Source organism: Pygocentrus nattereri, chromosome 5, assembly GCF_015220715.1.
Source record: "Pygocentrus nattereri isolate fPygNat1 chromosome 5, fPygNat1.pri, whole genome shotgun sequence".
Taxonomy (NCBI): Eukaryota; Metazoa; Chordata; class Actinopteri; order Characiformes; family Serrasalmidae; genus Pygocentrus; species Pygocentrus nattereri.
The window spans coordinates 27,731,969-27,804,057 of NC_051215.1; the positions used below are offsets into that span (position 1 = coordinate 27,731,969).

Sequence of the window (72,089 nt, forward strand, 5' to 3'; positions counted from 1 at the left end):
TCATTTCTTGGCACAACTGAAGCTAGTTCAACATGCTGCTGTAGGGTTGGTTACTCTGCTGTGTGAAAGGCAGAGATGATATCACCTCTTTTTTTTTAGCTTCACTTCGTTTTAAAAGCTCTTAATAGTGAGGTGTCGTTTTGCAATGTCAACCTGCGTGATCCATTAATGACCTCTAGGGCTTCTTTGACTTTTATTAATGTCTTTTGGCTGTTCCTCAGTATCAGTTAAAATAAAAAGATGAGTAAGCTTTTGTGATTGCTGCCTCAAGACTCTGGCTCCCTATCAACACAAAGGTCTTCTCCTTTTTATGTCAAAACTGAAAATTTGTATTCATTAGCATATATTAGCACACCTGCCATGTGGATGGCTGCTGATAAAATAACATTTGCTTTAATTGTGATCAGTGTTTTTTTTATCAATGCTGGATAACACTGCTCATCTGTTAAAGGGACTGTCAACTTATTTCCTCAATCTGTTCATCTTTAATCTGTTGGTTTCAGCTTAAATGTACTATTATTCGTCAGATAAAGAACAATGTTGGTCAGTTCGATTGAGAGGTTCCAGCACTTTTGTGTTTCCTTGGTTGGATTTGAGCTGAATGGGACTATGTTGGAAGAAGCTGATTTCAGGTTTTTCTTTGTGAATTAGGTAGGAAACACTGATCATCCATTTTTATGATGATACTGATTTCACCCACTTCTTACACCCAATTTGGATGCTAACTGAATTCTTTTGCTTGATTTTTATTAGTCTTTATTAAATTGGAAGCCTACGCTGTGTAGGCTAAATGGACACATAAAACTAGATTATCCTTTAAATTTTATTAGAAATTTATAATGAATGGACCAGCAGAAATGGACCAAAAGTACTTGGAAAAAAAACTTTCTTCAAAGTTAAAAGTTTTTCTCCTCTAAAATGACCAACCTGGAGGTGCAAGATTTTGTTTTTCTGACAGCAATGATTTGCTCTTTAATGGTGTTTTTTATTTTTCAGTTATGAATCAGTTGCTTGCTTAAATAACATGAGTCAAATATGTGCTACATTGAAAGTAACAGGCAACTGGCAGTTCTGCATAATGAGTCCTGCATAACTATTCTACAATACTTTGGTTCAGGTGGAGCAGCAGTGTTCTGGTACAGCACCAGTGCTCTTATCTGCCTCATGTTATTTATATCATAGAATTGCAACACAGATGAGGCAACATAATGAAAATAAATTGGCCAGTTGCCAGTTTCCTTTTTTGAGCAAAAACTCCTGCTGATTGGTCAAATCTGATTGTGAATCTTTACAATAAGGCTGCTTTTTATCAGGGGCTCTCTGCCCCAGGGGCAGACACACCTCAGGCCTTATGATTACAGAGCTGCACTGTGCACTGCAAGATGAAAATCTCTTAACCACATCATAATCTTGCTGGAAACTTGAGCCTACAAAGTTTTCTTATTCCATTACATGAAAACGTCCACTAAATGATACAGACGTTAAAGTGTGAACAAAGAGACCTTTATCAAAGAACCTTCAAAGAGAAAATGAAAAGAATATGCTCAAAAATACCACTGTGTGATCCCACTGAACCCATCTCCTCACCTTTCATCTCCTCACCTTTAAAAATTCCTGATATCACAAGGCGCTTTATTCAATTATGATGTAATGCTTTAGCGATTTACTACCAACTGTTCTCTTTTCATTCCTGTTCAGAAATCTGAGGCATTAGCAGGCCTGTTTTAGTGGCCCACCATTGAAGTCATTGGTTAAAAATGATATTTAATGACATAATACAGTGTTTAAGGAGGGCTGTTTCTGTATGAGAGATTCCTTTTACGATGATCATGGTGTTGCTATATGACACTGATGAGCAGCTTTGATAATGGTCAAATGAATTTTTATCCTCTCTGTCAAAGAGCCAAACTACAGATTCACAGTCACGCACAGTAAACCCTTTTCTCTTCATCTTGTCCACGTTTTCTGTCCCACAAATATAATCTCAAATTAATAACTTTGTTTATTTCATTTCCACTCAAACCAACAATTAAGTACAAGCTAAGTACAGCGTTAGGAAAAAATCAGAAACAAAATTGCACAAAAGCCTCAGTAACTAAATATATATTTGTGCAATATGTCCACTTTTTGCCTTTTTATACAGCTTCCATTCTTTTTAGAAGACTCGCTTTCAGTTCTTCAAAGAAATGCGAAGGGATATTTTTCCACACTTCCAAAGTTCAATCTTAGAAGTTGGTTGCATTTTCTGTTTTTCATGATCCACATAATCCCAAACACATTCAGTGATGTTGAGGTCTGGACTTAGCTTAGATTTAAAGCAAGAATGGAGCTTGATTTTCTCCTCTCTCTTAAAGACGAAAGCTTTAAGTGCTGTTTATCTCAGTGGTTTCCAGCTGTGGCCCTGGACGAGCCCTCTGCCCTGCACACTTTAATGTTTCCCCTCCTTTCAATATATCAATCATACCTGATTCAACTCATCAGCTAATTAACATGCCCTGTCTGAGTCGGAGTGGGTGTGTTAAAGCAGGTAAACACAAAAATAAGCAGGATAGGGGAGACTCCAGGACCAGGGTTGGGAACCTGTGGTTTATCTGATGGGGACAGTTTTGGTGCTCTAGCAGGGGTTTCATGGTTATTAGAAGGCCCATTCTTTCTTTTTCTTTTAGTAAATCTTTTCACTTATTTTCCTTTCACTTTCCCCTTCTTTATCATAAAGAAATAAGGGTGGTCTCTGCACAGTACTGTGTTGTCATGTCTCTTGTTTTTTTCTATTAAAGCATGTTTCCTGTGGTTTAACTGCCTGGCTGATATCTCATGGCTAATTATTGTGGACAAGCACTCCACCATAATAGACTGTGAATTAAACTACCATAATCAGACGTTATGTCTATAATCTGTGCTTTTAGTTTACCTCATCTATCCATCCATCCATGAAGCTTTAAGTTCAACATGATGGAGTCACTATAATATCACTGCAATATCTGATAGAAAAAGTTCCTTCAAAGTCCGTCACAAGGATCAGAGCAATGAAGATGCTCTGACTTTTTCAGTTGTTTACACATACAGTCATAAAATGTACGTATGATAAATAATGACATTGTTAGTTGAATGGAAAGTCCACATGACTGACAATTACACTGCCATTCAAAAGTTTGGAATCACTGATATCATTGTTTGGTATTATCCACAAAACCAATTTTACTGCAGATACATGCATAAAATGATTCTAATATAATGCAAATGTTTTGTAAGTTTAAATAATTTGTCGGATGCTAAAAAGTCATACATTTTGAGAAAGCTGTAGAGCATCAAGAACTAACTAACAATAAAATGAATATCCAGAATGTCTCCTTTTTGAAAAGTGGCAACCAAAACAACTGTTCATAGTAATATTATGTCAAGAAATTTCTTGAAATAGATAATAATTACTGTTCACTATTTTTTAAGATTAACTACATTTTTTTTATTAAGTAATAATTTTTTGTTGTCCCTAAATTGGTAAATGTACCTTTTGTTTCCATTTTGGTGTGAACTTTATAGCATGTCAGTCCATACCGTGTATGTCATCATTGAATATAATTCTAATCATCATTCTTTTAAAGCTACATTAAATTGTTCTTGATTTGTCCATCCCTGATTCTGTTATGCTACAGTGGGCGTGGTAAGTATGATGATGTTTTATCATTGTAGTGAACTATTACGTCTCAAAATGCTTTTCTCGTGATATTATGAGAATCATAAATACTTAGAGAACACTGATTGCATGTTTTATAAAAAAGAGTGCACAATTATTCCCGTTTAGTCTGATTTAGTGTAGTGTGTTAGGTGAAATAATAAACATTGAATTGTTCATTTTGGGTAGGATTTTTTAATTGTGGCATAGCTGCTGCACTCATCATAAATTAGAAACGTATAAACCTCAACTAAACATTGTTATGCATATTGTGTCTTGTTAAAATGTTTTCAAATATTGTGATATTTTTAAATATTTGTTGCATTTTTGCCATATTACCCACCCTTACACTGCAGTACTAACTTCATTTAGTACTTATTTATAATTTGATTCTTAGTCATTTTTGTTCTTAGTCAATATCATTTTACTGTCACTCTCTGCACTATTAACTTTAGGACGCATGCCTGAGACTTTGTTGTTTTGTAGTTAAAATATGACTGATGTTTGTATCACATGACTTGGTTATCATCAGTGGTGGACAGTAATTATGTAAATGTAATTTGGTACTGTACTTAAGTACTTTTTTGTGTATCTGTTCTTTACTGAAGTTTTTCCATTTTAGATGTCGTTTTACTTTCACTTCACTACATTTCATAGTCAAATATCTTACTTTTTATTCTTCTCATTAACTATTATATATTCTACTATATACACTACACTATTAACACTATTTCATTTTATAGTAAATTAGTTTGGGCTGGTTTATGTTTATGAACAGAGACCTACAGATCAATATAGTAAAGGAAACTCATTTGCGATCCTGAGATTAAAGCCAGTTTTTATTAAGCTTAAACTTGTAACTAAGTTGTAAATAAATCTTAAACTGAAACTTTGCGTGTTTGTAAAAAGTGATTTCAGAGCCGCTCGGTTCTGCCTGATGGAAACTGTTTGCCTTCAATTTTTTGTGCTTATGATCATTTTAATAGACGTCAACGTCACTAATTAATGACCTTCTATTAAAAGACTAGTTTACCAAGAGAGACACTGGAGGATTTTCACCTAAAATGAGTTCGTGAAGAGAGTCTTGTTACAAAAATGATAACAGGACATTAGAGCCATAATCTTTTAGTACTTTTACTTAAGTAAATCTAAAGGCAAATACTTTTGTACTTTTGCTCAAATTGAGGTCTACAGGGAGGAACTTCTACTTTTACTGGAGTAATATTTTATCTTGGGAATCTCTACTTTAACTCAAGTACATAATTTGTGTACTTCATCCACCACTGGTTATCATCTCCGTAATTTTGAGTTTTTGGTGAACTGCTGCACGAGGAAGTCTGTGGGAAACAATTGGAAAGATGGCATTGTTTTAATCTGTTTGATCAGTGTTTTTTTTATCAATGCTGGATGACGCTGCTCATCTGTTAAAGGGACTGTCAACTTATTTCCTGAATCTGTTCATCTTTAATCTGTTGGTTTCAGCTTAAATGTACTATTATTCGTCAGATAAAGAACAATATTGGTCAGTTCGATTGAGAGGTTCCAGCACTTTTGTGTTTCCTTGGTTGGATTTGAGCTGAATGGGACTATGTTGGAAGAAGCTGATTTCAGGTTTTTCTTTGTGAATTAGGTAGGAAACACTGATCATCCATTTTTATGATGATACTGATTTCACCCACTTCTTACACCCAATTTGGATGCTAACTGAATTCTTTTGCTTGATTTTTATTAGTCTTTATTAAATTGGAAGCCTACGCTGTGTAGGCTAAATGGACACATAAAACTAGATTATCCTTTAAATTTTATTAGAAATTTATAATGAATGGACCAGCAGAAATGGACCAAAAGTACTTGGAAAAAACTTTCTACAAAGTTAAAAGTTTTTCTCCTCTAAAATGACCAACCTGGAGGTGCAAGATTTTGTTTTTCTGACAGCAATGATTTGCTCTTTAATGGTGTTTTTTATTTTTCAGTTATGAATCAGTTGCTTGCTTAAATAACATGAGTCAAATATGTGCTACATTGAAAGTAACAGGCAACTGGCAGTTCTGCATAATGAGTCCTGCATAACTATTCTACAATACTTTGGTTCAGGTGGAGCAGCAGCGTTCTGGTACAGCACCAGTGCTCTTATCTGCCTCATGTTATTTATATCATAGAATTGCAACACAGATGAGACAACATAATGAAAACAAATTGGCCAGTTGCCAGTTTCCTTTTTTGAGCAAAAACTCCTGCTGATTGGTCAAATCTGATTGTGAATCTTTACAATAAGGCTGCTTTTTATCAGGGGCTCTCTGCCCCAGGGGCAGACACACCTCAGGCCTTATGATTACAGAGCTGCACTGTGCACTGCAAGATGAAAATCTCTTAACCACATCATAATCTTGCTGGAAACTTGAGCCTACAAAGTTTTCTTATTCCATTACATGAAAACGTCCACTAAATGATACAGACGTTAAAGTGTGAACAAAGAGACCTTTATCAAAGAACCTTCAAAGAGAAAATGAAAAGAATATGCTCAAAAATACCACTGTGTGATCCCACTGAACCCATCTCCTCACCTTTCATCTCCTCACCTTTAAAAATTCCTGATATCACAAGGCGCTTTATTCAATTATGATGTAATGCTTTAGCGATTTACTACCAACTGTTCTCTTTTCATTCCTGTTCAGAAATCTGAGGCATTAGCAGGCCTGTTTTAGTGGCCCACCATTGAAGTCATTGGTTAAAAATGATATTTAATGACATAATACAGTGTTTAAGGAGGGCTGTTTCTGTATGAGAGATTCCTTTTACGATGATCATGGTGTTGCTATATGACACTGATGAGCAGCTTTGATAATGGTCAAATGAATTTTTATCCTCTCTGTCAAAGAGCCAAACTACAGATTCACAGTCACGCACAGTAAACCCTTTTCTCTTAAAATGTTTTCAAATATTGTGATATTTTTAAATATTTGTTGCATTTTTGCCATATTACCCACCCTTTCACTGCAGTACTAACTTCATTTAGTACTTATTTATAATTTGATTCTTAGTCATTTTTGTTCTTAGTCAATATCATTTTACTGTCACTCTCTGCACTATTAACTTTAGGACGCATGCCTGAGACTTTGTTGTTTTGTAGTTAAAATATGACTGATGTTTGTATCACATGACTTGGTTATCATCAGTGGTGGACAGTAATTATGTAAATGTAATTTGGTACTGTACTTAAGTACTTTTTTGTGTATCTGTTCTTTACTGAAGTTTTTCCATTTTAGATGTCGTTTTACTTTCACTTCACTACATTTCATAGTCAAATATCTTACTTTTTATTCTTCTCATTAACTATTATATATTCTACTATATACACTACACTATTAACACTATTTCATTTTATAGTAAATTAGTTTGGGCTGGTTTATGTTTATGAACAGAGACCTACAGATCAATATAGTAAAGGAAACTCATTTGCGATCCTGAGATTAAAGCCAGTTTTTATTAAGCTTAAACTTGTAACTAAGTTGTAAATAAATCTTAAACTGAAACTTTGCGTGTTTGTAAAAAGTGATTTCAGAGCCGCTCGGTTCTGCCTGATGGAAACTGTTTGCCTTCAATTTTTTGTGCTTATGATCATTTTAATAGACGTCAACGTCACTAATTAATGACCTTCTATTAAAAGACTAGTTTACCAAGAGAGACACTGGAGGATTTTCACCTAAAATGAGTTCGTGAAGAGAGTCTTGTTACAAAAATGATAACAGGACATTAGAGCCATAATCTTTTAGTACTTTTACTTAAGTAAATCTAAAGGCAAATACTTTTGTACTTTTGCTCAAATTGAGGTCTACAGGGAGGAACTTCTACTTTTACTGGAGTAATATTTTATCTTGGGAATCTCTACTTTAACTCAAGTACATAATTTGTGTACTTCATCCACCACTGGTTATCATCTCCGTAATTTTGAGTTTTTGGTGAACTGCTGCACGAGGAAGTCTGTGGGAAACAATTGGAAAGATGGCATTGTTTTAATCTGTTTGATCAGTGTTTTTTTTATCAATGCTGGATGACGCTGCTCATCTGTTAAAGGGACTGTCAACTTATTTCCTGAATCTGTTCATCTTTAATCTGTTGGTTTCAGCTTAAATGTACTATTATTCGTCAGATAAAGAACAATATTGGTCAGTTCGATTGAGAGGTTCCAGCACTTTTGTGTTTCCTTGGTTGGATTTGAGCTGAATGGGACTATGTTGGAAGAAGCTGATTTCAGGTTTTTCTTTGTGAATTAGGTAGGAAACACTGATCATCCATTTTTATGATGATACTGATTTCACCCACTTCTTACACCCAATTTGGATGCTAACTGAATTCTTTTGCTTGATTTTTATTAGTCTTTATTAAATTGGAAGCCTACGCTGTGTAGGCTAAATGGACACATAAAACTAGATTATCCTTTAAATTTTATTAGAAATTTATAATGAATGGACCAGCAGAAATGGACCAAAAGTACTTGGAAAAAACTTTCTACAAAGTTAAAAGTTTTTCTCCTCTAAAATGACCAACCTGGAGGTGCAAGATTTTGTTTTTCTGACAGCAATGATTTGCTCTTTAATGGTGTTTTTTATTTTTCAGTTATGAATCAGTTGCTTGCTTAAATAACATGAGTCAAATATGTGCTACATTGAAAGTAACAGGCAACTGGCAGTTCTGCATAATGAGTCCTGCATAACTATTCTACAATACTTTGGTTCAGGTGGAGCAGCAGCGTTCTGGTACAGCACCAGTGCTCTTATCTGCCTCATGTTATTTATATCATAGAATTGCAACACAGATGAGACAACATAATGAAAACAAATTGGCCAGTTGCCAGTTTCCTTTTTTGAGCAAAAACTCCTGCTGATTGGTCAACTTTACAATAAGGCTGCTTTTTATCAGGGGCTCTCTGCCCCAGGGGCAGACACACCTCAGGCCTTATGATTACAGAGCTGCACTGTGCACTGCAAGATGAAAATCTCTTAACCACATCATAATCTTGCTGGACACTTGAGCCTACAAAGTTTTCTTATTCCATTACATGAAAACGTCCACTAAATGATACAGACGTTAAAGTGTGAACAAAGAGACCTTTATCAAAGAACCTTCAAAGAGAAAATGAAAAGAATATGCTCAAAAATACCACTGTGTGATCCCACTGAACCCATCTCCTCACCTTTCATCTCCTCACCTTTAAAAATTCCTGATATTACAAGGCGCTTTATTCAATTATGATGCAATGCTTTAGCGATTTACTACCAACTGTTCTCTTTTCATTCCTGTTCAGAAATCTGAGGCATTAGCAGGCCTGTTTTAGTGGCCCACCATTGAAGTCATTGGTTAAAAATGATATTTAATGACATAATACAGTGTTTAAGGAGGGCTGTTTCTGTATGAGAGATTCCTTTTACGATGATCATGGTGTTGCTATATGAGCTTTGATAATGGTCAAATGAATTTTTATCCTCTCTGTCAAAGAGCCAAACTACAGATTCACAGTCACGCACAGTAAACCCTTTTCTCTTAAAATGTTTTCAAATATTGTGATATTTTTAAATATTTGTTGCATTTTTGCCATATTACCCACCCTTACATTGCAGTACTAACTTCATTTAGTACTTACTTATAATTTGATTCTTAGTCACTTTTACTGGAGTATTATTTTATCTTGGGAATCTACTTTAACTCAAGTACATAATTTGTGTACTTCATCCACCACTGGTTATCATCTCCGTAATTTTGAGTTTTTGGTGAACTGATGCACGAGGAAGTCTATGGGAAACAATTGGAAAGATGGCATTGTTTTAATCTGTTTGATTGTGTCTCGTCTGAGTTGTGTTTTCATAATGAAGTCTGTTGGGAGGGGTGAGGGTTGGGCCATGCCCCCTCCTTTTCTTTTCGCTTTCTCTTTCCCTCTGGGCCACCTCCTCTCATTCTATTCATATTCAGATGAAAGCAGGCCTTCTCTGTCTGGTTATTTACATACTGGAGAAGTGCTAGGCCAGGGACTGCCATGTCTGCTGGGGGATGTGGATGAGAATGCCAGCACAGGCTGACAGTTACCAGGGCAAGTATATAGCAATGCTACTCATCCTATTAATGGGCGGTGCTCACCATCTGTCCGGTGCATTGGCGAAGCAGCCTGCGGACCTGTGGGTTCCACTGCAGAGCAGGCAGTCTGGAGCCAGAGCCAGAGGTCCCACACCGCTTCTGGCCCTGGTCACACACAGTGGGCCAGGGGGATGGGTGACATGAATTATCTGGAGACTGAGATGACGCATCACCATATTCAGTCCTCTTCTAGAGCTTGTTGACCTGTGAATTCCTCTGAATGGGTACTGCCACCTGTTCCATTAGAGAAGATGATAGCTACTCTATTAGAAGGTAAATTCATGCTTTAATTTGCAAAGCAAGTAGGCCTGAGCTACATCATGAATAGAGCATCCCAAAAAAAAGCAAAAACACAGGGGGCGTGGGGGAGGGTGCAGTGTAGCCACTCATCACATAAATGGAAAACAAATGGGGCGAGAAATAGTAGATCTGTCCAAAGGAGCCACACATTCAAGAGCGAATCAACAGGAGAGCCAGTATTACAGTAAATAACCAAAATGAAATATTTTGAAATATGTCGGCTAATTTACATCCCCAATTCCAATGAAGTTGGGACGTTGTGTAAAACATAAATAAAAACAGACTACGATGATTTGCAAATCCTTTTCAACCTATATTCAATTGATTACACTACAAATACAAGATATTCAATGTTCAAATGGATAAACTTTATTGTTTTTTGCAAATATTCACTCATTATGAATTCGATGCCTGCAACACGTTCCAAAGAAGTTGGGACAGGGGCATGTTTACCACTGTGTTACATCACCTTTCCTTTTAACAACACTCAATAAGCGTTTGGGAACTGAGGACACTAAATGTTGAAGCTTTGTAGTTGGAATTCTTTCCCATTCTTGCTTGATGTACAACTTCGGTTGCTGAACAGTCCGGGGTCTCCGTTGTCGTATTTTGTGCTTCATAATGTGCCACTCATTTTCAGTGGGAGACAGGTCTGGACTGCAAGCAGGCCAGTCTAGCACCCGCACTCTTTTACTACGAAGCCACGCTGTTGTAACACGTGTGGAATGTGGCTTGGCGTTGTCTTGCTGAAATAAGCAGGATGTCCCTGAAAAAGACGTTGCTTGGATGGCAGCATATGTTGCTCCAAAACCTGTATGTACCGTTCAGCATTAATGGTGCCTTCACAGATGTGCAAGTTCCCCATGCCATGGGCACTAACACACCCCCACACCATCAGAGATGCTGGCTTTTGAACTTTGTGCTGATAACAATTCCTCTTTGGCCCGGATAACATGACGTCCATGATTTCCAAAAACTATTTGAAATGTGGACTCGTCAGACCACAGGACACTTTTCTACTTTGCGTCAGTCCATCTCAGATGAGCTCGAGCCCAGAGAAGCCGGAGGGTGTTTCTGATATATGGCTTTCACTTTGTATGGCAGAGTTTTAACTTGCACTTGTAGATGGAGCGATGAACTTTGTTCACTGACAATGGTTTTCTGAAGGTGTTCCTGAGCCCATGTGGTAATATCCGTTACAGAATGATGTCGGTTTTTAATACAGGGCCGCCTGAGGGATCGAAGGTCACGGGCATTCAATGTTGGTTTTCTGCCTTGCTGCTTACTTGCAGAGATTTCTCCAGATTCTCTGAATCTTTTGATGATATTATGGACTGTAGTTGATGAAATCCCTAAATTCTTTGCAATTGCACGTTGAGAAACGTTCTTAAACTGTTGGACTATTTGCTCACACAAATAGTCCGATTGTCTCATTTGAAAGGTAACATTAGACATACTTACATGCATTTTAATAATCCATTAATAACTAACATGTCAATCGGAATAAAATATGCCCATGTATACACAACAATCGGAATGCACCAGTCTGATTGATGTGCACCACGTCATAGTGAAAGATTATAACATTCAACATGGCGGAGCAGAAACTCATCTGCAGAGGAGACAGAGTTTATGCTCTGATCTTTAAAAGACAGCAGTGGGACGGACATCCAGGTTATGTGTCTCAGAACACGACGTCTTCCTCTCAGCCTTCTTTAATAAGTACATGTGAAGTTCGTTTTCCTGACTCTGGCATCATTTTAACGTAATTAAAAACACAAACAATGCTTACCACTGCTGGTTGTGATGCTCATTGCCATGGTAACATCTACACTGAGTGGTACTCTATGTATGCATGTAAGTTTGGATTGGATCACTTGCAGCGAGCATGTGAGATTTTTTTATTATTTTAATTCGATTTTTGAGTAGAGTGAGTATAAACACCTCAGTCTAAATCTGTAATCGGAATTAATTCAATTGGATTGGCAAAAATATTTGCATGTAAACACAACTTTTTTCCAAGAGTCGCCTGATAGATCTCTAAACTCTTATCAAGGCCAGATGGTTTCGATTAATGATGGATAGATACAGTCCCACAGATTTGCTAGTGTTTACTCATTCGATGCTAATGTTGCAAATGAGATGATAACTACTGCTCTGAATAACAGATATAGTATTTTGAGGGAATCAAATCCTGAGATTTCAAGCTTTATAATGGTATATTGCATCACCACATTGCTGGACAATTTGATGCATAAAGATGATGTAAAAACAACCAACAGAAACATTTGGTATTAGTACAGTGATCCAGATATGGTTAAAATGCTGCAAAGAATGAGTGATGCATTTAAACCCTCCTGTTGATTAAAGCAGCACTATATAAGATTGTTTTTCAAATGTAAAAAAGTAACATTACTGAGTTAGAACAACAAAAAATCACACCAAAATATTTTACCAGTGTACTGCTACAAGTCACCCTGCAAAGTCTGAAATGCTAATTTGAAAGTCAGAAGTATTGGATCAGATTTTGCCACGTCATGCATCATATTGACCTTAAAAAATGTCTGGCATAATGTTTTCAAATATAAAATTGACATTAAACCAATGACAATAGAAGTTAATTCACTTATACCCTCTGATGACACGTCCTTCACCAAGGTTTTTTTTTTTTTGCTTGTTATTTTTGGATTCATCCATTTGTCTCCCACATTTAGACATTATATTTTGCCAGTTCCTCCACTCATTGGGTCTACTCCAATTACACAATGCTTCCACAGCTAGGAGGGTGAAGGCTTGCACATGCTTCCACTGAGACATGTGAAACCAGCTACCACCAACTGCCTGCTGGACAACTAAACACATTTGGACAAGAATGCTAATTAGTTAACAGAAACCTGCTTTGGCTAGCATCGTGTTAAGTGATGGAGGAGGACCAAGGTGCAAAGCACTGGGGGTCCTGGGGGATCCCGGCTCCCCTAATTAACCTCTAAATGTGTCAAAATCAGAGAGACATTTGGGGGTCTCTGGGGGGATATAGAGCAAAATCATCCTGTCTTTAGGGAAAAAGATGCTGAAATACACATTACAAATACAAAATACAGTTAATTTAAGAATAATAAAAGATCTTCTGTCTTTGGGATTCTTAACTAGAGATGAAGCACTGGTCTGTCTCAGGAAGGTGCTGTAGCAAATCAGTTCACCCAGTTAGTCCTTCATAGCACAGCAACTGTAACTATACTCAGCATAAATCTGAAAAACTTTACGATATGCCATAACATATTTGTTACTCATTTGCCAAGACAAAGGCGATTTGTACAATCTCAATTAATGTGTGGAAAAGCACAACACTAAACTACAAAAGAGCATTTGCAAAATAAATATTGTTAAATCAAACATTATGTTGCCATTGAGGCATCACCATCAGTTAGGGTAAGAGAGTTATCAGTCAGCCAGCATGGGACCCACTGAATGAACCTGGGGGTATTTTGCACGCTGAGGAGGACAATCCTACTAATGCAGGGAGAGCAAGGACTCCTGGCAATCCAACTCAAGATCTCCCAAAGGTAGGACCATTGCTAAGACAGTTGCATCACTCATGAGCTCTGTTAACCAAGTTTCAAACATTTGACATTATTTTACATTACAAAATACCACACATTTCCAAAACATTTCCACCAGAGAGGTCTCCAAATCCCCAAAATTTACTTTGTGTAGCTTTGATGCCTTTTGTTTACTGTGAGCCATAGTAATACACAAAAGTTTAGTTTTTATATTGTTTTTACCCGCTTGCCACTAAAGACGCATGTATTAAAACCAGTAGGTTCAGTGAGGCATGATGATTGGTTGGTGGTGCATTGCCCCTCCAAGTGATCCCCTAATGCTGAGCCTGAGAGCAACGAGAATTCCTACCTTTTTTGTCACACTTCTCTTATTATGTCTGTGTTCAACTGAAATATTTATTCATCAGCGCAGAAGAATTCAAACAGAGGAAAGCTCCCACAGCACTGAGAAATACATTCGGCCAGGTTCGTGTTAAGAGGATCACAGTCACATGACATTCGATAAACATAAAATACTAACTAGCATCACCCACCATTCTTCCAAACATCGCACAAGGCTATAAGCTTCCTCCTTTTGTCCCCAACACTGAAGGATTGCCATTCATTGTAGTGATAGCAGAAAAGCTCAACTTTTCCCGTCTGCCATTGAAAAAGATTATCATGTGAAGAGAAAGGAGCATTCAGTGTTTGTGGTCATTAATCAGGCGTCAGTCCACTCGCTCATTCCCACACATCGCACTAGATGCCCACGCCCCACTCTCCTCGCTGTGGCCAATTGCAAGACATCCGGCTTTTCCTCCTTTTTGTGGAACAGTCAAAGTGCTTTACATCTATGGCTATGTTCACACAAGCGACCTATTTATAGAGAGTTTGGGTCGTTTTGGGTGCGCAACTGATTTGAGGCTCTTAGATGGCCATGCCATTTGCTATGACCTTCACAGGTCACCATTGGTCCTTCATATTCAGGGTGTGACCTGCACCGACCACTCACATTACGGACAGCAGCTGCATGTGGTGCCCTGGGTGAGCTTAGTTCACACAGGCCACCATAATACAACCTAGAAACAAAAAAAATGCATTTATCACAGTGTGACAGCTTCATTTTCTTACAGTGTTTCTTTTTTTTTTGAAGCGTGCTCTATTCTTACGTACCTCATAGCCTTTTCGAGGGTAGATTGAATGCCTTTGAAAACGTAAACGAATGCATATTTACATTTTATGTGCTCTGGACTGATTGATGTGGCCTTCATTTATGTCATTGTTGTGTGAATTTCCCTGTATTTTTTTCCTTGATCCATGACAAATTATTTGTACAGGAACGTCACAAAGGCCAATTGAAAATGACCCAGGACCGGACAGTGTCACAAGCTGGGTATTTGTATCTTCCTTCTCTGCGTTGCTTTAATGAGGTGGTGAACAGTGTGGTTAGTATTTCCTATGAGCTGGAGGGGCTATTTTAACATTAAGACCACTTCTTGAACACGTAGCGTGAAAAGTGCCTATTCTTCGTGTACAAATTTGTGTCTAACACCATTGTAACAACAGTATAAGTTTAACAAAGTTCTTGTCGCCATGATATGTTCACAGAGAACGGGCACAATAGGACACCGTTGTAAGTACACAAACATCAATCTCCTCACAATTTACTGCTCCTTTTCTTTTAAGCAGCCAGTCGTCAGCTATTATTTGGGCGTGCTCCCATTCTTCTCCACATTCTGCTACTCTTTTAAGCTGGACTTGGAGACGCACGCACGGCCCACAGTGGCTGAATACTTGCTTCGGGGGCATCTGTTGCTTATGGTCTTCACAACATCTGCTGCTATTGCTCCCCTTTTCCCAGCATGCTGTGGGATATGGTTTCTCCCAAAGGTGGCCTTTGTATGCACCATTGTGAATTCAATCATTGTCTGCCACAAGCGGTTCCCACGATGCAGAGGAAGTTATTGCCATGCTTAGAGACCCCAGAGACACATTGCCACACTCATCTGACTGTCAGAGGTGTGCACCTCCACATAAAGAGTGAATTGCTTTTTTGAAAATGTTGCAGACAGAGCTGTGAATGTAAACACGTAAATATGTATATACAGTCGTCTGCAAAGATTTGAACACCACCAGTCAAATGACATGTATTGTTGATTTTCTACGTCAAAATCTGTTAGCACATCCTCTACTCGAAAACATTGTTCTTAACTTTTTAGTGCACAATTTCTATGTTTTGCTATGCTTCACATTATTGGATCATAAAATATGCCTTAATATTTACATGGGCCATATTTTATATTTCAACCCCTCCTAAATATGTTTTCTTCAGCGAATGAACAGTAACTGTGCAGACGATTGTTCTCTGTGACGGATGCTTTTATTTATTTTCACTTAGAAAATCAACTAAACATGTCATTTGAGCAGGGGTGTCCAAACTTTTACACACAACTGTATAAACGTAATGTGTAAATTGGATTTTGATGCTATTGTATATGTGTTATTTGCTCATAAGGCAGTGTATTAACTCATCAGTGGAAGAGATGATCTCTAGAATTATTGCATAATCACCTTATCATAATTATTTGAGCTAATCACACTTATTTTAGCTGATCATTTACCACAGTTGTTACAATCTGTGATGTATGTTGCAACAAACAGAGTCTGAATTGATGTGTTTGGCAGTTAGATTGAGGCAAATGCATGGAAAGAAAAGAAAACACAAATGCATTTATTGTGGCACTTCATGCGTCCTCCAAACTTCTGACTTGGTGGTATAGTATATTTAGAATGCAGAAATGAGTGGTATTTGTTTATTTGAGCCTGAGCTGTTTCTGACATCAGTTGCAAGCTACTACATGTCAATAGCCAGAAAGCAAGACAGCTAATCAGCTAATTTGGCCACTTTTAGCTTATACTTCAAAGTTTAAACACAATAATCCAAAGAAAAAAATGTCAATCAGTTATTTAAACGGCAATTAGTCACAAGCTAATGTTTTATGATTGTGGCAAACCTAATTAAGTAGCAAATTTGATCTAATTATGTAATGAAATAATTACCTCAAGCAGAATAACATGTAGAACATGTAGAAACAAGTCTATGATTGGTTTATATACAGTTGAGTGCAAAGGCTTGGGTAAAAACATCTGGTCAAAGAGAACAAATTGATGCACAATTACTGTTTATTAGATGAATTGGACATTTTAAGAGAAAAAATAAAACATAAAATGAGCAAATTTTGTTTTATATTTTATTTTATTTTTCAATTATGCAGCCAAATGCCATGATTAAGTGTTCCCAGTAGATGATGCTTTACTTATTTTCACTGAGAACAGAAATGGGCGTTAAAACGTTTGCATAAAACTACATCTGTATCTTTACTCTCCAAAGCTTCCCTCCAGGAAGAAGACCAGTAAACTTAAAGAGAGTCAGATCGTAATGAGCTACTCTGGCTTCATCCACAGCATCAGAGTAGAATAGCCCACCATGGGGTTGATGGCGAAGGACACAGCAGATGTTAACAATAAACTTTCCCCACTGTTCTCTCCTTCACTACTACTGGGCCCTCTGGCAGAAAAAGTGAGCTGACAGAGTGAAAATCTTTGGACAAAAGCTCAAGCACATTGTAGAAGAACCACAACAAACATCACCTTAAATGTAACCCATGTTTCTTTGATCGTTTGTGATTATTGATAATTATTGAACATGACTGCAATAGCTGTGTACTAGATGTCTGGTTTCAATGAGAACAAGGAAGAACAAAGGAAGAACAAATGATGATTAAAGAAACTGTTACTGGAAGAAATGCATAGATGTTTTAAAGAAAGATAGTTGTTCGATTACGCTGAAGAGAAAGATTTTATGGATTTTATGACATACCATGACACTTTCATGTAATGTAAAATGCTGCCGTTGTATTAAAGCTTCAGTGATTTTATACAAACTGGAAACACAGGCCTGCTACTACATTCCAAACACAGCTTGGTGTGAAGATGAAGGAACACTTAAGTGAACATATTGCAGATAGAAGTAGTGATTTTGGTTTCATTACACATTTAGATTATGGATAAATTACATATATAACGTCATATTTTTAGCTATGATCATAAAACTCAACAGGAGTATGTTTTTTCACCATGTTTAGTCATTTTTTAAAAAATTTGCATCCAACTACATTTTACAAAAGTTGGCCATTTTAATGAAGGCTTAGCTCCGCCCACACTCAGTACAATCATGCCATGTCATATATTCATGAAAAGCTCGCTTCCTATAGAGTCTATATGTAGTATCCTGATGTCGATTTTCTTTGTACTAATGACAAGATCACACAAATGGTGCACGTTGTGTGGGATCTTACTGTGTATTGCATTCTGAGGTCCATTCTTAAAATCATTGTTCATTCCCTGCCATATTTTAAAATTAAAACCAGATTTTGCTCTACAAAATGACCTCAAACTGTCATAAAATTTCTTCTAAGTGGAAAGAAGTGAACACATCCTCTACAGAGACCACATGTCTGCACATTTTAGTGCACAGTTGCTGTTTATTTGTGGAACTTAACATATTTAGAGAAATTGTGCACAGTGTTCTCTTGATTAAACAATAATGCCCTTCTATATTCAATTACAATTCTGTAAAATTACTGCGCTGGTGTGAATCTTTGTAATAAAAATAAACATTTTCATTCTAACGTTGTTCAAAGGGATTTTTTAAGCATGCAAATGAGTTCTAAATCTCATTTGCACATCTAATTTTGCAAAATATCCATAACAATATGCAATACAAAATGTTTGTAAATATATCAGTAATCAACTCTCAAATATTTATTGTGATATTTCTTTTTTTTATTTGCCTATTAACCTGTAGTGTCTCCATAAACAATGGCATTAAGTTACTCAAGTGTTGGCTTAAAGCAGAGCAACAGTCATGAAGCATTTACAAGAAACTGCCTTGAAGGATAATTGCACATATATTCACATTCTAAGTAAACAAGTCAGTCTTAAAATTATCACAGCATGTGGTTTTAAACCCTGCTAGCAAGACTGAAATCTACACGTCAAAGTTGTCCAACATGGCACCATGAAAGCACTTACTGTCAGTTCTGCAAGACTTGGGAGTGAGGGCAAACAATTGTGTAGGCTTTTGAGTGCAGGAGCCTCACTGAAGGGTACCGTTGTGTTTTTTTCCAAGAGTGGCAAGTGTCAGCCCTTACGAGTGTTCAGAAAACAAAGAGGAAAATGGCCACCCTCTTGCGTCTGTGGGTTTATTTTGGAATAGGACTTCCTTCTGCCCAGAGGTCTTGGGGGTCACGCTTCAAGACACAGAGAGTGATTGATGATCTCCAGGTCCTGAGGTGCACTGTCACCTTCTGGCTGGGTGGTCTCTCCTAGGAGCAGTGTCAAGGGGCACTTGTGGGACATAATGTAAAAGGTCACGTATGGTCGTTTCTCCTACCTGTGATGTATTTGTTATCGGTGTTTATTCAACTTGCTGTGCAAGTGGTGCAATTGACGCTAAACTGATGCCAACACTATTTACAAAAAGCATCAGTTGAGTATCACAACAGAGTGTGAACCTGAAATTGGCGAGATAGAATGCATAAATTGCTACTGATTGCTCTAGCATAAGCCTTTGGGCCATTTGGCTCAGTAATGTGTCAATGGATAAGTCATATGTTGTAGCTAAGGATCTCACTGTGTGGTAAATGGCAGACCCACACGCTTGGGGTAATTGCATTCCTGAGCATTCACTCTAAAAGGACACCTATAATTTATAGTAGTGAATCATAAACAGGCTAGTTTACTTTCTTCTAATTAAGTTGTCTTGAATTTTTTTGTTATTATTTCTTATTTTTATTATTATCCTATGGACTGAAATGTGTCTATACCCAAATAGCTTGTGCTTCTGCTTGCTTGTGTTTTCTACCCAGTTCAACTTGGGTTGCTCATACAGCATTTGTTCAAACACTGTTTTTTTCCATGAATGGGAGAATGCTCATCAGCTTGACACTTGAGTCATTCCACTCATATAATATATATGTGATGCTTACACTGTTGTCATTATACACTCTGTAGCCAAATGTTTTTTGTCACCATCATACAACTAGCTTCTCCGTCAGGGTCGCGGGGGGATGCTGTAGCCTATCCCAGCAGTCTTCGGGCGGAAGGCAGGATACACCCTGGACAGGTCACCAGTCCATCGCAGGTATTTAGCATTTATTCTTAGTAAATATATATGGCAAGTTTTAATTTTCTGTTTGTCCACATATGTGCATTAAACTGAATTGCTGTGCAGGTGTGAACTTTTCTCTGGTTAAGGACACCACAGTGGTGCACATTGTCTCTGACAGAACTTTGGTTGTTTGACCTCCTGACTTCCTTTTGTATGCTTTTAATTGTTCTGGCCAACACAGTTTTGTTTCCCAAGACTTCCCTGGCATGACTGCATACAGCAGCAAATGAGATCTAAGGGTCCAGGTTGCAGCAGTTGAAAGGGGGTGGCTCTGCTTTGTAACGCCTGACAGGTGACCACTATGCCTGGACAAAGGCTGGGCCATTGCCGGAGCCAGATCCCTTTTCTTTCTCTCATGTTCCCCTCTCTCCGCAATCTGTCAAAATTTACCATGCCATTGAAGATCTCGCAGCAGAAAACGGCTTTATAGGGACCAATCCAAGCAGAAGTAAGAGTGAACATACAGACCAGTACCAAGTCAAGCAGTGCACCACAATCACTCAACATCTCTGTGCAAAAAAAGGAGGAAGTTAAAATGTCTAATCAGCCCATGTGCATCACTAAGCTTGTCATGTAAATGCAAGATTTGGACAACATACAAAAAAACTAATATATTTGATGATTTGTTGTTGCATTTCTTGTTTATCTCCTCATTTTCTCTTTTTTCCCCTTGCAGATGTTGGCGTTCCTGGTGAGAACGCACCCCCTGCAAAAGGCATGAGATCATTCTGTTCTCCTTCAAAACTGCTGATTTTACAATGAACATTTACTACTACTAATAATTGCTTGTTTAGTGAATCAGTGAATGCAGGGTCAGAGTCAGGCAGTGGGGCCTGTACCCCCTAATGTGAAACATGACCTTTCACTTTTTTTTTTTTTGACTGCTCATTTTCATTTTTATTTGTTTATAATCATATGCAAAAGTCTGGGCACCCCGGGTAAAATGACATTTTGTTGATTGAATGAAGTGAAAAATAAAAAAATTCTGCAATTTAAAAAACAGTTACTGTTTACATGCTGACTTGCACATATTTGGTGGGGGGAGGCAATGAAACAGAAACTGTGGGTTGTGCAAACATATTTGTTTAGCTCACCAAATAAATAGAAATTGTGCATTAAAATGGGCAAAATTTTGTAGAAGATGTAATAAGTTATTTTTACCTAGAGAATAATAAAACATCATTTGATCAGGGTATTTAAACATGAACACAACCATAGGTATTAATCTGGACATATTTTATATAGTGTAAATGTAATATTCACATTCACAAGAGAAAAAATAAATAAATTCTACTCTTCACAGTTTCGTTCACACAGTCAAGGTTCCATTTATTACAACATCCATTTATTATTTTGCTGTTTTTTTTATTAAACATCCAATCAAATTTATAGCAAAGTCTAATAAAGCTGCCCTAATTGAAAGGACCTGTAACATCATAACAGTCGTACTGACTCCACACACTCCATCTCGCCTGCAGGCTTTTATTTTATTGTTCTGTTTTAAAATATTAGGTCACGAAAATATACAAATATGTATTTTTCAACTGGAAAACCCTATTTAAGTTTAGTAAAAGTGGAACTTTTTTTGTTTTTTTGTTTCAGTAAAACTGAAAATGTAGGTACAGAAACAAGCAACTAGAAATCCAGCCACTATAAACTATTTCCATGTGAAAATGAGATTTAAACTAAGTGCACGTGTGAGAGACATACTGCTGATAGCTGTTGTTTGATTACTGACTCATAACTGCAAAAAAGAAGATATTCAGCATTAGTTACTGAGCAGTGCCACAGGCCTATTCCTGAATGAAGAAACAAAAGAGCTGCTTTAGGCCTGTCTCCTGATATTTTCCAACTCAGCGAAAAGCCATTGTGCCAGTAAAAAAAAGTTAAGTTAAAAGCTTAGCATGGTATGTGAAAACAACTGTTCACCAGTTGTGTAATACCAGCAAATACTTTTCACTGCACCCAACTGGATCCACTATGGGCTCCCTGCATTCATTACAAAGCCCTTCTCAACTGTACCAAGGTCAGGTCCTCATTGCTGTCCCCGTAACTAGAAACACATCACTAAACACCCCGTACTTCAGACCAAATTTACATACGAATATAATTTGGTTGGACAAACATCAACTTTGTATCCAGACTTGTGATCTATGCGTATTACATAGGAAATGAACCCTACATACTGTAGTTAAAGCCTTGGTTAAGCAAACTGTGTAAATCATTCGCTGCACATTTATTTTAAGCAGTGCTCGCATTAAATGATTTAATGATTAAGACATGATTTTCCCTTTAGTCACCCAGTTAATACCTATAGTTTTAGAGTTTTAGAACAGAGCCTGACAAGGTACAGCTGAGTTGTAACCACACTCACAAGTCCACTGTTACATGGGTTGAGCTCAAGAATGTCTTCAATTTGAACTAAAACCATTCAGTTTTGTCCACAACAGGGACTGTACATTTCAAAAAGCTCAAATTTTTCTGGCTGATTATACTGAGAAAAGAAAACTATATTCAGTAACAATCTAGAAAAGCTCAAAATTACCCCAGCTTCTTTTTTGATTTCTCAAAATTCCAGTGTGATTTGACTACTAAGATATGAACAAAGTCATTCAGAGTGGTTTGATATGAAATGCTAGAGCAAGTTCATGAGTCTGGTTTGTTCACAGTGGTGGTGAACAGATCTGGTGGATCCAGACATCTGAGGAGTTGAACATTTCTAAAATGACAACACAGAAAACTATGACATGAAATAGTTAAGAACATGCTGCCTGATGTCTGAAGCATTTCTGTATAATAGTTTTGAGATAAGGTTTTGGCCTAAAACTTTTTTAATCCACTCGTAGTGGAGTGGTACATACAGGGTTTCATAAAGGCAAAATAGTCTCAAAAAGGCAAAATGTTTTTTTTTTTTTTCAGATTTACCACTCTTTTCACAGCACAAACATTACATATAAAACCTCAGAAGACAGATTTAAGTTCACTGGTGGTTTTGGATAGTAAATAAAATGGCTATTTGTGTTGTAGGCATTACGACCCCTGGTTCCCATCACCACCACTGTAAAGAAGTGTGAGTCAGCAGGTTTCTCTGTAATAAACCACTCTGAATCACTTTGTTTACATTTCACCGAGTAGAATCTCCCTTTAACGCCTGCAATAAAGTGACTTTCAAGTAGACCTGCTTTAATGTATAGATCCATGGTTGACTCATAAAGGCTGTTAATAATCAGTGACTGCATCATCACAAAAGAAACGACTATAGAGTCGTGGATCATTTCTCCACACTACAATGCATCAGTCGGTTGGTAATATTTCATACAGGATTTATTTGGAAAAATATTAAGGTGATTTTCTTCATGAGGAACACGTATAAAACAATTCCCATAACACGTTTAAATACATTACTGTAGGAAAACAGTCACAAAGACCCGAAGTGCCTTATATACAATATACAAATTTGTGAAAATGAGGAAAAGATTAAATTATATCAAACATAACTTCACAAAAAAACACAAACAACCGAATCACAAATAACATTTAAATTAAAAAAAAAAAGAATACAGCTTTTCAAACATCTATCAGGATGTGATGGCGGCATTTTTCCTCTGCTGACCTACACAACGGATCAGAGAATTTAAACATAGACACTGCAGTCAGTGCATACTCATACACAGTAATCACTTAATGTGAATGTTAAATACATTATTTAAAAAGCAACCCTCCGTAGTGCAATGAGGTAAAAGAAGAACTCTCCCTACAGGAAGTGCAACAAGTCCGTCTGGCACGTTCCTGGGAAACAAACTTTGAGAGTGCGAGCCAGTATGGCCCAACATCCTTTTTCTGCAGTCACTGTGCTTACTTCAGTTGAGAACCAGCTCATTCTGAATATCGCCATCAACATAAGTCCCCACAGCAGCAGTCACATGAAGGAAACCTTCCCTCTGGTTTGAGCAGCATTTACTGGAGTAAAACCTCCTGTAGAGCAAGACGAGCACTGGTGGCGTTACACCTGCAACAGAGAGAGAGAGAGATTCAGTTTTCTGATTCTGGAAAGATGGGTTTGGAATGCTAGAGGCTGACAGGATACTTAGAGATGAACTCACCTCAGTTGCGATAATACATTCATCCTTTTCTTCTGATATTACGAAGACAGACTGGTACTTTGTGTCTTTGCACATAGACTCTGGACATTTCTCTGAAGTCTCACTGTAATTCAAAGATAAAACAATGTTAGGCACGGAATCAAAAATTTGATGAACTCTAATAGGTTTCAGTGCATTTTTCTTCAACAAATCTCCAGCACTATTCACCTTTTTAAATGTTTCCTGTGCTTTTCTTCTGACTCTGGGTCGAGAGCCTCACATTTTGTTTCAATTTTCTCAGAGTCTTCTTTCCCCAAGTCCTCCTGCTTTAGTTCGTGAACAAGATTATAATCCACTAATGAATAGCGAGACTTATAGCCGTTCTTTTCCACAGCAGGCGCATCGCTCTGAAAGTCCACCTTCTTGTTGGTGTTCTTCACCTGTGTGGTGCCTATAATGCTGATGGACAAGTCCTTCTCCCGGCTGCAGTTGCTGGTCAGGTTGTTCATGGTCTCGCTTTCATTATGGCTCTCCATTTGCTGGTTCCTCTGCTGCAGTTTTAAGCGGACGTACACGACCAGGACAGCGCAGCCGAGGAGGAGCAAAAGCACCAGAATAATCCCAGCACAGACCGCCATCCAAGGAAACTCGTTACCATCCTCGTCATTGAAGTACCTTTTGTCGGGTCCTTCCACAACGGGCTGTCCATGAGGATGTTCAGGGAGCAGGAACTGGCAGTTGCGTCCTCCATATCCAGGAATACATGCACACACATAGCGGTGGTCCCTTTCATGACAAGTGCCACCGTTGTGGCATGGGTTATGCACGCACTTGTTGACTGGTGAGCTGCAATTCTTGCCAGTGTATCCAGGTGGGCAGGTGCAGGTGTAGTCATTGAGACCATCCTGGCAAGTACCTCCATTCTGACATGGGTAGGTAGCACACTCGTTGATATTGTCATCACAGTGTGTTCCTGTGAAACCCTCTGGACATTGGCAGAGATAGGAATCCACAAGATCTAGACACTGGGCATCTAGAGAAGAAGCGAAAGACATTGGATAACTATTGAATAAACTGATTCAAACTCTGTTTAAAATCTGATGCAAAACTGGGAAAAATCCCTTTGAATCCAAATGAGTTTCAAATTTACCATTTGAGCAGGGGTTGGAGCTACAGTGGTCAATCTTCTTCTCACAGTTGAAGCCAGCATATCCTGCAGGACACTGACAGAAATATCCTCCATCAGGATTGTCAGCACAACGTCCACCATTGAAACAGGGCCCATCAGCACAAGTCATGGCACTCAGCTCGCAGTTTCTTCCATAGAAGCCAGGAGGACATGCACAGTTATATGTGTTCTCAAGATCCTGTAAGACCAAAGTAGTGATTAGAAAAAAGTCTTTTGGAGAATTACGAACACCTTAACATCCTCTCAGTATTCCACCACAGCTAAGTAACTTACAGTGCAGCTTCCTCCATTCCTGCAGGGGTTGTCGGAGCACTCATTGACCTCAGTCTCACAGCTTGCTCCTGTAAAGCCAGGCCTGCAGGTGCAGGTGTAGCTGCCTTGGCCAGTGTTGGTGCAAGTGGCTCCATTTGCACATGGTTTATGATGTGTGCAGTAATTGAGATCTGAAACACAACAACAAACATTAGTCCTAAAGACTTCTAAAAAAAAGTCACAGTCGACTACAAAGGTTTGAATGCTCACAGTCAAAGGTTTATTGTGAAAACTAAATCAACACACATCATCTATAGTGTATATGTCTTCAGTGTTGTGTTCAACTTCAATTCAACATACTGGAAATATATACAACATGAACAGGGCTTTGACTTGACTTGAGCCCAAACTTTTGCAAATACATAAACAAAGCTGCTAGTGCATTAATCCATTAAAATCCCAGGCCTATTACCCCCAAGGCTTATTATACAGTAAGTACATAGACTTCACTGCAAAATGGTTGTGCTATTCTTAGGTTCTTGAAGTGTGCAATAAAACATTGGGCCTGCCAGTGGACCCTGGTCATTTAAGGGGTTAAAGCAATGCTGGAGATATTAGCAAACATTCACCTTGGTTGCAGAACAGACCACCCCAGCCCTCTTGGCAGTTGCATTGCCACGGTTGCTGGCAGGTTCCGTGTAAACAGCCGGGATAGCGGATACAGTCATCGCAGTACTTGCCAGTGAAGCCAACCCTGCATCTGAAGCAAAGCACAAGATGGATTAGATTGCGTCCTTGCATGTGATGCAACAGGTTTGTGAAAGCACTTGAAATTCTACTTACTTGCATTCGCCAGGCTTGTCGCAAAAACCATGCTCCTCATCACAACCCGAGAGACAGATTGCTAAAGACAGAGATATTGATCTGGTTAATTATGACAATGTTATTATTGTTCAGGCACGGTTGAGATTGAGTAATGTGGGCTAGCCCCTAGAAAGAATATGCCTCTGTCAGAACCCTGGGAAAGAGACCCCGCTTAACACAGTTGCGCTCATACAAAAGATTGACAAACAAAAGCCTCTTTTCTCCTAACTGTGGGTCAGAAGTCCTTCTTTTTTCACTCTGTTCATACAGACCCCTCCCCATAATGTCCCAGAGTCGGTGGAGATAAGGGTGGACAGCTGGTGTACATGGTGCCAGTGCAGGACAGCTGCTCTATTGTCTTCCCTCACTCAGCAGCTGCCTGCTTTCAACAATACCTCAGCGCGCTGAGCCAATCAACGCCGAGCGCCTTGCCAAGTAGCCAATCAGGCATTACATTTAATCTATGGCACGCGTGCCATTATATGGCCCTTTCATTATTATCACTCTTACTACTCCAAAGCGTGTTCCAGCAAGCATTTCCCCACAGAGGCGAGTCAACCCCCCTGAGATGCCATCAGAATAAGATAAAAGGCACAAGTTCGTAGAAACTTCGGCTTACGTTCAGTGCAGTATTGTCCCTTCCAGCCCGAATTGCAGATGATCTCCCCGCGCTCCCCGCAGGTGAAGTGGCCGAAAGCGTCGTCACGTGGGCGGCAGAAGACGGAGCAGCCCTCGCCGTAGTAATGCTCGTCGCACACAAATCTGTACGAGTACTTCAGCTCCGTTCTCCCAGCCACTTGGAGGTCTTGGGACCACTCCTCTCCAACCGTGAGGTGCCGCTGGGTGGTCATGCGGCTGATCAAACGCTCTGGGTTTTCTTGAAAAAGGGAAAATATCCTAGTTACTTCACGAATTCACAAGTTACAGAGTCATAAGGGGGGGGGGGTCTGTTTTCAGTGGCTTCCAACTCTTACCGGTTGACAGATCCTCAGTGGAATCGGTGTGCAGGGCTTCGACAATGAGCGAGAACGTGCCCTGTAGGAACACACAGAAAAGGGAAACCAATAAATAACCACTCTAAGCATTGCACTGTAAAGTCAGTGGGGTCAGCTGTGCACCGCGACCCTCTGGGGTGGACCCACCGCTGCTTTGCACTGAACGGAAGCTAAGGCTGTGCTGAGGTGTGATGGCATTAGGATTCACGCTCTAGTTCACACGTCCTTCCCGCAGTAAAATGAAAGCTTTAGGAATTTCACGCTGAGCTGACAATTATATACCATCCCTGGGGATGTGAAGTTTCCCACCCAGCCAACATTTGTCAGAGGGGCCCAAATGAGTTTACCTTGCATGGGCGAATGAGCATAATGATGCTTAGCGAGTGGGTTTCAGTGTCTCAGCCACGCAGACTAAATATCCCGCGCACAGGACCGCGGTATTATGTCTAGTGTATTGCTGAGTTACTCACCGGCCACGTGAATCCGAAAGTGAAGCGGATTGGGTTGGTGAAGGATTCCGAGGCGCTCTCGGGAACTTGGAAGGAGTTGGATCCGAGCACAGGAGTAACAGCTCCGCCGTACGTGCACGGAGGCTCCGGGGATACGTTGGCTTGGTAGTGCTTCAGGCAGACTCTGAAAAAAGTTTTGCACTCGCACTGCTGGATCCCAGACGCCGCAGCCCCTTTGCAGCAGTTCGTGTTGCCAGTAATTCCTTTCTTGTTGAGAAACTCCTGCAGCTTCAACTCAAAGACTCCAGAACAAAAACCCTGCAAAAGGGGGTGTCAGTGGTGGTTACTATTAGTACAATAAGCATTATTTCAAGTAATTTATGAACACAGTGAGCATTATGTCAACTAATATTTGAACAGCACAATGGCACGAGACGCTATCTTTACCTGGCTGAGCATGACACAGAGGATGGCAGCTATCATAAGTCGCCCCATGGTGATGAAGATCTTCAGCACTGCGCTCGGGTTGCTCAAAAAGTCATGTAGACTCCAAGGAACCCCTTTCGCTGCGTTCTCACTATCTTAGTCGCTGTTGTTCTAGCTTCTTCCTCGGGCCATGTAAGTCCTCTCTCGCTTGTGGAAAACAATTTAACCGGAGATAAATCCCAAATTTCAGGCGATTACTTCCAACAAGTGGTCAATGCGTCCAGTTCGCTCGCGCTTTCCACAAGAAGGTAAGAGGGAGGAAAAAAAGAGAGGGCGACCCCGGCCAACAGGGTCGCTCCGGTGCTGTGTACTTTCCGTTGCGCAGGAGTTTGTAGGGATCCACAACACTCTCTCTCTCTCTCTCTCTCTCTCTCTCTCTCTCTCTCTTTCTCGTTACAAACTCTGTTCATCCGGCGCTCCTGATTCCATGTGGACTGTGCGGGTGTCTAATGTCCCGGTCCGCCTGCTGCCCCGTTATATACAGAGTGCGCCTGCTAGGGTAATGAGATGCAAATGAGCTACTCCCCCAATCTGGCTCGAGTTGTCACAAAGGGACACTTTTTCACCCCCACCTTCCACCATCACCCCCTTCCACTCCAACCCCCCCCCCACACACACACACACACACACACTAAAAGATCGCCAAATGGTCACTGAGCTGTAAAATGTGCAACCCTTCCCCATTGCTATAAAGGAGAGAGAGAGAGAGAGAGAGAGAGAGAGAGAGAGTGAGAGGTAGAAAAAAATGTCTCATTTACATATAAGAAAAAAAACACAGGAGAATCCTACACATCCAGGGGTAAAGCCTGAACATTACATCACATGTCGTGTGCGTGGTGCTCGCACCTTTAGCTCAGACATACCCACAGCTTACTTAATATAGCCTACTGTGGTATAACATCTCTAATGCTTTATTACTGGCTCGGAAACGTCCTGCCTAACTCATTAATACGCTTCCTGTACGGTTTGTTTACATTTGGAGAACTTCATCTGCGTCCTCTTTAGATATAACGCATCCAAAGGCTTGTCCACCTGTTGCCCTCTCCAGAGCGCAAACGGGTTAGAGTAAAAGTTGAAGCGTTTTAGCTGAAGAGTATATTTCAGAATCAGGTCTTAACTTGTTTTCATTCGCCCCAGATAAGATCTTAGGCGTTTCAGTGACGCGCACCTTCAGAAAGTTGATGTTTTCTTCGTTTCCCTGCCTGAGCTGGGCTGTAAAACCGAGCTGGTGTGTGTCGTTCGCGTGGCTGTCATTAAGGCACTTTGTTATTGTGTGAGGGAAGAATAAGTTTGTTCTTTGTGCTCTCAGCTGTATGGTAATTCGGGCAGCACCTGCTCCCCCTGCACAATGTAATGGGGAGAAAGAGCTCCCCTCGGCGCACGCTGCTGTCTCTACAGCACCGCCTCCGCCTCCGCCTCACCGCAGCACATCGCCCTCAGCCTCCCCGCTCAGCGCAGTCCTGAGCGCGTCCGCGGAAGAGTCGACAAAAACACACACACACACGCTTGTGGTTATGAAATGAATTGACATAGTGGGTACCAGCCGGTGGGCTGTGTGCGCATGCCCGAGCCCGCGCGCGTGTGCTTGTGTGTGAGGGTGGTCTTCATTAGGGCGTTAATTGAAACGACTGGCCGGTTTAATTCCAGAGGAATGCGGCTCGTTTGAGCTGTTTTTTTTTTAACCGACCACTCTGCTGGAGGGACTCTGTTGTTTTTCTGAGTGGCACAGTTGAGTTTATATGGAGGTCAAGACTCACAGATATGTATACACACACACACACACACACACACACACACTTGAAAGAGAGAGTGCGTGAGGGAGTATATGTTTACATGCAAATATACAAAAGTGCACAATGTAAATAAACACAATGTTTTACTAAAATGTAGCTAATATGCTAAAATGTATCCTGTGCAAAAGTTATGGCACATTTTACACTTTTATAGAAAATGAATTTCTGCACTAAACTTTGGAGAAAAATGTCAGATTAAGTGTATGAACTGTGTTACGCAGAGGATTTGTTAACTTACTTCATATATATATATATATATTACATTATATATAGATAGATAGATAAATGGATGGATGGATGGATGGATGGATGGATGGATGGATGGGTGGATGAATGGATGGATGGATGGATGGATGGATGGATGGATGGATGGATGGATGGATGGATAGTAAAGCACTGGAGAATGTACACCCAGTGTTTTTAAACTGTGCTATAAGAGGAATACTATCACCCATAATCTACATCAAACTACATTAATTCTCTACTTGAATAGATAAACAACCCCGCCCCCACTCCACCCCCTCCCAAAACTGCCTATAACTCCTCTAAAATGATAGCACACCACAGGTGTCAATCCGGAACAGCCCTCCACTGACCAAGCCTCCTCATCCCTCTTTCAAAATGACCATGCCTTTCATTCAGTGCGTGGCCGCACCTTCCAGCTGACCACCGCATCGCCCCGAGCCCTCTATCATCACACTCCACCTGACCATCCTTTATACTGATGTAGCACACATTTCGCGATTACTGCAGCAAAGCGGAGCTGAAAGGCGGAGTGAAATCTCCTGGATTTATGCCCACTCCGTTCATTCTTTTCAAGCGTAATTTATGCCACGCGATTCTGTCCTGGTGAAATCAAGCAGAAAGCTCCCCTTTCTCGTCCTCCTCCTCCTTTCTGGAGGTGGACTATGGAGAGACTGTTTAACTTAAGTGTTTCTATAGGGGGCTGTTGTACTTTAACTCCTGCCCACCAGTAGCTGCGGCGAACAAAGACCGGGACTCGAGGTCTGACTATTCATCTTTTCTTCGCGCTTTAATTTTCATTGATTTTGAATACAAGGGGAGGGTGGGGGTGGTGGTGGTGGAGTGGGGGGGGGGTTCTAGCCCTTGGGGATTCTCTCTGAAGGGCACGACACGCCTTTAGACGCGGACGGCCCCCAAGCCAGCCATCTGCTCCCAACCAAATGGCGTTTTTTCACATCTCAACTGCATGTCTCCACTGCTTCTCTCCGCGGCGCGCACTCTTCCTCCAAATTAGACTGGAAGCATGTTAAAGAATGGCCGGCCACTGGCCATATGGTTGGGGAAGCTGGAACCTAGATTGCTCGAGCCAGTGGCCCGTGGGAACACCAGCACTGTACAATAACGCCAGTGTTGGGGCTTCGAGCTTGCGGCACTGTTGCTGGACCTGTTGCTTGCTGCCCGCACCTCAGTCCAGCCAAACGGAGCACAAAGCAGGCTGGAAAGCCGTTGCACTTGTCTGCCTAAATTAATGACATGCATCACAATGTGATCACACATTTCTGCGCTGATGGGCTCCTGTTGTACTCAAGGGTCTGGTTCATTTGTATCTATGTATGTATATACACACGTGTGTGTGTGTGTGTGTGTGTGTGTGTGTGTGTGTGTGTGTGTGTGTGTGTGTCTAAAAGGGTTCTTTGGCAGCGACACTACATGCGTGGTTCCTTTTGGTTCTAGGGACCAAGTGGAACCATATATAACACTGGAACCATATACAACACATTCTGCGTCAATCTGAAGAACCAAGATATTTATGCATGCAAATGGCTCTTTTAGTGTTCATGGTTCTGTTTAGAACCCTTAAGAACCATCTTTTTATGAGTGCATGTTTTACTATTTATTTCAACACTGGAGATCGCCTCAGGCGCGGACAAATGGGGATCTGAATGGTTTTGGTCACTTTCCAATAAAAGCAAAGGTCACAGCGCTCTGCACTTTACAGTTCAGCCCTCCGCGCTGACGCTTTGTGCGCGAGAGCGGACTTAAAAACAACGTGACGCAGCAGAGTCGCGCGCCATTACAATGACAAAAGCGCAGGCGCGTGGCTCAGGATCGTATGATTGATAAGAAGCAGGTCAGCATCGCAGCTCGTGGAAACATCTAAGACCGACTGAGAGCGAACCGCCATCTGTTTTCCTCCGTGCTGGTTTTCTCTTGCCCTCCTCGCTCGGTATGAAAGCCTGGCTGCGAGATTAGCACAGCCTCTAAGACCCAGCGAGCAGGTCTTTGTATCTCAAGTCAGATTACTCCGGCCAGCTGCTATGAGTGGGCATGAACTCTTCACAGTAGCCCGGCTATTGTAACGGAGAAAAGGTTTTGGGGGTCCCGTGCGTGCGTGAGGGGTTGAATTCTTCGGCTGAAGACAGTCGCGTGCCGATGTCCCTCAGAGAACATCTGCCCCTTTCCCCGCGGTGGTTTTGTTCGTTTGAGAAAGTTCAGTTCAAAGAGAGGCAGAGAAAAGAAAATCAATAGATCAGCAGAGCACGGGAGCGCGCAACGGCTCTCTGGGCTCTGACAGGCTCCGAAACACGGCTGTTACACGACGACTGCGCAGCCGATTTGGGCTGCTTTCCTTAATTAAAGTGGAAGAAATTCGCTCGATAGCGTGAAAGCGTTGCAGAAACACGCTAAAAAGCACGTTCACTCATCAGGCCAGCGGTTTTGAGTCTGATTCTAAAATGAACGCCTCGTCTTAAACACAAGCCACAAGTCTAATTCATGCTCTGCTAAAAAGCACCTTACAGATTCTGTGGCCAAGTGGCAAAAAGTTGCTGTGGTCAGCACCAAAAGTCAAGCACATGTGGTAAAAAAAATAAATGCATCTTTACACCAATATTCTTACCCCACAAATCCTGCTGTGAGACTATTTCCCAGCCATGACTGGTGGTTATCCTAAGGGAGGATGCTGCAATGGACTTGAAACGCTGCCAAAGCAACAGTCAGGAAGGTGCTTGAAATGTCATTAGGTGGCTGGAACAGAAACAGTGGGGAAATAAGCCATGTGTTCATTGTTGGTCATCAGCTACAGCTTTAAAAATGCAGTGGGTGGAGAATCTTAAAAGTCTTAGCATTAGGAACAACAAAAATGCCAATATTTTTGGTCAAAAATATGTTTGGTGAGTAAGTAAGTGAGAACATAGCTTATACATAGAACTTGTTAAAATGTGGTCGTTTCACTTGTAAGTTCCAAAATTGTCTGTTACTTGTTATTATTTGAAGGCCAGGCATATTTGGCAGTTTAATTTTGCCAGACTGGTGAAAAAAAGGCATTCAGTCATGAAGAGCAGGTCCAGCATCAGTGCTGAACACACAGCACAGCCCGTTGGTCTGAAGCGTGTCTGTTCGGCTGAGCGGCTCCTTTAAGGCAGTTCTGACCGCCGATTGGTTGGGCTGTTCCGGATGAAGGAAGCAGCTTTGTGAGGTGAGTGCTTTGTAAACAGCGCTGTGGGCTCTAGGTTAGGGTTCTCTGCTCGGTTGGTAACGTTACTCTGCTTCAGCTCATTTTTTACAGTTTTGCCCTGTTTCACAAAAACTAAACGGCGCTGTTTGCGCGTTTGGAGTCCGTGTTCGCGTTAGCATCAGCTTAGTAGGCGTCACGGAGCTGAAGTCAGCAGTATTCCCCAGCTTCTCGTTCACATTTTCCCGTTCCACCTTAAAAAGAAGTTGGATTCTTGTTCGAATAGAACCGTTCCCTTTACTAAAGAATCCTTGAGGAACGATCATTTTAAGAGTGTAGAGAACACGCCAGTCTTCGGGTGGAACCTCTAGCTAACTACACAAGTTGGGTTCTTGTTCGAATTGTTCCGTTACACCTTAAATGGTGGAAGACTGAACACTAGTCTGTTCTCTACGCTCTTAAAAAGAGCGTTCCTCAAGGGTTCTTTAGTAAAGGGAATGGCTCCATTTGGAACCATAGTTCTGTGGATCTATATAGCACCAAAATGGTTCTGTTATTGTTACAAGCTTAATAAGATGGTTCTTCAAGGGTTCTTTAGCAAAGGCAATGATTCTATGTAGAACCATGGTAGTATGGATCTATAAAACACCAAAAGGGTTCTGCTATTGTGACAAGCTTTAAAAAGACACTTCTTCAAGGTTTCTTTAGCATTAAAAATGGTTCTGGTATTGTTACAAGCTTGACATTGTAATGATGGAAGAACCCTTTTTAGTGCTGTATAGAACTATTTTCATAAAGGAACCATGTAGAACTTTATGCAACACATTCTCCTGCAATCTCAAAAACCATGTTACCATGCAAAATAAAAACAACATTTAAGCATGAAATGGTTCTGTATAGAACTCACGGTTCTAAAAAAAAAAGAACAATTACCTTTACTAAAATACCCTTAAAGAACCATCTTTTTTAAAGTGCCTAGACAGACTGTTGTCACTCCTGACAAAAACCTCCGTCCAAACATTTGCTAATCCATCCAGCAGCTTTGAGGAAGGCTTGCTAAGTAGTGTGTTCTTTTGAGGTCTCGGCCAAAGCGTTCAGCTGGAGTTGTGTGTTCAGCTCAGTATACAAAAGTGGAAAACAGTTTAGAAGGGAATCGATTTAACAGTTCGCTATTTTGTTGGATACGATACACTGGTGTCTGAATTTGAAACGTTTTTCAATACAGCAAGTAGTGCCTGAAAAGATGCTTTATGTTAATATGTCAGTGTATCCATTTTCAGTTTATTAGGGCATTGAACATTATAAAAGTTGCAAATCTATTAAGCATTTTGGGACAAAACCTTTCATATATTCACAAATAATCATTTGATTTTGTACACACTATGGAGAGTCAAAATAAATCTGAAATTTTATGTTGTATGTGATATATTTTTATTTCTTTACATTCCAAAGAGCAAACAAGGGGCATCTCAGTCCAAGGAACTTTTCGAAGATTCCTTACGTGCATAGACATGGGTGTGAAAGGCTTGCAGTACTTCATGGAGGCTTGTTGTCCAGAGACCTGCTTACCCGTGGACTTGCGACAGATGGCTGCTGCTCATGCTAAAGCCCATCCTGACTCCACTGCTACAGTGGTAGTAGACGCAATGGCCTGTCTGAGGTACTGGTATCAATGCCATGCTTGGGTGCATGGAGGTCAGTGGAAGGAGTACATGCATTTACTGGAGGAATTTGTGGGTGCATTCACAGCAGCCGGCTTAAGGTTAGTGTTTTTCTTTGATGGGACCATAGAGGAACAGAAGCGGGCAGAATGGGTGAAGAGACGTCTGAGAGTTAACCAGGACATTGCAAGAGTATTTCAATACGTTAAGAATCACCACCAGCAACCAGACAGGGAAATGTTTTGTCTCCCCTCAGGACTTGCCACCTTCTCCAGATTTGCCCTCAAGTCCCTTGGACAAGAAACATGGTGCTCTGTTCGTGAAGTGGACTATGAGATTGCGCAATATGCCCTTTCTAACAACTGTATGTGTATTCTTGGCCAAGATACAGATTTTGTTATCTATGACACTGTTTCATACCTGTCTATCGCAAAACTTAGATTAGACAACATGACCACAGTGCAGTTCTGTAGAGAAAAGCTCTGTCACATCCTAAAGCTTCAGAAGTCTGATCTTCCTCTCCTGGCCTGCATTCTTGGTAATGATGTTGTACCAGAGCAGCAACTGCAATACGTCCGTAAAAATGCTCTGACCTCATATGGGAAGAAGCATCAGGGTGATAAAGTCCATGCCGTGGCGGATTTCATTAGTAGACTTCATCTTAATGTTGATGGAACACTTGGCTTCTCTTTGGTGCATTTATCCAAAGCAGACAAGGAGGTCACGGAGAAAGGAATGCAGTCATATCTACTCCCAGGACAAACATCTCCTTGGCTAGATTGCAGCCTGCCTCCTCCAGAGCCAGTATGTGTGATGCAGAAATATATGAATGCAGACATATTACAGGTAATAAACAGTACATAAGCACTGTCTTATTTTAAAGTCATTGTTAAATCAGTACAGAGTTTGAATGATCTGAATTTCCGTTGTTGCAGGCAGCAAAGGAGAAGCATGTGCAGGCTGAGTGCTTTATGATCTATAACGTGCTGCATGATGGGGTGGTGGACTGCAGCAATACGCTGGAAGATGAGGAGGAAGTAGAGCTACCACCACAGGCAATTTTGTACCAGCCTGTTAGAGAGCATATCTACAGTATTCTTCTGCCAGCACTGCCAGGTGGGGTCCATCTCATTTTAAGTTAATCGTCTTTAAGGAGGAATTCCACTGATTACTCACATGTCCTGCATAATTGAACTGTTAAGATGCAAGCGACGTCAGTCAGAACTACCTACCTACACGTGTAGGTTCACAAATCAGAGTTAGAAAGTTTCTCAACAATTGACCGTTTTCAATTGACCACTCTGGATGACTTTGTTTACATCTCTTTGAATTATGCAGACATTTTGAAAACTAAATGATGTCATTTTCAGCATTAGTCATCTTCTACAGCTTTACGCTCAAAATGTAGAGACTGTTCACATCAATATAGACATTTCTGAGAAATTCTAATAATAATAATAATAATAAATAACAGTATCAGTAAAAGAAAACACTGGGCCTCATTCACCAATATATTCTTAAGTTCTTTCTTAAATGTGTTCTTGACAAAGGTCCTAAGAATAAAATCTATGTCAGATTCATGACACGTTCTTAAACCACAGAAATCACACCTTTGTGTTCTTGAGTGTGTGTAGATTCTGTTCTTACCTAAGAAAAAAATCCCAGTAATCATGTGACGCTGAACATTGCCAGAACATATGAATCAATGATGCAGGTGCTTTCTGACATCTGACAAATTTAATCTTTATCCTCATGCATTCTGGAAAGTCTGAGCTTTATGTGTGAACAATGTGGAATTTTACATTAAACTAATCCGTGCCGAGCACAGGTAGAAGAAGAACGTACACAATGTAGAATCTTTTCTCGTATCCTATCAGGGATTCCCTCTCCTGTGTCCTCCTCCCACAGCTTTTTAATTTTGTCTAACAGGTCATAATTTAGTGAATCATTATTGCATTATTAAGGAGGAAAATTAACCTTTTCATAGTATGAGGAAGTGACAAGAGATCATCTAAGATATTAGACTTTGGCAAATTTGGAACCTAAGTTACTTACTAACAAGTAAGTAGAAGAAATTACTTCTTAAGAACAGTTGATGAATGTGGTCCATTGTTCCTTTAGAAACCGAGAAGGTTTATGCCAACAGAGCTCGTAACATTGAATAAATCTATTGCTACTTTCTGAATCCAGAATGATTTGCCATTTATTATATTTTAAAGAAAAAATAGGAACAGATTTTCTGTGGAATATTTGATCTTAAGAGTTTTGTTTTTACTATTGGAATTTCTTGTTTATCCTGATATTTTTAAGAATTATTTATCCGTACTTCTTTATCTCTTCTCTAGATTCTTATGATCATACTTTCACTGTCAAGGAGTGGTTTGTTTTTCCAGGGAATCCACTAAAGGAGCCAATTAAAGTGGGTCCCAGGCTCTTAAATCTACCAGGTATGTAATTTAAGCACTACACTTTAATTCTGAAAAATCTAAATTGAGTGAGATTGACCATTGGGTTTCAGGTTGGATTAAATGTGATAACTGTCCAGTCTTTAAGTGCAAAATAAGCATACAAAATTTAGAAGGAAAAACTGCAGAGCTCTGAGGAGTGTTTGCTGATTTCATTGTTGATCTTGGTTTATACTGTTCAAGTCCCTCCACAGGCTGGCAGGCTGACTGTGGCGAGGGCTTCGCTACTCAGTGGCATTTTTTGGAACCGTAGTTACATTTTTGTTTTTAAGGTGCTCTGTTGTTGCTTTGGCTTAGCGCTTAAAATTCAGTACTGGATGGTTAACTATGTTCCCAGTTCTAGTGCCATAAGAAATAGTAGGTTTTAGTTTTTATTTTTCAGGGGAATTTTTCTGGCTCCCTCAACGTGACAATTTTTTTATTTTTTATTTTTTGTTCTTTCACATATGCTCCCTTTCAAAAGTTTAAAATGGCTTGTTTGATTAATAATTGGTTTTATAATAGAACCACTTATACAATATAGTCTGAAATAGACACCAGATGCTGCTCAGAATTATATATTTCTATTAATATACACTCTCAGAAAAGAAGGTGTGAAACTGTCAGTGGGGCAGTCTCCTTTTGTCACTGGGGTGCCTCAAGGGTACAGCTCAGTACCTTTAGTTAGGGAACATAATTGTACTATTAACCATTGAAATGATATTTCTAAGCTTTATTGACTCCACACACCCTGTCTCGTATGTATAAATACATACTTTTCCACTGGCAAAAACCTATTTAAGGTGCAGAGTTGGACCTTAAAATCACTGTTGTTCCTTTGAGAGAACATTTACATTGTTTGTACCTTGATGAAGGAGAAATGTACCTGTACAGAACCTCAATTTCTAACAGTGTAAGAGGTAATAGAAATATTGCATGATGGATACTATATACTCTGTAATTATATATATACAATAATTTCTTGTAAATGTTTTCTGTATTATATAGGTTTCATAGCAATGGTCTTATCCTATCCGCTTTGTGTTGGCTTTAGAGTTTCACTTGAATGTTAGTCAACATGTGTAAAAACAAACAATCTGATGGACTGTGTTATAATAAGCAGTAGCACAGATAAAAATGGGGATAAAATGTAATTACATTTAAGAGGTCTGTTTTCAAACCACAATATATACTTTCATCAGCAGAAAACAGCTAATCTGACTTACTGTATATTTGACCAGACATAATGCATCATAGTCATCTAAAGAAACTCATAACCTTTTAGGTTTGTTGTTGTTAAAAATGTGTACAATACTTTGTAATAAGATCATCAGCTCTTAAATGGACACACGTTTACATGTACATGTAATTTTGATGTCTCAAATTTTTGAGTGTGGTAAGCTTAAAAGTGTTTTTAGCTAAAAAAAAAAAAAAATCGAAGCAAATCAGTGCAAGTTTAATCATTTAAATCAGCTTTGTTTTGCCTGCCATTTTTGTGAACAATTCAGCTGTGTGCAAATGGTAAACTTCCACATAATAGTTATAAAAAAAGCAGAACAGCAAATATCAGCACAATAAACAATTTTTTTTAAATTGTTTTGATTGATATAGTGAGTAATATGGATTGTGCTGATTGTTTAACTGTACTGTTAGAATGCTGTTAATACTGTTAAAATGCTGTTAAAACAAACTCTGCCATGTGGTGGCTGTCCTTTAGCTGGGCTGGATCTCACTGTGAGATATTTATATGCTCTAAAGCAGTGCTTTATTACAGCCACCAAGAGGGTTATTAAAATAATATGTGTGAATTCTGTGAGTAACACACAACTGAGAAACACAAACTCTCAGTAAATAAATAAAACTCTCACTGTAGAAAGTCTCTACATGCTACAAAAATTGTCTGTGTGGTCAGTCTTAAGGAATATCTGTCCAATTACAGTGATGCTGTGGGAATACAAGATGACCAAAGTACATTCTAACTGAATACATTTTCATACCAACCATGTCTCCCCCTTAGTAATTACATTATTCTTATCAATTAACAGAGAGAGCTCCTGACCTGGCGACTCTGTGGTTTGGGAATGACTCTGAGGTGAAAGGTGTCCGTTTGTCCACTTTCCTGGCTGTGTTTGACCTACAGGACTTCACTGAGGACCTGAATCATTTAGATAGCCCTTTGGTAGCTGTCATTTGTTTTGTAACATACGTTGCACTTCAGGTGAGTTTACCCTACAGCTCTTAGCTTTTCATGTTGGTCATTAGTTTGTTGGTGTTTTGTTATTTCTCAGTTGGGATTCCAGTGCTGTAGCCTGTGGTAACCTTCCATGTACTGTTTAATGTCTGCAGCTTAATTGCTTCTTTAGCCTTGCTTGTTGTGTGTATTTCTTATCAGGCACTGGGTGTGACCTATGCCTCAACTGAAATGTCTTTCTTTATGCATGGGTTTCTAATGATGGTTTTCAAACTGTTTGTTATGTACACTTAGATTTGTTTCACTTTTCACTGCTTGCAAACTGTAAAGGACTATTTGTTCTTATTTTAGGCTAAACACCTTTCCCTGGAAGACATAGATGCATATCTAAGTCAAGCTGTCTGTATCAGATATAAATCCTACTCAGAACTGCAACAAACCAGGGTAAGTGGCACAAACATCTCTTTTGGAGCCACCCAGAGACATTACAACTTTCAGTTGTTCAGAAAATTGGTCTGCATTTCTGTCATCGTCAGAAGCTTACAAATGTAACCCATAATCCATTTCAAAGGTGCCCTCCAGCTATGTTTCTAACCAGAAATCTCCCCATAAACAGAAACTCAGCAGTTGTTTGAGTGTTGGTGAATGATTAAAGCACATTTATACTGTGTATCCTCAAGGACACTGCAGGCTGTTTTGCTCAGAGCTGCAACTCATGGTAAATACCTCACTCCCCTGCCAAACCAACACTTCATGAAGTTGCAAAAAATTAAGGCCACCATTTTTTTTCTCCAGCAGAGCAAGTCGCCTTCAGCGATGGATTTGATTCTTTCACTGTTGAGAAAATAAGGCAAAAGAGAGACTTGGGGGGATAATTTTTGGTCGCCTTGCGACATTCCTCCCAAAAACTGCTCTAATTGTGGTCTGAACCTGAGAGCAATGCTCTGGTGACGGGCTCCGAGACGTCCCTGCCGGTGACCACAGGGCTATTTCAGCTCCCACCCTAATTTAAACCTACTATGCACGCTATTTCAGACGCAGCCTCCGAGGCAGCCCATGGTTTTGGAGTGCCCGGATTGAACACTCTCCCCACAGCAGAGATAATGGACGATAGAGTGACAAATTAGAGCCTCATGGGAGATATGCAGGAAACCACCTCTTGATTTACGTGTCACGTTTGCTTGGGCGCATGAACCAACTCCTCTTGGCCCACCTCTCCTTCCCTAACTCAAACGTCATCACTGTTTCTGAGCCTGGAGAAACAAATTGTGTCCTTAACATAGAGAAATGTAGTTGAAGAACTTACATCTTGAATGTAATATTTCAATATATTTTTGTTTAACCGGTGTTTACCAATTATTTTTGTTGTTTTGTATTTGTCCCAATCTTTCAGGGACAGTGTGGTTTAAATTTGCCATGAGCGTTATGACATATCATATCATTATTATGATAAGCTTTTCTGAGCAGGTTGTGGGTATTGTTAGTACACTGATCAATGATGTTTAGTCTTAAAGCATAAAGCATAAATGGCTCTGCTTAATTGGGTTTATATTTCAAAAGCATAGAATTCCTAGAATATAATTTCAAATATATGACAGTGTTGTTTTCCTGGAACCTTGTGTCCGTTCCAACTTATCAGCCCCTTAAAAAATGTAATTTCTTGACATGTAATGTCAAACGTCTTCAAATATTGTGATATATTTGCCATGTTTCCCACCTCTGGTTTACATTCTCTTAGGAATTTTAAGCTTGTACCTGCATGCGTCTTGGAAATTAGAGGTTATCTTCCTTTTGCCTAATATTTCTGCTATATCGCCCACCGCTACTCACGTGTAGAGGTGGGTGATATAGCGGAAATATTATATGATACACAATATGTGTCACAATGTTTAGTTTTTCTGGGATTTAATAAGTTGAAACAAACATAAAAGCCCCACTATGGCTACATTTAAAAAATGCTATCAATACCTATGATGTTTTTTCCAGTGTTTCACGAACTGCACTACAATAGATCCAGTTAATCAGGCCTAATGATACTCTATTTCTAATAAAACTTGCAGTTATTCAATGTTTTTTAAAGAGAAGCCTAAATATTATAACTTTTTGAAATAATATTTGAAATAATAATTTGAAATAATAATTGTTGTACTATGTAAACACTGTGAAAATGTTATAATGTACCATTCATTTGCTTGTCCATGCAGTCTGTGTATGGAAAATAAGTTGCAAAAAACAGCCACTCTGTCTATAGCAGTTTAGCTCTGCCCACTGATGCTGACACAATAACAACAAAATATCATCATATTGTCCATCCCTACATGTCCGCAGTTGTACTTGCTTGTATGATTGTGTCAGCAGGGCTGAAGTGAGATGGGGGAGTTTATGTGGGCTGCAATCAGCAATCCTCTGGCTGGTGAATGATTCTGTTCAGGGACTGTGTGTTTAGTGACCGCGGAACAGCAGGTGTTGAATTGCCGAGTGGCTCAGGGAAGCGTGTGTGCGCGCACAAGTGTGTGTTTAAGGCACAGTGGTGACAGCCTGCCGCTGGCCAGATGAAAGTGTGCGAAGCTGTCCTGCCTCCCATGTGCTGGAGGGAGGCAGGAGCACCTGTTGCACGTGCCATTGTTCTTGCTGCATCAGAAGCGGCACTGTCACATCTGCCTGAAAAGTGAAAAGGGGATTGCAGGGGAGGGGTTTGAGGCTAGCTTTAAGAGCTGGACAGATGGCAGGAGAGTCTCCAGGGGCTCCATACCCCCCTCTAATCTCTCTCCTCCTGTGCTGCTTTGTGACACTGAGGGAATGTGAATGCAAGCTAGCGCTAAAGATGCCCCTGTGTGCACACATGCACCAGTAACTACACAGACTTAATAAGACTGGAATCGAATGAGGCTCTGCAGGGAATCTTTTCACAGAATACAAAATGAAGGTTCACATGGTTTTAGGTTCTTCATACTTGCACAGTTCCACTTATGTTTTACCTTTTTGTTCAACACCTCTAGATTTTTACAGAGGTGAAATGGCACAGATGTGAGGTAGAGGTGTCATCACACAGGTGGCCAGCAGACAAGTTTTAACTGTCGCTATTCATGTTAAATTGTGGCCCCAGGCCCTGCTGGACTCTTCTAGGCATCTGGCTGTGGCAGCTCTCATTGTTTATGGAGTCAAACCCTAGAAGAACAGCTGCTGCTCTTCCTTGAAGAGAGAAGCACTGCCCTCTATCTCTCCGCCAAACAGCAGGCTACTGTTGGTAATCATTGCCTAGAAATTTGCTGGCGGCATTCCAAGCATTGAATGCCTCAGATTTGCTTCAATCAAACTTCAATCAAAAGTAGCCAAACAGCGCACAAGTTCCAAAAAGTAAATAAATGAGCGCCACAAAGCTGTCTTGCTCTTTGAAAGAGAAAACTTTGCTCCCAGGTGCAAAGAGCTTAATATTTTGAACTATGACACGTAGAGATGGGCCGTCGACTGTCTCTGCCACTTTGGCTTTATCTCGGGGCTGTTTTTTGTTTGCGCTAGTTTAAGCTATGTTTGAGAGCGGAGCAGGTGGTAGGCAAGTCTTTTGGTGTCACAGAAGCTAATCGGTCCTTCTCTTATCTTCCCTGGCTCAGAGGGAGGAAGCCAGGTGAGCAGCGGACGGTTGAGAGAGAACATCTGCCCCCTCCCCCTCCCTGCACATCCCGTTATCTTGACTGGTATTTCAGATTATCTCGCACGACTGTGTGAGGTTCCTTAAAAAGTACTAAAAAGTCTTTAATTGAATGAGCTTAACCTCTTTAACTCAGTCATAACATTTCATAAGCTACTTTCAAAAGGTGGGTGTTATGAAAGCTGTAACTGTCTTCTTTCCAGTCAAATAGATGGTGATGTATTTTAAAACTTTATAATAGAAGAAGCTGAACTCACAATTTTTTTTTCTACTGAAAGTAAACCTATTTTTCCACAAATCTGCGCTATAAACTGGATCTCAGATGGTGAACTGGATCTTCAGTGATATGCACTGTTTTATCAGTAAATTGTAAGCATATAGCATTATATTTATGATCATAAAACACACTTTCTGTTCATTTGAGGGGAGCTTTTACAAAAACCAAGTTTTCCCAAAACTTTTTATTTCATATAGATACTGAATAATTTGCCTTACAATTTGGGCATGTAAATTCAGATGGAAAAACTAAAATATACCAGTGAGCATAAGAAGTCTTATATACTTACCTGTATTTTTTCTCATGGTCTTAAATATGTAACAAGATAGTTCTGCTAAATGTGTTATCACTTATCAAATAGCAAATTTTACTGCCTACAGAGATGATTAATTTGAATGTGAAATAGATGCCAATAGTCATATTGTTTTTTTTGAGCTGACTACATCAATTCTGTTGAGATAATGGTTTTAAAATGCCTTACAACTGGTAAAAAAACATATTAATAGTCTTAAAATCATATTGACTTTTTGTATAACCGCTCATACAGGTTCCTGAGGTAGACCCAAGGGCTGTCCAGCTTGGCTCACTGTTACTACGTGGCTTGACTTATATCATTGCAGCCAACAGTGCCTGTGGTTTTCCTTTTCCAATGAGTGAGCTCATGCCTTGGAAAACCTTTGATGGTTTGCTGTTCCATTCCAAGTACCTGCAGGCTCATTCTGGTTGTTCTAAAGAGGAGCTTCTGGAGGGCAATGTGAGTAAACATCTCATGAGTGGTGGTGATTCCGTGAAACATGTTAAGTGTGCTAAATGAAAAATGCAATACATATTCATCCAGTATTAACTGACAGTAGGCTAGATAAAGGAGATAAAAGAGCTCTCCCAAACATGGTGGTGCCCCAACAGTACACTGTGTAAAAAATATTCAGTATGCTTAAAAGAAACTTAAAATTATGCATAATAAACATGCATTGTGTCCATGAATACATCAGGAAAATGTTTAAAAATTATTTTTATGTGTTGCCAAGTTGGTTCCAGCTCCCAACATCTATATGAGCAGTGTTTTCCAGAATGTCCTGTCTTCTGTTTGGGGCTTTAGGGTTCTTAATGTCTTGTTCATTATATCTCCGTTTTGTTGCTGATCATCCTCTTTCTCTTTTACCTTAAACTGTTCCAAGAATAATTGCCTTTTCTAACAAATTACTTCTTCTCATATGCCCAAAATTAGTTTCTGTTTGGTTATCTGTGTTTAAAGTGAGAGATGAGGCTTGTTTTGGTCAAGGATTTCTTTTCTTTGCTGTCAAAGGTACTCTCAAAAGTCTTTACCAGCACCAAAGTTCAAAGGCATCAGTATTTTTCTTGTCACACTTTTGTTGTCCAGCTTTCACGTCCATAAAGAACCACAGAAAAGACTATGACTTGGACATTTCAGATCTTTGTTTGCAGAGGCCAATTGTTATATTTAAAGATCTTTTGAATCTCTTTCATCTTTGTTCCTACCTGTGTCTTATTTCTTGCCTGGTGGATCCTTTGTTGTTAATAATTGACCCAATTAAACAAAAGCTGTCTACTGCTCTTGCGTCTTCCCATCAATGGTAAAATTAGTTAGTTAAGGTTTCCTGTTGTCAAAACCTTAGTTGGCCTTATTATTAAGCCTTGAGGAACATCACAGATAGCAATAATTGAATACATGATGTTTAATGCAAAATGTGAGATTGTCAAATTGCTGATTTATTATATAATATATAAATTGTTACAGTGTCAGTTTTTCCCATTTACATGCAGTATGATGTTTTTGTTCCAGCCTGCCTGGACTACACTCTTCCTCTCACTCCGAGAGCTGGTGCTAGGAGCCTGCAGGAGGCGCGGCTCCACCATCCCCAGCCAGCCTCGCAGAGTACAGCATGGTGAGAGAACAGTTGCACTTCTCCTACTTTACCTACAAACCATGGGACAGATTATTCCATCTCAACCTGTGTAGCACAAAGAAAAATCATAAAAGTACCTTCTTGTGTTTAAAGAAAATAGTTGGCTTTGTACAAATTCAATTGGGAACTGCTTAACAAACAGGGAGACAGTTTATTGTATGCCATCTAGTGATTCACTGCTGAGGTACAATGCAAAAATTAATACTTGGAAAAAGACAGTGCTGCTTTGAGCACTCTTATAATATGTCGATATATAGAGAGCTTGTAATCCTTGTCCATTCTCTGAATAAAACAATGTGAGACAGTGGAGGATCCTGCTGAGGGAAGTTCAGTTCTGGTACCTCTTGCAGCCATACAATATTCAGTAGGCTACATAATATAATCCATCTGGTCTATGGTACTGAAACAGTCTGCTGCCAGACAATTTTAGATACAGACCATGTTTTGTCATAACAAGAATAATTCTGGGTTGCTTTTTATAGGAGGTGATCTATATTAGGTAACATAACAAGACAACAAAATTATAACGTGGGGGCTGTTACAATCTCCTGGAGCCCCGTTTCGTTTCAGTTGGCTTTCAGCGTGCTGTGGTCCCTTGGCAAGATTAAAAGAGGCCTTATGGTGAAATTGTCTCCATCTGTTTTTTTTCTATTGATGTTGAACAGCGAGTGAAGGGCATGTTGTGTCTCAGTGGCAAGTCTTCTGTTTTGTTCGTGTTACAGCTACATCTTCTCTGCTGCATTTCATTATTTATTTATGTTTTAGATCAGGGACTTTTAGTTTTACAAGTAAATGTTGGGTGATTATTAGTGTAAGGAGCAGTCTAAATTAAGTAGAAACATGTTTGAATGCCATTCGCTTTGGACAAAAATACCCATCAATATTACAAAAGTAACAACTGTATATGTCACTGTGAGACAGAAAGAAAACAAAGAATAAGATCTTTGATCCTCTTTTTTCATTTTTTCCTATTAAAATTTTGTTATGAAGGAGGGGTTACTTTACATTTCTGATCCGGTATTCTGCAGATATAAATGTGATATTCAAGTAAACGTATAAAACGTCTGTCTTTAATTTATGTCTGCATTTGAGCTGGTAATCACTGCCTCAGGCTTGTGGGGAGGTGGTGGTGAAGTTCAGGCTTCGGAGAATTGTATGGTTTATGTTTCCAGTGATTCGCAATTTCACTGCTCCATAGCAAATGCTTATTCTGAGGGACTGCACCCCATAATTAAAATCACATTTAAATGATACTGTAATTTCCTCAGGGAGGCCCATGGATGGCAAGCCTCACAGAGCGAGTGGACCCCAACCCTTTAGCACCTCAGACCAGTACTATAGGCAGCAAACGAGAGGCCCTCCGCCCTGTATGCAAGGTACAGTTTAGCACTTTCATGCACACAAGGTAGATATACATACAGTGCTCTCAAAACAGCTGTTTAACACATTTGTTTTTGCAGCAGCAGGAAAAGAGATGAAAATATACTTTTAACAGAAAATATTCAGAAATATAATGTCAGATTATTTAGTATCTTGTGTGTCCACACTTTGTCTTTATTACAGCATTCATTCTTTCTTACTTGTAGTTTTTCAAAGAAATCTGCAGGGATATTTTTCCAAACCTCCAAAGTTCAGTCTAGAAGTTGGTTGCATTGTCTGCTTCTCTAGATCCAAGTAATTTCAAACACATTCCGTGATGCTGAGGTCCATACAGTGGTCAGACCACTGTTCCTGGACACGAGCAACTTCTTTGTTTCATAAGCAGTTTTTTTAGCAAGTTTTAAGTGCTGTTTATCTGATAGTGACTGATCTGGTGGTCTACCAGGTCTTACATATTTTTTAGGACTCTGTACCTTTTATTTTTTTCAAACTCCAGTTATGGACACTTTCTGTTATTTTCACTTTACTTTCTCCTTCATTATGCAAGACGTTTATCTTATACAACCCCAATTCCAATGAAGTTGGGACGTTGTGTAAAACATAAATAAAAACAGAATATGATGATTTGCAAATCCTTTTCAACCTATATTCAGTTGAATACACTACAAAGACAAGATATTTAATGTTCAAATTGATGAACTTTATTGTTTTTTGCAAATATTCACTCATTTTGAATTTGATGCCTGCAACACTTTCCAATGAAGTTGGGATAGGGACAACAAAAGACTGAGAATGTTGAGGAATGCTCAAAAAACACCTGTTTTGAACATTCCACAGGTGAACAGGTTAAGTGGAAACAGGTGAGTGTCATGATTGGGTATAAAGGGAGCATCCCTGAAAGGCTCAGTCATTCACAAGCAAGGATGGGGCGAGGTTCACCACTTAGTGAACAACTGCGTGAGCAAATAGTCCAACAGTTTAAGAACAACTTTTCTCAACGTGCAATTGCAAGGAATTTAGGGATTTCATCATCTACGGTCCACAATACCATCATAAGTTTCAGAGAATCTGGAGAAATCTCTGCAAATAAGAAAACAAGGCAGAAAACCAACGTTGAATGCCCGTGACCTGCGATCCCTCAGACGGCACTGCATTAAAAACCGACATCATTCTGTAACGGATATTACCACATGGGCTCAGGAACACTTCAGATAACCATTGTCAGTGAACACAGTTCGTCGCTCCATCTACAAGTGCAAGTTAAAACTCTGTCATGCAAAGTGAAAGCCATATATCAACAACACCCAGAAACGCCGCCACCTTCTCTGGGCCCGAGCTCATCTGAGATGGACTGACGCAAAGTGGAAAAGTGTCCTATGGTCTGACGAGTCCACATTTCAAATTGGTTTTGGAAATCATGGACGTCGTGTCCTCCGGGCCAAAGAGGAAAAGGACTGTCCGGATTGTTATCAGCGCAAAGTTCACAAGCCAGCATCTCTGATGGTATGGGGGTGTGTTAGTGCCCATGGCATGGGTAACTTGCACATCTGTGAAGGCACCATTAATGCTGAAAGGTACATACAGGTTTTGGAGTAACATATGCTGCCATCCAAGCAACGTCTTTTTCAGGGACGTCCTGCTTATTTCAGCAAGACAATGCCAAGCCACATTCCGCACATGTTACAACAGCGTGGCTTCGTAGTAAAAGAGTGTGGGTACTAGACTGTCCTGCCTGCAGTCCAGACCTGTCTCCCATAGAAAATGTGTGGCACATTATGAAGCGCAAAAAACTGTTGTACATCGAGCAAGAATTAATGTCCTCAGTTCCCAAACGCTTATTGAGTGTTGTTAAAAGGAAAGGTGATGTAACACAGTGGTAAACATGCCCCTGTCCCAACTTCTTTGGAACATGTTGCAGGCATCAAATTCAAAATGAGTGAATATTTGCAAAAAACAATAAAGTTTATCCGTTTGAACATTAATATCTTGTCTTTGTAGTGTATTCAATTGAATATAAGTTGAAAAGGATTTGCAAATCATTGTATTCTGTTTTTATTTAGTTTTACACAACGTCCCGACTTCATTGGAGTTGGGGTTGTAATTAAAACGTAACTTGTATTTAATGGCCATTTTGACTGGATTTTAAATTGTCCCTGACTTTTGCATGTCTTGTAAAGTGAAATAATGCTTCTAAAATGAGGATTGGATCTTCTACATTGGATCTTCTCTGTTCATGTACACAGAGACAAAATCAAAACATATTTGAAGGAAGGCTGAATTACAAAAGGGATCTGAGAACATATAGTAAGAAAAAGAAAATATACAAACTTTCCACTTTTATAGGTTATGTTCACAGACCAAGATCGAGACATCCCAATAGAAGAAGGTATCACCTTGCTCCAAGGTGAGTTTGGGCACAGATCTTCCAATCAGACTGTTTGGTTAATTTCATGTGTTTAATATTTTAGCTATTTTAACCAATAATATGAAAGTATTATTTAAATATCACTTGTTAAGTAATTCTTGACAATGTCCTATGTACTTACTGTGTTACAGATGGCCTCAGTATCAAAACCAAAGACCCGGTTTCAACTGACCCACGGGCTTTCAAGATGAGAGATCTGATACACTGTTGAAGTGTGGGTCATTAACTGGCCTTTTAGGAGTGTGTAGCACCCTTGAACTTTGAGTTGGCAGCTTGTTTTAGCCATTGTTATTTAAATGTGTGCTTTCCCACTGCATTGTCTACTGTAGGCTTTAAGAAATACTTCAAATTTACATAACTTTCAAACAAAGTCAATCAACCATGTTTACTTAGATTTGTAGCTTCTAGGCCAGCATTGCTTACAAACACTGGAGGTCAATAGTCATCCAGAACATTTATGTAAATACTTCCCCAGCTCTCTTAAAGTAAGCAAGCCATAGGTGTTACTAGTGCTAGTACTACGTATCTGCAGTGTTTTACAATACGCCCCTGCGCACCAGCCTCCTAGAGTCTGAAGGCGGAATAGCACTGGAAAGCAGGACGTTATGATGATGATGTTCCAATTTTAGTTTAAATATGTAAATAAGGCCTGTCCATGCCATCATGCTAAATCTTTTTTTTCTTTTATTAACAAGCTTTACATAACTTAAATTTGTGGAAACAGTTTGGGTGACTATTGACCACCAATGATTATTAGCAACATTAGCCAAGCAGCTTTACTTCTAAAATAAAAAAAATTAAAAAAATCAAACTTGGACAAACCTGTCTTGGCTGAGTGAGTACATCTGGGGTAAGTGGAAAATCATGTGAATTAGATTTTTCCCCAAACTATTCCTTTAAGAATTTGACTTTGATTACTGTACAGGACCTTATTGTTGCCTTTGGCAGTTATGCTGATACTCTTTTCCATTCTGTTGCTATAAGTGTGGGAAAGCCTGCACTGTGACGACTAGCACACACTTGCCAAAGATGTTCAGAAAAATATTATTAGGCATGAGTAATAAAAAGGCTTTTAGAGCATCTGCCCTTGCTGTAGTGTACACATCAACAGAGGGAAAGAAATCAGTACAAAAACAAGAAGAACGAAAGTGTTTTCTACGTCACCCATTGAAGTAGGCTTCCCAAGCAGGGAGGGATACCCCACCTCCTTCTACTCTCTCCTCCTCTGTGATATCCTAAACTGCCCTCAGCAGTATGTTTTGTTGAGAGGTTATGGGCTTTTTTTCCCCTATTGTGTAGATGATATGAATCAGTGACAGAAATGGAACCTTCCTGAAGTCTGTGCCAAACCCACCCTTGATGAATATTCAGCTCCAACCCTAATTAGTCTCAGATGAGCTCTTATCTTTCAACCCTAGTGGTTTGGAGCAAAGCCAGTGACACAAAAGTCCTACTATTATGTGTAGGCCTTTCCTACTTGGAGGAGGCACCAGACAGATGGGAGGGGCTGGCTTCCAATTAGCCCAAACTGTTAGTTAGAAAAACATGAATGATAATGTGCTTCATAGTGTGCGTTATTGGGATTACTGAAGCTTGATGAGATGGTTTGACAGATGGAGGCAGGGGGTGATTTTGCATTGCTAAGAGAGCCATATGATTTCGAATGTTGGAGCATATGTGAATTTGTGATTTTTTTTTTGTTTTTGTCTTGTTTTAATTTGCTCTTTATTTTTCAAGGGTCATAACTTGGATCACTGTAAGTAGGTACTCTTCATTAAATAATATAAGCCACTTCAATCACCAATCAGAATCATCTGCAGGACTTCATTTGCAAACAGTATGGCAATAATGATTCTGTGTTTTTTATGATTGTATAGCTGATATCATCAGCATATCATTTGGACACTGATGTTTATTCTCTCTAAGTTTGACTTCATGTTTACAGAAACTTATTTATAATTGACAGAATGTTCAGGTTATAGTGACAACGTCATGGCAACATTTGTACAAACTGCTACTTTGTCTGTTAAAGGGCCCATATCCTACAATGTACTAGTGAAGTCCACTTATATCAACTGTGTGGGTTTATGTACCAAAAACAACAAATAATAAATTTTTATGTGACAGTTCCAGCTGTTCTTTATCCTCTAGAATTAAACACGCTGTTTTTGTTACTGTGCCTTTAGAACCGATACCTAATGAGCTCTGTACTCATTGGCTGCCCTGAATTTTGCCTCATTCCAAGCAATATAAACACCTCTTATAACTTCAGTGTGAGTGAGTGGGGCTAAGCTGCTGTAGGCTAAACTGGCAGATATATTTGTGTTGCCGTGACATCACAAAACCAGTGGATGGCATTTTTGCAGCATAGTTTCCATATGTGAACTGTATGAACTGAAGATTGGACAGTATGCATTAAAACAGTGTTCAGATACCACTTCAAACTTTTCAAAAAGTGAAGTTTTTTGGTTTTTTTTGACATGGGCCTTTAAAATACTTTTTGAAACAGGGATCTGTTTTATTGAAGCTGAAGCATATTAAAAGTCTGACATTACACCACAATGTTTGTGTTTTTTGTCAAACTAGTCAACCAGGCTAAACAACAATCGAGGAAACTTGATTATTCATCTTAGTTATTCATCAGCTTAGTCATTGATCTTTATTATGATAAAGCTTGGCATAAATGCAGAATTCCATTACATTAAGCAAAATGTCATTGTTAGCATGCAGTACAATACTAAGTAGTTGAAAAGCTAATCTAGGCCATTTTTTCCTTTACCCATGAGGCTGTGAAACAGTGGCTCTGCTGGGATTCCTTAAACAGCCCAGAGAGGAAATAGGATATGGAGAAAGTTCCACAGCTCTTCCTCCCATCTACAGAAAATGAAGCCTTCACTGGAATGAAAAACAGAGCTATACAAACACATGCCTTGACCTTGGCATGGGTAAACCATGTAGTAATAGCAGGAAGTGGAGGCGATGGATTTATTCGTGACAGAACGAAGAGCAGATTGTCTAGTCTTTGACACTATCATTGACCAGCCGTTTTTGAACCCGTGATATGTAGGTAGACCTAATGTGAGTTCCAAGTGGAAAAAAAGAGCAATAGGACTCCTACTGCTAGTAAAAATAATAATGGATGATAAAGACAGTGATATGAGCCTGCGGTCAGTGTTACATATGTGTGTAAGAGATCTGAGAGATTGACCTATATCATTTGAAAGTCACACTTTCACCACAGATTTGTAGAGTGGGAGTTACATTTCACTGCTGTTGGAGAAACCTGGGGTCAGGTGTCTGACTCCAAAACACTGCAGCAGGGCTCGCTGTAAGGGTCCATAACTTTCCCCTCTGATCGTTTATACTTCTTTCTGTTTAATCACTTCTTGATTGACTCCTGCTATATGCAGCTTATGTGTCTTTTTGAAAACACAGAGAGGCAAAATTAGAAGTGCAACAACAGAATGTCTTTTTTATCAGTTTAATTATGGTGTGTGTCTTTCAAAATTAGCAACGCAACACCACATTGTTCTTTTTATCTGTTTAATTATGGTTTGTTTGTGTGCGAGTGTGTGTGTATGTGTGCGCACTCTAATGGTAAATATAGACTGTGTGCCCATGGCGCTGTGGTCACAGCCCAGTGGGTTGAGACTGGAGTTGGCGTGAGGGGATCTGGTGCTGGTCCATCAGTGGTGAGAGGCAGTCATCACTGTAGCCGAAGTTGAGGTTGAGAGCGTTTGTTCTGCAGGCGCTGAGGGGCTCGGGTGGGGTGGGCTTTGCCACAGGAACCCAGGCTTTGGCACACTGTCATCTCTGTTTCCTTCATAGCACAGGAGGGAGGGAATGGTAGGCCCGACGGAGCCACAAATGAAATGCTATGCAGAGTTTTGTGTTTTTTAGGGTCCACGTTTCTTTTTTTGTGTGGTTTTTCTCAATCTAGTACAGTCGCATGCAAAAATGTTTGGGTAAATTAAATGTTTTATCGATTTTCTAAGTGAAAGTAAGTGAACACATCCTCCACAAAGGACACACTACTGCACATTTTAATGCACAATTACTGTTTATTTGCTGAATTAAAAATTTTTGGAAAAAATAAAACATAAAAATGTGACATGCAAAAGTTATAGGACATTATATATGTTCAACTCAACAAAAAAAAATAGAAACTGCACTAAAAATTCACTAGAAAATCAACAAAACATCTAATTTGACCAATAGTGTTCAAACTTCAACATATGACTGGATGTCCCTCCCTTATTTAAATAAGTATAATGAGTAAAGGAGTTAAAGGAAAACTCCAAACATCTAAAGTCTGTCAAATGAATGAAAGTTAACATCCTCTACAGGGATCTTATGGAATTTTTCTGCAGTTTTTAGCACACAGTTTATTTTTATTGAATGCATAGCTAATACGCTATGAATTTAGCGTATTGTACCATAACCTTTGCACAATCCATTTTTTTGGCCTAATATATTAAATTCAGCAAATAAACAGTAATTTTGCATTAAACCTTTTTTCACTTAATGAAACGTCATTCAACCAAGGGTGTGCAAATGGTTGGTCAATTTGGTTGGTTGGATGAGGGAACAATAAAGGAAAGAAAAATATAACATGTTTACATGTAACATTCAACTGATATGCAGGTATGACACCTATTTATTTTTATTTTTAACTCAATACTTTACAGGGAATTCCTATTTTTCATTAGTTATGCTTATGACCCTGATCAAAAAGAAGAATAGGTGAAGTCATTTCAAATCTGTGAATCTGTAAATTCTTTGGTGGTACAAACTACAGCACAAATGTATTTAAATTGGAATTATGAAATTATGAGCAGTTACAAACTGATTTGAACTTGAACAGAACCCCAAATCTGATTATAGCAACGTGGTGTTAGGATATCCATGCACAACATGAGGATATAGAAGTGTTTACTTGATGATGATGATGATGGTGGTAATGATGGTAATTATAGATAGTCTGATCTGTTTTCTATAATAACCCCCTTCCAGTAATAACTCTCTTCCAAAGACTTGGTTTTGGAAGCAAAACACAAAGTAATTTTATAGTTTAAAATTACTCTCTGTTACTGTCTCGGAAGAACAGTAATTGCTTCCTGACCCAAAATGCCCTCATTTAAAATTAGCATCAGGTAGGGATGCGGTAGCAAGCATTGTTCTGATTTGGAGGCAATTTATGCATATTGAGAGGGGTATTAGAGTTGCTTTACAAAACAGTGTGCTGAATAGGCAGGCCTCTAAAAATAAAGAGCTGTTGTGAAGACATAGAGCCTCTGATATTTACGGTAGCAGCTATAAATAGAGGACTGTAAAAGTCAGGAACTGGGCCCAGTTCTGCCCCTACCGTAATTGTATATGGACTCGCACCAATACTCAAAAACCGACAGAGGAAAAATAGACAAGTGCAGTGAAAAAAAATAAACAAAAATAACTTCAGTGTTATGTCCTCTGTCTGGCAGAAGCTCTATGTAAAAAGTAAAAAAAAAAAAAACATACAACACAACACTCAATCACAGAAGTTCCTTGTTTTGTCTTTGAAAGTTCACTGATGGGGTGAGAATGGCCAGCTTCAGCTGAGGGCCTTCTTGTGTTAAAGCAGCACTTTGTAGATTTTTAAAAGAAAACTGAAAGAGTAGCATCACTGAGTATTACAAGAGTGTCCATGTTCTGCTGCAAGTTGCTTTGTAAAGCCTGAAAAAATAATGTTAAGGTTAGAGGTGTTGGGCCGGATTTTGGGTTTTTCTAACCATTTAATGTCTTTACATACTAATGTCACATGCACATCCTCAAAAAGAAAGTCCAGCTTGATGTTTAGATCTCAAAGGCAAAATCACCACTATACATATGAAGATACTATGGCAAAAGTGTCACATTATCAGAAGGCATGTCAACCTTTGAACGAGTTCTCTTTGAATTCTTTTTTAGTATACTTGCAGTCATCAGGTTCATCAGCACGGGAAAGGGGTCACAACCAGCGTTATGACATATTCTTCCACACATTGCGTGCAGTTACACGTTTCCACCTGAGAGGTCTCCAAATCCCCAAAACCTACATAGTGTAGCATTGAATGTCATGCTGTTTTGAGTAATGAAGTTAATGAAGCATGAGAAACCTGAGAAATAAGATCTGTTACATAGATATTTTAAGTAAAAGGAGAGATATTTCTCTTTTATCTCCACTGTGTGTGCCATGAGTGGCATTTGCACTGTTAGCCTCGGTCTAAAGTAGGGTATTGTCTTTGCCTGAGTATTTCAGGCTCAGCCTCAGTTGTGTATGGGTGTGGATCTTGGAAGTGTATAAATAAGCTGTCTAGCTTTTGTCACTGTATTATTCAGAAATTTGATGGGATATTTTCAGACTAACAGTGTGCATGTTGTTATTGCTGTGGATGATGGTATTGTTTTGTCCTTTCTAGCCTTCAGCTTGGCGTTATGCCTGTTGAGGGTCTTGATCCTGTTTAGAATTGTAGGCCTTTGCATACACAGTACTGTGTAAAAGTATTTGGCAGCCAGGAAAATGGTTTAAAACTATTTGTCTTGGCAGTAAGTGTGTTTTTGCCAGTAAACATTGGAATAAGTACAAATAAACATGAGTACAGTACAATGCAAAAAGATTTTCTTGGTTTTACAGAAAGTTATTGTTAGAAGAACTCAGGTTTGGTTCCTGCTTCCTGCTGCTCTCCAGTCATGCGCAGATTTGTTAAATTCCTTGAGTTAAGCTATGGAAATGTTAAGCTAATACATTGACTTAAAACCACAATGTACTGCTTATTTATTTATGCATTTATTTATTTATTTATTTATTTGAATTTCAAATGTTTTTAAACAAATGAACAAATACTGACTAGGAAAATAGATGTTTGCACCATACTGCACATCTCATCTATGCTTATAGTAATGTGTATTGGTATATCTCTCAGTTCTTTCCTCTGTATGATCCAAGTGTCATCATATGCAAAAGATTTTACACCCCTGGCTGTTTTTTTAATATGTGAAGTTAACATATCCCCTACAAGTTAAAAATGGCTTTTTCTGCTAATTGTATTCCACAATTTCTATTTATTTGCTTCTATTGCTATTCAATTTATGTGCCGTTTGCACACGGTGCATTTTATTTTATTGCTTATTTTGTCCAGTATAATAAATTCAGCAAATAAACAGTAATAGTGCATTAAAACGTGCAGGAGTGTGTTCTGTGTAGAGGATGTGCTCACTTATTTTCACTTAGAAAATCCTCAAAATGAATGCCATTTGACCAGGGATACACTTGAATGTGACTGTTTTTCACTGTACGACAACACCAGCACTAGAAAGGAAGATGAGTTCCCTTCTGAGTCTTCTCAGACGGTTTCTTCCCTTTGTAGTCTGGCTTCCTCATAAGAGTCTCTGTACAAATTCCCAGATCTCTGTGAAGTTACCTTGTGACATTGTTGTAGAAATACTCATACAACTGTATAACTGGATTAAATTCAACCTAATCCCAGCCGTTCCGTGACCTGTTGCTGTTCATGAAGGTATGCTACCATCCAAACCCAAGCCCCACCTCCTGGAAGATGCCGCTGCACCTTTGGGAGCTGTATATCAGTCAGAAAGAGGGGAGCGATCCACCTCTTTCCCAGACCGCTGCATGAAATACAGCCAATCCACCCAGCCTGGTTAAGCAGAGGCTGTGGAGAAATGCAAGGGACTGTTAGTAATTTGCTTTTAAAGAGATTTGTGTAGCTATTCACTGGTGTGGGCTAATCTCTCTTTGTGATTCGTAACAATGTAGCTCCAAATGAGGAGGAAATGTCAGGTTATGTTTCAGAGCCTGCCTCCTCCCCACCCTCCATCTGTAGGAATGGCCTCTGCTCATTGGAACATATGCTGCCTGTTGCACACCCGCCATCTGTTCGCTCCAACTGATGAAGTGATCCTGTTGCCACGGAGATGATTGGGCCTTTCAGTGAACCAGCCTTGGAAACATTTCCCGCAGGAGCGTCCCTTTTTTCCCCCTACACAGAGCGTGTTGTCCAATATCCAACGGTTGTTCTAGTAAAAGTAGGGCTGCCTCAGTTTATTGTTGTTGACTCGTGTTATCTGCATGGTCTCAGTTAACCCTTCTTCAGTTTCAGGTGGTTCGAAGCCTGTAATTTGGATGGATTGGTGAAGTTTTGTAGTTCTCCAGGAATGGAAATTACCAGAATCGTGTTTATTTTCTCCTCATATTTTCTTCTCAACATCTTCATATGATGTAATGTTACCAATTAAGCATCAGTTCCTTCCAGTTTTTCCCAAAGTTAATATGGTAAAGTGTTGAATATTATCACTATTAATGGATGGAGGATTCCAAAGTGGCTACCGTACATGGCTCTGATGTTGATGGTGGTTGCTCATAACTGCCACAGCTTCACTGAACCCAGGCCACAAAGAGAGGATGGAGCGAGCCCGAACAAAAGAGCCAAGAGAGAAGCCAACGGCTGTGGAAACAGACTCTCAAAGGCTTTTCCTGCGACTTGAATGCCTCTTTTCAGCTCTGATCTATCTAACCCACGCTGAATTCAAAGCAGGAAGATCAAGATTGAAGGAGGCACCCTTCTTAACCGTTTTGGTGGACCTGTTAGCCATATGTCAGTCTCCCAGCATGAGATAATGTGTCTACATCAAAAGGTAGTGGCACAAACCTCAGTGCTACTGTAGAATATACTGTACATAGCATATAGACATTGTTGCACAAAAACAGTTTCTCCATTTTCTATTTCTACTTTTTTTTATTATTTTAAAGCTCCAGTTATTCTACGATGAGTAAGCCAATAGAAATGCTCCAAAGTTACATAGAATAAGATCTTGTTCCATTAACTTCCATTACAAGTTAAGAATGTTTTTCTTTCTTCTAGAAAGTTTCATTTGAACCCACAGAGGCAAGATCTTCACTGACAGTCACGGCTATACACTATACAAAAATTAATAAAAACACGGGACATAAACGACTAAAGCAATTGAGTCAGGATTATCCAATAATGGCAGATGTAGCAAAATATGGTGAACATCCCGTTCAACCTAAAGAGAAGTTGGAGCGCACAACAGCACCTATAGTTTAGAATGTGATGTTAAATTCAAAATATGTATTGTATGTATACATTTGACGGTTCACCCTGTTAAGATATATTAACTGTTGTTTTTTGGTCATATAATCAAGCTAATGTTAGCATGACTGCTATGTAGTTTCCAATTTACCTAATTTCAGTCCAGCTTATGAGTCTTTGTTAGCTAGTAACTCTAAAAAATAGTAATAATTGACATATTTTGACAAAAAAACTATGCTAGAAGAATGGGATTTCTTGCCAACGTGGCAACGGTTTTTACGAAAGAAATGCAGAGCTTGGACAGGTCAATTCCATTTGCACAATTCTCGTTCTTCAAGCAGTGAACCATTTGTGAAATTGTGATTAACGCATGTTTCAGCCAATCAGAGTCATCTCTAAACTTTCCTTCCTCCATCAGGTACAACTTATAACAATCCTACAGTGAGAATTCTTTTGCTGATGTCTAACAATAAATACCATTAGAAATGAGGAATGGTGAAATCAGTTAGCTATTTAATTAGCCTTTCTTACCTTAGCTGCTGACAATTAGCTTGATAAATCAGTCAGGACTGTAAAGAGCTCCCATTCGGGATTAAAACATTGTGTCTAAAGAGAAACATTAATGCACTCATACAATGCCATTGTTTGCATTGTTTTATTAAAATGTGCTAAATCACCTAGTGTAAAAAAGGAAGTGAGTCCTCAGTGTGCACTGGCTCCTCACCATCTAATGTTGCTCTGACTGATTCCAGTTCAGCTTTACCATTAGCTCATCTGAAGGGGCAGCTTCAATGACTAAAACCTATCCTCATTAGACGAAATGAGTTTTATCAGGTGTGCTCCTGCTTAGTTTGGAATGGTCTGCAGATAAGTTTGCTGAGCATATAATGCATCCTTCCATTGCAACTCATGCAAATTCCCTCACAGCCACACTACTTTTAGCAACACACATCAAACAAATAAAGGGAGCGGTCACAGTTTTTTTGGTTTTCCTCCATTAAGTGAGCAGAACAGATCCCATGCCAGTCAACATTTGCTTAACAACAGTGTATGAGCTATTGAAATTGTTTTTGATTGTTTTTGTATATACACAGAACAATACATTTCAGAGCAGGCCTAGGGTTCAACATCTGTGTCCCTCAGCTTTAGAAAACCCATTGCATCTCCATGTGGATACACCAATGTCAAAGACCATACTAATCAACATGGTGGGATAGAGAGTCTGGTAAAAGTTTGAACCAGCCTAATGTTAAAATAGAAATGGGTGGTGTCTTGCAATTGCGGACTGCAGTGCGGTAGGTTCACTTGTCTGACTTCTTTAATGACACAGAGCAGAGCAGTAAACACGGGCCGCCTGAGGAATGCTTTTGCTGACATAATGTGCGAAGTAATCACTGCACTTATGCAGCCGTCCACATCAGGAAGGCAGTCAGAGGCTGGGAGGGGGAGGGGGGGAGCATGTGGAAGTGGAAGTCAGATGTGAGGGTACATAGAGGGAAGGGTGTGCACTTCCTGAATGCTTCACCCTCCAATGATGATAGAATTCTCATTGAAGGCTTCTCACTTTACAATTGCTCTTTTGTTCGTGCTTGCATAAGTCCATGAATAAAGCATATTAAGTGAATGGTGTCATCAGTTCCAGTGTTTTATTTTAATGTCTCAAACTGAGAGAAGCTACCACAATATTTCATAGGACACTGTGCTGGGTTTCCTTCGTGTATTGCATTTGTATGTTTTTTGTTTTGTTTTGTTTTGGTCTTCCACCTGTTGCAACTTAAAACTTTATAAAAACTGATACCAGTTGCCTAAAAATACAGTAGTGTAAAAAGGTTTGTAATCACTTTTCTTATTATTAATTTGTTATTTCATATACATTCATATGCGTAAGTTTGCATCAGTCAAATTACATGTTTTGTTCATTTTTCAAATGTAAAATCATTTAGCCCTTAAACACACTTAAACATGCCATTTTCCTGCAAATTTAGTGTACAATTTCTATTTATTTGGGACTAAATTAAAACAGCAAAATACAAAAGGTGCCATGATTTTTGTACAGGCCACATATTTGGCTTTTGTTTCCCAATATTTTACATTTTAAATTCTCTATTAATGAGCTGAACAAAACATGCAATTTAACTGGGGGTGCTCAAATGTTTGCATATGACTATATAATAATAACTTCTACTGTGTGGTTATAAATATCCTAAACTATTTGCCAAAAGGTCTAGATGTTTAGATGTTTTATTTAAGAGTTCAAGAAAACTGTAAAGAAAAAATTATTAAATGATAAATCATATACTTTAGTTAATAATTTAGTTATTTTTGTCATCAAGTTATCAGACATGAAATTTGATGTTCACTTTTGAAATATGTCTGGATATTAATATATTCTGACTGCTAATTTTACTTTATAAAACCAACTTACTGTTCTTCGTTTTATCATAGCAACACCCTAGCAATTACTTTGGATAACACAGAAACCATCTAGCAACAACTGTAGGAAACACCTGGAAACCTACAGCTATTACCCAGTAACAGCCTAGCAACCACATTACAATACCCTAGCAACATAACTGTCTACCGTTGCAGCTAGAATACCAGTGCATTGCGGCACCACAGCAACTACCTGGAATACCCTAGCAACCACACAGCAACACCATACCAATTGGTTAGCAACACCCTAGCAACAACCTACCAACAACTATCTTCAATACCATAGCAACCACTTAGCAACAACCTAGCCATCACTCAAAATACCCTAGAAATCACCAAGCAACACCCTTGCAACCACCTGGAATATCAACTGCTGTTTAAGCAACCAAACAATGAAAATAACCCCTTTAACTTAAAATAACCCAAAAACAACCACATAAACACATCATAAACAAACCCTCTGCTTTTAACCACTCATTTTCAACTTTTTAAGCTGGCTTTCTCAGGCTAACTTAAATGTTGTTCACAAACTTATCACTTCTATTTATAACTGGATCAGTCATTTTAGAGTCTTTTACAGCTCCTTCATCATTCTGGACACATCTACAACCCCAATTCCAATGAAGCTGGGACGTTATCCATCCATCCATCCATTTTCTAAGCCGCTTCTCCGTCAGGGTCGCGGGGCTGGGACGTTGTGTAAAACGCAAATAAAAACAGAATACAATGATCTGCAAATCCTTTCCAACCTATATTCAATTGAATACACTACAAAGACAAGATATTTAATGTTCAAAAGGATAAACTTTATTGTTTTTTGCAAATATTCATTCATTTTGAATTTGATGCCTGCAACATGTTCCAAAGAAGTTGGGACAGGGGCATGTTTACCACTGTGTTACATCACCTTTCCTCTTAACAACACTCAATAAGCGTTTGGGAACTGAGGACACTAATTGTTGAAGCTCTGTAGGTGAAATTCTTTCCCATTCTTGCTTGATGTACAACTTCAGTTGTTCAATAGTCCGGGGTCTCCGTTGTCATATTTTGCACTTCATAATGCGCCACACATTTTCTATGGGAGACAGGTCTGGACTGCAGGCAGGACAGTCTAGTACCCGTAATCTTTTACTACGAAGCCATGCTGTTTTAACACGTGCAGAATGTGGCTCGGCATTGTCTTGCTGAAATAAGCAGGGACGTCCCTGAAAAAGACGTTGCTTGGATGGCAGCATATATTGCTCCAAAACCTGTATGTACCTTTCAGCATTAATGGTGCCTTCACAAATGTGCAAGTTCCCCATGCCATGGGCACTAACACACCCCCATACCATCAGAGATGCTGGCTTTTCAACTCTGCGCTGATAACAATCCGGACAGTCCTTTTCCTCTTTGGCCCGGAGGACACAACGTCCATGATTTCCAAAAACAATTTGAAATGTGGACTCGTCAGACCACAGGGCACTTTTCCACTTTGCGTCAGTCCATCTCAGATGAGCTCGGGCCCAGAGAAGCCGGCGGCGTTTCTGGGTGTTGTTGATATATGGCTTTCTCCAGATTCTCTGAATCTTTTGATGATATTATGGACTGTAGATGATGAAATCCCTAAATTCCTTGCAATTGCACGTTGAGAAACGTTGTTCTTAAACTGTTGGACTATTTGCTCATGCAGTTGTTCACAAAGTGGTGAAGCTCGCCCCGTCCTTGCTTGTGAACAACTGAGCCTTTCAGGGATGTTCCCTTTATACCCAATCATGACACTCACCTGTTTCCAATTAGCCTGTTCACCTGTGGAATGTTCCAAACAGCTGTTTTTTGTTTTTCCTCAACTTTCCCAGTCTTTTGTTGCCCCTGTCCTTCTTTGAAACATGTTGCAGGCATAATGAGTGAATATTTGCAAAAAACAATAATGTTTATCCGTTTGAACATTAAATATCGTGTCTTTGTAGTGTATTCAATTGAATATAGGTTGAAAAGGATTTGCAAATCATCATATTCTGTTTTGATTTATGTTTAACACAACATCCAACTTCATTGGAATTGGGGTTGTAACATTATTATTTATTTATAGCTTCATCATACAGATCATGATAAAATCATTTTATGGGCTTCTCAGCAACTAAATTGGTTTTGCAGTATTGCAAATGGTTATGTCAAACTTTTGAATGGTAGTTTAAGTAAGGTATGTAAGTTTAACATGTAATAGTTTCTTTGATTGTATGCTTTCTGTTGCATGTCATGTTTTCAAAGTGTAGTGATGTTACCTCTTCATTTAAATACTTGTGTGCATTGTATGCAGTATTGGTTGATACAGTGTAGTAGGTAACACCTCTGCTTTCTGCGCTGTACACTGAGGTTCAGTCCCTACCTGTGTGAGCACCCTACACTTTACCAAAAAGAGTCATTTATATTTATGGCATTTGGCAGACTCTCTTGTCTAGAGCAAATTATAATTTGATCAATTAACACAGGTTGTCAAAGGGACTGGTAGGAGTCTTGCCCAAGGACTCTTATTGGGACAGTGCAGTGTGATTGTTCAGGCAGGGGTTTGAACCCCAGTCTACAAGGCAGAGGTGTTACCCACTACACTATACCAACCACCCTGGGCAAAACTCCTAGCACTACTTTCACATTCCTATGTAAAAAATAATCAAATAATCTGCCAAATGCTGTAAATGTTAAATGTAAATGCAGTATGTATCGTGTGTTGTATGCATTGTGTGCAGCATGTAGTGGCTGCGTTCTGATGTTCATCACTGGTACAATTCCTCTCTGTACATAAGCCTATGACCATATGGGGCGACTGACTGCGCAACCTATGAGGAATTCAGACCAGGTTGTTAATGGAAAAGACTGGTTAGTGGAATTTGATGCCTCAACAGTGCCGAAGAATTCACACCACGTTTCTTCATGTGTTCAGCATCAGGTCATAGAATGCTGGCGCACTGGCAGCTCAAGGCTGTCTACTCACTCTTGTTGTGGATTCCTCTGGACTTTGGATGTCTGAAACAATAGCTGTGATCGACACCCACTGCCACAATGGTGTGTGGTCAGCAAAATGTGGAGGCACATTGTACCTGACACAAGTATGTTCAAAGTTTTTGTTGTGTTATGGATCACATATTTGGATTTTCAGAATAAGTCACCAAAGTGAAGTCTGGCGTTCCCTTCCAGGCAATAAAACAGCAGGGAAAAATGAACTGTTTGTGAAAACCTGTCAACATGAAACCACATTTCATAAACTGTAATCTTTAAGTCTTCATATCTAATATCCTGTGTCTGCAGCCTGTTCCGCAGCAAATGTGGTCACACTCAGGCCATTACAATATGCAAAATCTTTGATTTTGACAAATCAAACGCAAATATGTGTCTTCATTTTAAGCCAATATGAGACAGTGGGGTTTTATTATGACTTTTTTTTTCAGTTTGTTTTATGACTCAATTTTCATCCCTATATTCCACATCTGTATTTACTCAGTAGGCATGAGGAATCTAGAAGTGTGCGGTAGCTGCACTTTAATAATTCGGGGTTATGTTGTCTCATGTCATAGGAAAAAATCCTACTCTTCTCTGCCTAGAACTGATTTAAACTCTGCCAAAGCTGCAAACATGAGTCCCCAGACAAGCTACGAATTAAATTTAGCCGAGTTGTGATTTACTGGAGCCTGTGAGTCCAGTCACAGCTGAAAACTCTCGTCTCAGAAAACAAAAGAAGGGCAGAGAGAAACCTCATATGTTGCATGCAGTGGTCAAACACATGGCCCCTGCCCCCTCCTCTTCCCAACATCTGCAACGCCCTACTAAACAGCAAATCCAAACCAGTTTTATTTTTCCCCCACATTTGAGAGTTTGCTGCTGATGAATCAAATATATCTCACTGTGAGGCTCTAAAAGCGACCAACAGGACAATAAAAGGCAATAAAAAGCAACAAGGAGGGCAAAATGGTGTCGAAACTCAGGCAGCCCACTTATTATCGTCTCATTTCTGCAACACCCCTCTGATGTGCGCTCACATTTAGATCCTGACAATCTAGGCACCGTCTCAAGACCAGGTCTTAAAAATAACACAAATAAAGCATCACTGTTTAACTGTTCAGTCAGAGCAGGAAACTGGTCTGTTAGGCTCTTTGCTAAAGGGACACGTTCACATTGCCTTTCTTTTCACTCATTGATTCAGAGACTGTAGAGCTATCATGCTGAAGAGGCCTCTGACATGCTTCCTGTTATTTGTGTCATATGATCTTCAGATATCGAGGTTTTTAAGATTTAAGTTTTTTTTTATATCATTGATCATTTGGGAAATATGGCAATATATTATAGTATCATGACAAAAATTTCACAATGCACTTTTCTGAGCATGTTGTTTACATTGTGCGTAAAGAACACTGGCTAGCTGTATGTTTCATTAAAAAGAAAGCATAATTAGGCCTAGTTTAGCATAGCATGTGAAACATGGAATAAAATCTGAAATAAAAAAGTAATTTTTCAGCTTATCCACAAACTCATTCATGATGTTTGTTTAGCTGGTTGTTTTATTCTGAGACTGAGTCATTCTCCTGACGACACTTTTTAATTAGCTTTGCCAAATTAGATGCAGCTGAAAAGCCCCACATCCTAAATTTTTCTTTCATTTTGTCTTTTTGCTTCAAGTCCCCTGTTTTTTGGTTTTATGCCCCAAAAATAGTTGAAATTCATTTTTACATGACCCTATTCGAACCTTAGAACTAAACAAGATGTTCTGTGTTACACTGTTAGAAATAAAGGATCTGTGCAGTTTCGCTTTTTCATTCATCAAGGTACAAACAATTTAAATGTAACCTCAAAGGTGCAACCATGGTTTAAAGGCCCGATTGTGTGCTTTAAATAGGTTTTTCCAGGTGAAAAGTAGATATTTGTACCTTTTCATAACTGAATGTTTTAAAACAGAACAGTAAAATAAAAGCCTGGAGATGAGATGGGGTGTGTGGAGTCAGTACAACTTAGAAAATATAAATTTAATGGATTATGGAACAAATGTTCCCTCACTAAAGGTACTGAGATGTACCCTTGAGGGTATCACCCCAGTGACAAGAGGAGCCCTGCCCCAGTGACTGTTTCATACCTTTTCTTTTGAGAGTGTACTACACCTTTAAGACTGATTTATGTAAATGAGCTTTGTTCTGATTAGCTGCACTATATGCCTCATTCAAAAAGCAGTCTGTGTTGAAACACCCTTATACATTAAGTGGGGACAAACTGCTGTACACTGAATAGATGAAGATATGTAAATAGGTTGTTTTATGTGAGATCACAAAAAGAGTGAATTCAAAATGAACTGTTTTTGCAGCTCTTTTTTCATATGGACTGTGACATGAATGGTACATTTGACATTTCGAAACACTGTTTATATACCACATCAATCTCTTTTGTGAGAACAATTTGTTTTTTCAAGATATTGGCCCTTTAACTGGATGAAAAAATTCCCTTTTCTGATGTTGCCATGACCTGACATAACTATCCTTAAAGTAATCCACAAAGGCCATTCTGTTTTATGGAAATTTTTCCCAAGATTTGAAACATGACCCCTTTTTTACTGCTCCACATCGCAGTTAACCATGATGACATAGGGAGACTGATAAAACTCAGATGCTTTCATCTGCGCAAGATTTATGCCCCTCTGAATAGGAGCTGCCGGCCGGTTCCAAGTTGTTATCGCTTGTTATGCTTTTCTCTCGTATGATTTGGACATGCACTCATTGCACCGCTGTTCTGGCCCGTGAAGAACATCTGGAACCCGCTGGCAGGGCCAGCAAGACCTGTGATCATTTAGCACATCTTAAGCGGCTCTGTGGAAGAGCTGTGAGACAGGCCTTCTGCGGCATATGGCTTTGTAGTTAGCTCAGGAGTCACCCCCTCCTGAGCCAAGCAACAGCCACGCAGGCAGAGTCCAATAACTGCAAATTACGTGTGCATTTTAACTGCCGTTCCACTGCACAGATCCCCCCTCCCCACCCCAGCATGCTGTACCCACTTTCCCACCCTCTGCATGCCCTTGTACCTCCACCCTTCCTGTGTCCCATGACCTCCCATGGAAACTTCGATTCCTTCCACCCCTCAAGTCGGCGGCGGGTGGCTGTGAAGGTGCTAATTCCCCACAGATGGCACCTGGAGAAACCATGCACTTCCTCTGATCTTATGTCAATTACATGCATGGATGCCAGGGTTGACCCCTTAAACCTTGAGTTTACTGGATTGAAATAAGTAGAATTTGTACAAATTTAAATATGAATAAGTTATAAACCTCAAATCTCTGAACTTTTGGAAAAGATACAGTCTGATCCATAAATAGATGGATGCCAACAAAGCTATTATCATTTCAGCTGTCTATCACAGCATATTGGAGTTGAAATTAAGTAATGAATATGAGATCAAAGACTTCCACCTTTAATTTGAGGGTATTTGCATCCAAATTGGGTGAACAGTGTAGGAATCACACCATTTTCAAACCTAATCCCCCCATGTTTAGGAGCTCAAAAGTAATTGGACAGTTTTCTGCTCAGCTATTCCGTTGCCAGGTGTGTGTTTTTCCCTTATTGTTTTATTTCAAAGTGAGCGGATAAAAAGGCCAGTTGAGTTGATTTCAGGTGTGGCATTTACCTTTGGAATCCATTGCTGTTAACCCTCAATATGAAGTCCAAAGAGCTGCCAGTAAAACAAACCATCATTAGGCTTAAAAATAAAAACTAAACCATCAACTATTTGGCATATTCTTTAACAGAAAGAAGGCACCACTGAGCTCAGAAACACAAAAAGACCCAGAAGACCATGGAAAACATCTGTGGTGGATGACAGAAGAATTCTTTCCCTGGTGAAGAAAACCCTCTTGGCCAGATCAAGAACACGCTCCAGGGGGTAGACATATCAACAATCAACAGAAGATTTAAGCAGTGTAAATACACATGGTTTACCATAAGATCTAAACCATCAGGAAGCCTCAAAAAACAAGAAGACCAGATTAGATGTGGCCTGTACAGTTCTGCAACAACATCTTATGAACAGATGAGAAAGATCAACTAATTCCAGAAAGATGAGAAGATAAGAGTATGGAGAAGGGAAGGAAGTGCCCATGATTCAAAAGCATATCTCATCTGTCAAGCATGATGGAGGTAGTGTTAGGATGTTAGCATGTATTTTTTCCCATTGGAACTAGTTCAGTTCTATTTATTGATGATGTGACTGCTGGCAAAAGCAGCAGGGTGAATTCTGAAGGGGCTATAGTGTCTGCTCAGATTCAGCCCAATGCTTCAAAACTCATTGGGTGGTGCTTCACAGTGTAGATGGTCAATGACCCAAAGCATACTGCCAAACATCCCAGATTTTTAAGGCCGACAAGTGGCCAACAAGTGGAATTTTCTGCGATGACCAAGAGAGTCACCTGACCACACTTGTCCAATGGAGACACCCAGCATCTAGTCATGTCTAAGGGATCCAGACCTCACTCAGTCACTGACTGCAAAGGATTTGTAACTAAGTATTTAAAATGACAATTCAATTTATTGTATTGATTGATAGTTCATCCAGTTACTTTTGAGCCTCTAAAAGGGGTGTGGTGATGATGCACATTGAGCCAGTATTCATTATTTCATTCCAACTCCATTATGCCACAGTTAAAATAACAATTATCCAAATTTGACAACATCCAAATGTTTATGGATGGCTAAATATACTGTTGAAATAAAGTCGCTGAAATGGTAACAGGGGCAGGTGATGGAAGACTATTTAATGTATGTTAATGTAACAAGATTTTTTGCATTTTTTATATGAAAGTATCCATATAATGCAATTAAGTACTATATTATTATATCTAAAGTAAATAAAACAAACAAAACTGTCTTCATTTATTTTACATTTTTTTAACCCTCTTTTGCATGATGTTGCCTCAGGGCAACAAACTCATTTTCCTCACTTTACAATAACATTATACATATTTATAGACAATGTTATGTTTAAAAATAAAGGGCAAAGTTTGAGTAAGTCAATTAATAGCACATACTTATTTAAATGATCTCTTACTGGGCACATTTAAACTTCCTTTTTACCATTCAATTATTATTTGTTTATAATGAGAATTGACAAAAAATATGGTTGCTGCCTAGAAGCAACATTGTGTGACAGAGGAATGGATTTAGCTAGTCACAAGGTCACAGGTCTGACCACTTCAGGGAACACAACTCTATATTGTTTTTCTTCCCATTGTCTCACAATGTTGCTTGAAGGCAACATACTCCAAAAGAACCCCTTCACATATTATTATTTTTTAAATGTTTTTGAATAGTGATCATCCTGCCTTTCGCCCAATGACCCCTGGGATAGGCTCCAGCACCCCCTGTGACCCTGAGGGAGAAGCGGCTTTGAAAATGTGTGTGTGTGTGTGTGTGTGTGTGTGTGTGTGTGTGTGTGTGTGTGTGTGTGTGTGTGTGTGTGAATAGCAAGTCAAGTCTTAATAAATAAATCAGGGACCATTTAATGCAAGAAAAGTGAATTGAATATTTATTTTGAATATTGCTCTCATAATGTGTGCAGCAGAGGGTTAATAGAATGTACATGTTTAGTCACTTAGATTTAATGCATTACTTTTTTTAGTGCTTATATCTCATTAACCTTAAGATTTATCATCCAGCAGCATCTATGAATTGCTCAGTGAACTACTATGCAACTGATGAAATTGCACATTGAATGTTGTTATTTGCATGAGGAGCTGACATATGGGCCCACAAGCAGGCCCTTAGGGTTTAAGCGGTTAACGCTGAGGATGAAGGGAGTTATGTTCCATGTCTGTTTCTACATGACCTGCACAGCTGGTCTCTGGGGCAGATGCAGCAGGAAAGGTCCCTCACTCAGGTAACACTCTCCCGGCTCCCTCGCGATAAATCAAGAGGAAGTCCCGGCTGTTATTCCAGAGAGAAGGGGGCTTGCTTTGATCCTGCGCTCCAAAGCAATAAATAGCTTTGATGCCACATTAGCATTGTCCATGTTTCACATAGCTGGCCTCTATGGCTCTGGACTCAATAGAGGTGTTGCCTTGATCTCACACAGACTGGCGAGAGGTGAGAACGTGACGTGTGAGCATAGGGATCAGTCAATAGCTGCTTGTCTGTCTGTCTACAGTCATGCTAATTTCAGTCAATCATTTTTTGGCCCTGGAGCTCATTCTTAACAAAAGTCAAAGGCAAGCACGTCTTGTACTACAGCGGCAGAAAGCAGGCAACCATCTTCGTAGGCCTCACTTCAAAAAACAAGTAACACTCACTCTGTGTTGTATGTGGATAAATATTTATTTTAGTTACATCTTGCCATTCTTTCCATAGAAGTAATGTCATATAATTCAGTAAATATGTCCTGATTTTACCAAATAATTGTATGTTTTTGTGTTGGTGAATGAGTTCAAGTAGACTCTTACAAATTAAGGTTGCTAAATGGTTCTTGGCTTGTTCCAGTTCTAGGAAGGACCTGTAATTGGTATAGAACATTGTTTATACTGTACTAAAAAGGACCCTTCACTTGTGCCATGGTTCTTTAAAGCTGCACCATGTAAAAGATTTTGTTTAGATCAAATGCAAAATCAATGTGTTATATTGATGAAGATGACAGCAACAGATAATTTATGTACATCATTTACATCACTTAAAGACCAAGTTTTGAATATATTTTTTCCACACATTGCATGCATTTGCAGATTTCCACCACAGAGGTCTCCAAATCACCAAAACATTCATAGTGTAGCTTCAATGTAGCCTTTCACATCTGGTACGAGTGGCGAGAAGTTTTGCTTCACTTTGTTTTTTTTTTTCCTGCTTGCTACTATGAAAGCATGTATAAAAATGTGCATGTTTAGTGGGCATGACAATCAGTTGGAGGTGCATTGCCCCACTAAGTGACCTGCAATGCTAGGCCTGAGATCATCCACTGAAAGGTGCTCTTCTATGACAGGGTTGTTTAAAGTTGCTCAGAAAGTTGCCCAAATCCCAAACTCCTCGCCCAGTGAGAGACAAAAACATATTTTATAACATATGCAAATTAAATTACATCATTAAATTGTTTATTTTTATGTTTTTTTTAATATATTATCTACATCTACATTATCTATTTGCATAATTCTTTGTCTTTTGGTCCTCCAAGTCTTCCATAAGCACTGCATTTTGGTCCTCCCCAAGTCCAAAAGTTTGGGCACCCCTGGTGAACAGCATTATTCCAATTAACCTTTATGAAATCTTTTTCACAAATGTTTCTCCAAACACTTTGTGAAATATGAGTATAATTTAGCCAACCCTAATAAGACGACCCCACTCGACCACCCTGGAATGTGGAAACTGCTGTGGCCGCTTGACTCAGGAAGTCACAGCAATTCTCCATGCTGCGACTCAGGATGTGCTGATCTTTTTACAGAGCATTACTTGTCTCTCTGGGGGTGAAATATTAGGGCCAGCTCGGTTCCACCGCATCCCCAAACCTCCCCCCTTCGCCCACAGCAATAATGCAAGCCTACCTCCTCCTCGTCCAGAGAGGAGAGCTCCTGTAAAACAAGCACAAGGTGTATCCTGCTGATGAGGTGGGTAATTGAGCAGTAAAATGGACTCCCCACTCTGCAGGCAGGTAAGTGACATGATGCTGTTCTCTTTGATAACTACCAGTGCTTCCCTTTCACAGAGCTGTGTTAAACAGTGGCCCGTCACCGCTGGCCTCTGCTTAACTTCCCCACGGAGGAGCCTTCGGCTCATGTGTTGTTCTTGCAAACTGTTCTAATACAGTCTCTAATTGAGCACACAGGTGATGATGGGCCCACCACAGCCAGGGTGGCGTGAGCAGAGCCGGTTTGTGAGCTGTGGTGTTGTGTTTCATATCATTCTCGTTACTGCATGTTTGTGGGCAAGCTACTGCCAGACAGACAAAAAAGGGACAACAATGAGTAATGCAATTAGTGTTGCTGGGTTATTGAGCTTCTTGTATGTCTCTCTCTCCCTGTGTATGTATCCATCCATCCATTTTCTAAACCGCTTCTCCGTCAGGGTCGCTGGAGCCTATCCCAGCGGTCTTCGAGCAGAAGGCAGGATACACCCTGGACAGGTCCCCAGTCCATCGCAGGGCAGACAGACAGACACAGACAGTCACTCACACCTAGGGCCAATTTAACATGTCCAATTGGCCTGACTGCATGTCTTTGGACTGTGGGAATAA

The 72,089-nt window shown here is 39.5% G+C and overlaps 2 protein-coding genes across 4 annotated transcripts; one reads left to right on the top strand and one right to left on the bottom strand.

The window, feature by feature from the left end:
- Positions 1–23,179: 23,179 nt before the first annotated feature.
- On the bottom strand, positions 23,180–28,648 carry dld (deltaD). Its single transcript, XM_017690423.2, has 11 exons — positions 28,152–28,648; positions 27,726–28,022; positions 27,235–27,295; positions 26,880–27,137; positions 26,240–26,300; positions 26,026–26,156; positions 25,418–25,587; positions 25,106–25,322; positions 24,184–24,988; positions 23,977–24,079; positions 23,180–23,882 (listed from the first exon to the last, which is right to left on the bottom strand). The coding sequence occupies exons 1-11, from the start codon at positions 28,197–28,199 to the stop codon at positions 23,877–23,879; spliced, it is 2,157 nt and encodes a 718-aa protein (XP_017545912.1). The 5' UTR covers positions 28,200–28,648; the 3' UTR covers positions 23,180–23,876.
- A 4,731-nt stretch (positions 28,649–33,379) lies between these two features.
- fam120b (family with sequence similarity 120B) lies at positions 33,380–51,912 on the top strand. 3 transcript variants are annotated; one of them, XM_017690687.2, is made up of 11 exons: positions 33,380–33,425; positions 34,854–35,908; positions 35,998–36,178; positions 37,408–37,509; positions 39,552–39,724; positions 40,049–40,141; positions 44,171–44,377; positions 45,428–45,530; positions 46,820–46,927; positions 49,275–49,335; positions 49,488–51,912. In XM_017690687.2, the coding sequence occupies exons 2-11, from the start codon at positions 34,913–34,915 to the stop codon at positions 49,525–49,527; spliced, it is 2,064 nt and encodes a 687-aa protein (XP_017546176.1). In that variant the 5' UTR covers positions 33,380–33,425; positions 34,854–34,912; the 3' UTR covers positions 49,528–51,912. The 3 variants fall into 3 exon arrangements, with proteins under 3 accessions (XP_017546176.1, XP_017546177.1, XP_037394654.1); XM_017690688.2 differs by lacking the exon at positions 33,380–33,425 and adding an exon at positions 33,430–33,477; XM_037538757.1 differs by lacking the exon at positions 33,380–33,425 and having other exon boundaries at positions 33,954–35,908.
- Positions 51,913–72,089: the final 20,177 nt, after the last annotated feature.

Bases quoted from the DNA above. Each gene is read 5' to 3' on its own strand.
- dld (XM_017690423.2), bottom strand. From the start codon at position 28,199: ATGGGGCGACTTATGATAGCTGCCATCCTCTGTGTCATGCTCAGCCAG. The intron at 26,301-26,879 runs GTAAGCCGAAGT...CTCTGTCTTTAG, and splicing joins GGGACAATACTGCACTGAAC to CAATCTGTCTCTCGGGTTGT. The intron at 25,323-25,417 runs GTAAGTTACTTA...TTGGTCTTACAG, and splicing joins GGAATGGAGGAAGCTGCACT to GATCTTGAGAACACATATAA.
- fam120b (XM_017690687.2), top strand. From the start codon at position 34,913: ATGGGTGTGAAAGGCTTGCAGTACTTCATGGAGGCTTGTTGTCCAGAG. The intron at 36,179-37,407 runs GTGGGGTCCATC...TCTCTTCTCTAG, and splicing joins TCTTCTGCCAGCACTGCCAG to ATTCTTATGATCATACTTTC. The intron at 37,510-39,551 runs GTATGTAATTTA...ATCAATTAACAG, and splicing joins CAGGCTCTTAAATCTACCAG to AGAGAGCTCCTGACCTGGCG.